This window comes from Danio rerio, chromosome 14 (genome assembly GCF_049306965.1).
Source record: "Danio rerio strain Tuebingen ecotype United States chromosome 14, GRCz12tu, whole genome shotgun sequence".
Lineage (NCBI taxonomy): Eukaryota > Metazoa > Chordata > Actinopteri > Cypriniformes > Danionidae > Danio > Danio rerio.
Genome location: NC_133189.1, coordinates 48251207 through 48323295, shown reverse-complemented (window position 1 = coordinate 48323295; position 72089 = coordinate 48251207). Strand labels below are relative to the sequence as shown.

Below are 72089 nucleotides of genomic sequence, written 5' to 3'. Positions count from 1 at the left end.
AGGTACATCTGGCTGCATTTATTCTTTAAAATGAACGCTATGAGGCAGCATGACGCTATTGATGGCTTCTGTTCCTCTTGCGCTACCACTGAGCCAGGGGTGTAGACTAAGGCCTAATCCCAATTCTATTGTTGTACCCCTTCCCCTTGGCCCTTATAACCCGAAGGTGAAGGGGTTTGAAATTTACCCCTATAAATTGGGACAACACTACAGCACCTGCACACATCATCAGATGTCATTGCGATCTCTTGCTTCATAGCAGATCAGACGATCGTGACTGCTGTAGTTATTCCAGTTGTGCTATTTTTAGGTATTTATCTTCAGGAAATCACTGAAGACCTATATTATGTTACCATAACGATCTAATGTGGCAATAAGACCCTAACTCTACTGTGCATTTACACAGTGGCCATATTCATCTATGTAAACGAACAATAACAGCATTAAAATTATAGCAGACACTGTAAAAAGCCCATTTATGTATTTGAGTGTCAGTGTTGTGGGACTGCTGTACGGTAGTTATTATGATTATGGATTATAGATTGCAAAATTTAGCGGTTTTTATTTTAGCTTGTTTTTTTTTTTGTTTTTTTTTCAAGCATGACTGCAAAACATGAACGCTGTTATGAATATATTAAAACATGAGCTTGTTTGTTGTAAAAATTAATAATTATGACAAAAAATAAAATAAAATTGTGGATCTCCTTACTTTCGAATGCTGTGATCCTGCTGGTGTAGTCCAGGAAATTTTCTTACCCCTTGGTTTCAAGTGTGGTCCTGAAAAACTTTGTTCGAAGGTGGATTCACCCCTTCCCCTTAGCCCTAAGCTTTAAGCTAAAGATAATTGGGACACCCCTACCCTTTGACATGAACGCGCAAAACAAGGGATAAGGGCTAAGGGGTTGGATTGGGCCTAAGCACGGACAGAGCACTCGTCCCCACCAATAATAATTAACTTTAAAAAAATTTCAGTATTAGTGACTTTTAGTATCAGTGTTGGTTAGGTCACTTTGGAAATGTAATAAATTATAGATTACAAATTACTCTATTTAAAATGTAATAAGTAGTGTACATTTTCAGTTACTTTATAAAAGTAAAGTAACTGAAAAGTAACTATTTATAAAAGTGAAGTAACTGATTACATCTGATTTACTTTTTGATTACTTAAGTTTCTGGATATTTTCAACTAATTCATTTTCAAGCATTTATAGTATATGAAGCAGATGTGACCTTAAATAAGCTTTGTTTACTGTTAGAATTTCTAAATCTTTTCACTTCAATCATGATGATATTAATTTTTAAAGTACAGCCATCACAAAACCAGACCCTTATAACAAAAAAGTGTTTACTGGTGTTACAATCTAAATTGTAGTTAGTTGTGCAGGGTGATTTTTGTGGCATTTGCAATAAAAACACATCCAAACTATTTTATTAATATCAATTTATTACTATCTAATTATTTAGCTATTTTCATTTTTTAAATTAAAGCAACTTAAATCCAAGTCAATCACAGCTTAGTGATCAACAAAACTGTCAATGAAACATATGAGGCATAATTGTTGGTGATTTACTTTAAATGTAGAGAGAGAGAGAGAGAGATTCTAAGTGAAAAAAGGAAGGATGGGTGATGGGTGAATGGATTATTATAAAGTCCATTCTTCAGTTCAAATTAATGTACAGCCCCATTGTAAATAATTGCCTTGCATTGCTAAGCAACATAAATGAAATCATAAATACATTTAATTGATTTGAGACATTTTTCGAGTCACTAAATTGTGTTGGCTAATGGCTACTTGATGATTTCTGTATTAAAAGGGTAAAGATTGCATCATTAATTCTTCAAGGTTGAGCATAACTTGAAAAGGTCTCTGCGTGCGTTCAGAAAATAGACCGCTCTTTGTTGAATGTGCTGCGTGTGGTTCTGCTGAATGCCCATTGATGGCACACTGCGCCTTGGTTGAAAGTTTGGGTAATTTATTGTCATGTCAGTGTCCCTGAATGTCTAAGTTTAGGCCGAACTAAACGGATGGCTTCCTGCTGAGTCATTTCCTATATTGTAGCGTCTGAAGAGTCAAGACAAAGTTGACATTTTAAATTCTACCAGAGCTTCTTTTGTGAGTTAAAAGTTGCTGCTTTTCTCCTGTTTGGAAAATTTTCTCAGACAAATCTAGCTGTGAGAGAACAATCAAAGATGGCCGTGCCTGTCACAGTTGCATTGACCAAACGCCATTGAGTTGTTGTGAAAGTGTGACAGCGTGAGGAAGCCACGGGGTAGGTTGCAGTGCCACTGAGAGGTTTTGATGTGGAGATCTTGTTCTGGCTGCCGTTGAGGGGTGTATGTGTGGCTGTCGGCAATAAGCGGGATTATCAAATGAAACAGGAAATGTGGAGTGATGAAAAGCACTGAATATGGTACACAGGCGGAGGGCAGGAAAACATGCTCAGTAAAACTGTTAGGCCAGTAATGTATGTAAACAGTCACAATGTGAGCCAGAACAAGATGGACTGCAGAAATGAAAGGTTTTCTTACATGTACTTTTTGGTCACGTTTTACTTTAAAGGGCACAAAATCACTTTTATAAGGGGTTTAAACACCGTTGTCTGGCAAAAGTGTGTAAACATAGTCAGCCTCTAATGGTAAAAAATGATTTAATTCTATATTGTATAATCACAGTTCATAAAAATGACAGTTCATTTAAATGACATTGTCCCTTTGTACATGTCATCAGAGGGATAAAAGCCCCGCCCATTAGTGACAATCTTCCTCATTAGCATAGGGAGCCCTGAGTGATAAGCAGCTGACTGCCATTAGAGTTTTGAATCCGCTGCTGTGCTGGCACATTTATAAACACATTGATGTTTATAGCTCCGCCCTCTTCTGTAAAAAAGCACAATCTCATTTGAATTTAAAGCGACAGTTACCAAAATGGCACACTTTGGATCCAAGCCTACAAGGGTCAGTTTCAAAGGGTTTCAAACTACTTTTTGTGGGCTGTTTTTAACTGATACTTTACATACACACTCCAGGGACATCAGAGACTTCTTTTAAATCTTGTTAAAAATGGCATAATGGGTCATCTTTAAGGTACAATTCACGCTATTGGTAAACCATTAACTATGAATTTTGCCTGAATAAATGTATAATTTGCTGCTTGTGGACCCTCATAGATATGTACACTAGATATCGCATGCGTCAATAGCGCCGCCACATTGGTACAGTGCTCCCAGGACAAATGTCATTCAACCGTACTAGTCAAGACAGTGTTATTACGTGAAGATGCGGGACTTTAGCGCTGTCTACGGGTGTAGTAACGAGCAAACAAAGAAAACAAAGCACAAAGGCAGAACATTTCATAGGTAATATTAAGATTTTTTCTTGTTTTTGAATGTTCTGAACTTATCTGTGCTTATCAGGTACTGTTATTGATGATGACAGTCACTTACTGAATTTACCATACGGCAAAGCAGCTCCAACTCGCACTAAACACTCGGCTTATGCTAGTTTTGTTGAATAAAATCAGCAAACAATGCAAAAGAAATATGACAACGAGATGCTGCACTGCCAGAAACTTGTGTTATTGTCTGCTAACGTACGTGAAAGAGTCGTTCGGGGAATTCATTCACAAACGAATCGCTCCTCCGTCAGTATGAGAAGTGAAAGCAGGAGAGGAGCTGTGTTTCAGGACACGGATTATATTCAATTTAACAGGGAGGGTGAATAGTACATTTCTGTACACACAAACACAAGCTTTTTGTCAGGAATGCATGTGCGGTCACTGATCCATCAATGTAGAAAAGTGATGTAAAATTATAATTTTTGTAATTAGAAAAAAATTACACACTAACATCCAGGAAAACCGATCATAGATATATGTGTACATGTGTATATCTCTGGCTTTGGATGGCCACAATCCTCCACTGTACCTTGGTCCCGCATTCATTTCAAAGGAGCGCTACCCTGTAGCAAGATGGAGGCGCTATTGACGCATTCCGTCCAATAGACAACAATAGGCCAGGCGACATCTAGTTTATATATCTATGGTGGACCCTGTTCACAAGCTTTTATGTCTTGTTTTAATATTTAGATTTTTTTTAAACATATGAACATATTTATTTCTGTATGTATAATATCATTTTTGCTTCAAATTACAAAAAACGATAATGCACTGTGAGAGGTGATTCTAATACAGCATTTATGGTGCTGAGAGTAAATTTGACATTCTCTCCTCTGTTTGGCGTTGTCTCACATTTTTTTATCCATTTTCTGAACTTCTTTATAACATCCTCGCTGAGATTTTCTTTTATTTCAGCAAACAAGTTTTGAAAAAATTATTTGTAGCACTCTCCCATTCACTACAGTCCAAGTTTTCTCAACTATGACTACTTCCACTACCGAGAAAGCCGGAAATGTGAAAAGGGTCTATTAATAGTTAGTTATTATGGTACATGTTAAAAATGGGCAGACAATAAGCAGCTAATAGTGTATTATTAGTAAGAATTTACTTAAACTGAAGTGTTCCCAGTTTTAAATATATCTAAAATATGTTTTTGTCTGTGCATGGAAATATATTGTAAAAATAAAATTACATACATTTTTCACTCTTCAGACGCTATGAACAATGGAACATAAACATTTAATTAATTAAAAATGTACAATAATCATTATTATATATGATTTTAATACTTAAGATTTTGGATTTCAGCAGAGTTTGCAGCAATATAGTGAAGCTGTGAGTCTACCTTCAGTGTAGTTATTCCAAAAATTATTTATTTCATTGTTTTATTTACTTATTTACTGTTTTATGCAATAACCACTGAAAATGTCTGATGTTCATATGTACAAGATTAAAAAAAAAACATAGGCTCATTCTGAAAACGTCCCCCATATACATTTCTGGAGATCGCGAATTGTTGCCGGAAGAATGGGCGATGCCATTCATTTTCACGCTTACCAGCTGACTGCTTACCATCATGGACTGCTTTCCCAATGCACTCCAGATTGTCCAGTAGCTCGACATGTCGGCAGACTTAAAGTGCAGAGAGGGGTTGATCACAATGATGGGGTTTCAACGGTTCCAGAAAGCAGGTAAGACAAAAACAGAGGCCAAAAAATAAAATAAACAAGTAAATAACAGGGTGAGAATGTGGTAAAATCTGACAACATGGTGAAAATCAGGCGAGGGCTTTTCTTTTACTGGATTGCTTATGAAAACGCTGTTGGTTGGGTTTAGGGAAGTGGGTGGGCAGGTCAATTGGTGCTTTTGAAAATATTGGTTGGGTTTAAAGGGCCATGAAACCCCCTCATTTCAGCAGGGTGTTTTCACACCTCTACTTTGGAAAAAGTCAGAAAAGTGGGCGTGTCCAGCTCTGTTTAGGGGGAGTGTCGGAGGAACTAAAGTGGGAGGGTGTGGGAGTGTCTATTTGGGCACGCGCGAGTTTCAGAGTCCAAATACACACACACACACACACACACACACACAGGAGAAAGTGATGGTGTTTAACCTACATGGACATCTGTAGTCGAATTATTTGCCAAATTATTATATGGTGGACTTTAACTGCAGTTTGGCTCTTTCATTCAGGGAATTCATTCATGTCCCTCGCGACAAACGAGATATTTGATTCGAGGATCTGCTGCAAGCGTGTATTTTTCATGCAATGTTTGATACCGCACGGCGAATGAGAGAAAAAAAAAACCTCCGCATTTCCCGGAAACTTAGATGCACACGGCAGGTAGCGTCAGAAAGCCATGCGTGTTATTCTGGTCACAAAATGCGGCGAAAACCCTACACGAGGTTAAAGTTTGGTTGTGGTGCTAACATGTTTACACTCGGTGCAATAGTTAACTTAGTTTGATACGAACAAACTGAATAAACAAAGAGCACTGGTCGCTCACTTACCAAATCTGTAGAGACAGGACAATCACCAGCAACTAGAGCCACGTCTTTATTAAGAGAAAACTTGAAGAGAATCCGTATCTCAGCGTTTGCAGATGAGAACAGCTCTCAGGTAAACAATAATCCTCCTAAGACACGTAAGTTATTGTTGTCGAGCGTCGCGTACATTGTTTATCCACGCGTTACTCCAGCTGAGCTCTCACAGAGAGAAAATGAAAACGAAACTTAACTGCAGCAAACAATAAAAGCAACACTTCATGCTTGTTTTGCCACCACAACGTGGTGTGTCTGCCGTCTAAACACTGTGACAGTAATGAATAGAGCGCGCTGATTGGTTTGAACCAAGCCTTACTCATGCATTAATGCATCACATAACGCAAAAACAACCAATTTACACTTTTTAGTGAAATATAGGTGTCCTAAGTGTTTTTAGCAGTGTGGGACACATATACGACTGTCAACAGCTCAAAAAATGTGTTTTGGTGTTTCGTGACTCTTCAAGGAAGGAGGGGGGTGAGTCAATTGATCAGACAGTCAGTCAATCAGTCAGTCAGTTGACAGAGGCCTCTGGTGGATTTATGCAAACATAGCAGATCCGAATGACACTCGTGAGAGAAATTTGAGATCTCAAAGTGTACACGGCAGCCTCTGATGGTTTTGCAAAAAACTTACTTCCTCGTTTCAGAGTAAGCCTGGGCTGGTAAAAATGGAGAAAAGGCAACCCTAGAAAAAATAAAAAGATCAGTGGTCAGTGGTTAGCACAGAGGATGTCCGCTGCATAAAATATATGCCAGAGTAATTGGTGGTTCATTCTGCTCTGGTGACCCCTGGTAGTGAGTCAGTGAAATATATTTATTATTTATTTATTTATTGAGCATGTTGATCCATTTATTTAAAATGTTTGCTTTAATATGTTTTTTAACATTATTTGCAACAAATGTATTCCTCCTGCCTTATAAATCAACAACATTTTTTTTAATCCCTTTATCAAAAGTTTTGGGTGTCAGTTTTATTGGCAGTGGTGTTGATTTCATATTGTGTTACCTCATAGAAATGTTCCTTTACCCCACAGTCCCTTTGCCCTGTTGTACTCCAAATATGATTAAAATAATTAAATTAATAGAACTCAAAGGACAAAACAATAACCTCTGTGACATTTTCACTCTTAGTGTGCCTCTAGAAAGCTAAAAATGAACTAAACCAGCGAATCCAAGCAGAAAAAGAAGAAATGGACAAAGAAGATAAATGAAACAAAAGAGAATAAGAGACAGAGAGTGAGGGGAGACAAATGGAGAGCATACTTGAGGAGCCCATAGGAAGAAAGGTTAAAGCCGATTCTCTGTAGTTCATCACACGGGGGATGATGTCAAGATTTCTCTGTCCACCAGTTCTTTCTCTCTTTTAGGTTTTACAGGCACTTCACCCAAAGATTTCTTCAGTGTAAGATCTTGAAGTCAGGATAGCCATTGCAGAGTGAGCCCAGAGAGAATTGCTCAGAGTAAACACAACACACACAGAGAGCAAATGACGGAGGCATTACAAGCATGACAACAACTCTGGGGGTCTTTGCAGACACAGCAATGCTTCAAACAAGACCTGTAGTTAAGCAACAGGGGTCCACAAAATCCTTCTCATAGCAATGATGGGAAACAGCAGGCCGGCTATTATGCATTCAGCTTAAGCTGCGACCCTTGTTTTTTTGTGTGTGTTTTTTTGTACAAATATAACCTGGGCATACATAATTATAGGTGTCTGAGCATACATTTAAAATTCTGAAGTAAAGTTACATTTATTCAACCAGCATTTTTATAGAAATGACATGCACATAATATTTAAGTATTTATTTTTTTTTTTTAAGTGATTAGGTCAAAATTGGCCAGGGCGATGAATAATTTCGGGCTTGACTGTATATATAGTTGAAGGCTATATACAGTTCAAGTTAGAATTATTAGCCCCCCTGCCCCGGTTTCCCCCACAGTCCAAAGACATGCAGTACAGGTGAATTGGGTTGGCTAAATTATTGAGTGTATGGATGTTTCCCAGAGATGGGTTGCAGCTGGAAGAGCATCCGCTGCGTAAAACATATGCTTGATAAGTTGGCGGTTCATTCCGCTGTGGCGACCCCAGATTAATAAAGGGACTAAGCCGAAAATGAATGAATGAATAATTATATTTGGCTTTAACCACGTTATTTTAAATATGTGGCTAAAGCTAACTCCGTTTTTTGGTAGGGCTTGTAAAACTTGTGGCAGGGCAAGTTAAAATGTGAACCACTGGCCCAATCAGGCCAGTAGAAAAAAATAATTGGCGTTGAACCCTGTGTGTGTGTGTGTGTGTGTGTGTGTGTGTGTAAATACCACATAATCCTTATTTCGGTAATGATCATATCATATTACTTTTTTTATAATACATACTATAATTTTGACTTAAATAGTAAACAAAATATGTCATTATTTTTTTCGAAATGTAATCATTTTAGTCATTATTTTTCTAACTTCTGTTTTTCTAAGCTAAATATTAATTGCATTAGCAACTATATGATATTTAATGTTAAAAGTAGATCTGCCTTTATATTGTTCTCCTCTCCTAAACATCAGTATGATAATCTGTAAAATATTTGTTTTTAGTTAACTAAACAATGGTAATTCTTTCCAGCATTAATAATCTAGTTCATTCATTCATTCATTTTCCATTGGCTTAGTCTCTTATTTATTAAAGGTCACCACAGCATGAACCGCCAACTATTTTACCATGTGTTTAACGCAGCGCATGCCTTTCCAACCGCAATCCAGTACTGAGAAACACCCATAGACTGTGTCAATCACACACATACACTACGGCCAATATAGTTCATCCAATTCACCTATAGCGCATGTCTTTGGACCATGCCAACATGAGGAAAACATGAAATGAACATGAGAACTCCACACAGAAATTCCAACTGACCCAGCCAGGACTCGAACCAGCATCCTTCTTCTGGTTTGGAAACCTGTCTGTTCAGTTGAAAAATAAATTGGTTCATATGCAAAAAACAGCCATGAAAATGATAGGAATAAAACAATATGAGCCCATACAGACTCTATACCAACATGCGGTTATGAAAAGAGCGAGACGTATTAGCGCTGATTCTATACATCACCTTTTCAGTGAATATCAGCTGTTACCGTCAGGAAAAAGACTGAGAATGGCAATGTGTAAAACTAATAGACTGAAGCTTTCGTTTGTTCCTACCTCGATAAAACTGTTGAACTCTACCAACAACACTGCTCCTGTAGTACGCTAGCACTTGACTGCGTTCTGTGTTTTATATATTTATACTTGTATACGGTCTTAATCAGTAAACAATGTATGTTCTTAACTGTTTGTTCTTAATTGTTTTGTTTTATTTATTTTCACTGTCTGTTTAGAGAAATGTTGTAGCACCTTTTTTGCCCAAGACAAATGTCCTCTCGGGGACAAATAAAGTTTAACCTAACCTAACCTTGCTGTGCTAACCACTAAGCCACTGTGCTGCCTAATAATCTAGTTACAATTATAAAGTGACTGAGCTTAATGTCACTTTGTCCTTCAATAGGACTATCACTGCACAAAATCTAGCACTGACAGATTTTTTTTTTATTACAGTTTCAAGTTTGAATTGTTTTCCTGTAATTAAACCACCCATCGTTAATAATTCCTTCTATATATTATTGATTTTTTTTTCCTAGTGTGATGCAACGGTTCTCTCCTTGTTTAATATTATTATGAGAGCTTCTGTCAGAAAAACCAAGCTCATAATTTGCCCTAGGGCTGCCCTGTGGCACTGCTCTGATCGCACGCAGCTTCTGATACTTTAAAAGTGGTTTCTGGCTCGAAAAGAGAGAATCCTAAGCCTATGGATTGTGCAAAAAGACAAACCCAGGATGCTAACCAGCCTTCAAGAGTAATCCAATCAGCTGTAAAGCACTAATTCAATGCAATAGGAGCCTGTGAAGTCTTCAGTTTCCACAGCTTTAGGCTCAATATATTGTAATGCAGCAGATTAATAGTTTAGTTTTTATTGTTTTAAATGCAGAGGTAAGCTGTCAGTTCTGAGAGATTTTTATGTGTTGTCATTTAATGAAGGATTATTCTCGACCCTGCGTCATCATCGCTTTATGAAGTTCTCCAAACAAAATGCAAATGCAGATCTTTCTGAACTCTTCCTCTGTCTAACTGCTTTGAGCTGAAATGTCTAAGGAAATGCTGTTTAAATAAGGTCGTGCTCATACAGATATGCGTGCATTTGAGCAGATGTCACTGTGATTGTTAGATATTCATTTGACAAGCGTGAAGCGAGAGGGTCGTTCTTATGTTTATTTTTGTGCCTGTGTTTATTATGTATTATATTAGATGAAGTATCAACCCACCAGTTTTCAAAAATGACAATCATGTTACCATGGTTTTATTTAATCAGTTTCTTAGAACATTTTTATTCATTTTCTTTTGGCTTAGTTCCTTTATTCATCACAGCGGAATGAACCTCCTGCAAATGTTTCACAGCAAATGCCCTTCCAGCAGAGACCCAGAACTGGTAAGCATGCATACACACTCATTCACACGCATACACTACGTCCAATTTAGTTTATTAAAAGGGCACATAGTTTACCCCTTTTTTATGATTTAATATTATGGTTCTTCTGAGTGTGCCAGTTTAGGTTCAGTTCAACACACAGTTCAGATGTTGTTATTATAACGTGTTAAAAAGTGTCATGTTGGGGGCGTTTACACAGTTTGCTGTTTTAGGGGCGTGTTGCTTCACATGAAAATTAGTTTCGGCTTCCCGCCCAACCTAACAAGGAGGCGGAGCCAAGAGCTCCCACGCTCTGTGTTTGCAACAGACAGACTGACAGACAGAGAGAGAGAAGCTAAACTAAGCTAGGATCAGCATTCGGCCATACATGTACGACTCGGACACAGACCAAGCAGAGAGTACAAAATCATTTTTGTCTTTTTATAGTTTGTATAGTCTCTGTGTGCAAGTGCCGACCTTGTACAACCGAGACTAATAACCACACACACTAAATTAACTTTGACTGAGGCGACACGACACACCAGACACTCTGGTGCGGCAGAAACATGAAGTGTCCCGAATCATCAAGCTACGCATTTCAGAAATCCAAACACAGGCCTCCACCAGGGCAAACACAATGGCGCCGTGGCCGCTGACCCGAAGCTTTGCCGCATGCACATTCTGTCGCCTGACAGAAACCCATGCCCAGAACTCCGAAATGCACGCCGCTACGCAAAAGGTACAAGCAATAATTCCAATTAGAGCGATAATGTGGAGAATATTGATCTTGTGTTGAGCCCAATAAGCCCTACATCTAAAAATAGAGCAAGGGTGTTCGTTTAGTGATATCAATTTCACTAAAAAGCGACTCACACGCTGAAAATGGCAGACGTGAAACAAGAAACTGAGGATATGATCGTGACGTGAGGCTGTCAATCAATATAGGTGGGCGGGGGGGACCACTCTCCAACGTAAAGTTGCGGTCGGTCTGAAAACCGCTCCAATTGGTTAACCATTTTTATGTTGTTAAATTGAAAAAAAAGGACTATGTGTGTTTATATCACCCCAATATGACGGTCTGTACACTACTTACACACGTCTGTCCAAACAGCTTAAAAAGTAGATTTTTCCCTATAGGTGCCCTTTAATTCACCTCTAGCACATTTGTTTGGGCTGTGGGGGAAACACCCGAAGGAAATCCACACCAAAACGGGGAGAACATGCAAACTCTACACTGAAATGGCAACTGACCCAGCTGGAACTCAACCCAGTGACCTTTTTGTTGTGAGGCATCAGTGCTAACCACTAAGCCACCGTGTCACCCCTATTTTTCGGATGTCAGATATCTTTCTTTAAATGTTTTGTGCTGTGATCTGAATGCTTAGTAAATGGGTAAATCTTTTGTATCTTATTAAGCATATTACTTGTTGTATATTTACAACCATTTTGACTTTTAACCATTCTGCTTATTATATTTATATGAATTTAATAACTTAAATGTTTAGAAATGTAGGCTCATGTTAGTCATTTTGTTATTTTTCTAACAAAAGATGACTATTATTGATGATTTTTCCATCCTGTCCTAAAATCAGTATGTTAATCTGCGAAATAAAAAAGTTTGTTCATCAGTTTTCCTTGCTTTAAATGAATTTAAATCGCTCTAGATCAAGTAATAATTAATTAGTTAAATTATAATGTGACTGAACTTGATCAAAACATGTCTGGAGGAACTTTTTTTATGACTGGAACCTTTTCGGACACAGAGTTAAAGGAATAAAGTTGCTGCACAGTAATCTCACAGTTCAGACTTTTCTCTCAAGAGCATAAAAATCTAAATTATAAACTCACTCACTGCATAGCTATTATGAAGAATTTACACCAAATCTTTACTTTCTACATACAGTTGCTTTTTCCCTCTTTTTATTTTTTACACAATGTTTTTCAAAAAAAAAAAAAAAAAAGAACATTTCCACATTTCTACAGCCTTAGCATTTTTGTTGCCCACCTGGGCCGCTTGACCATGAGTGTTTAATTTGTTTAGCTAATACAAACCTGCTTTTTAAAATTTATTTATTTATTTATTTATCTCAGTTGTATCCTACCTGAGTCCACCTGAAATGGTGGTGTGTTGTACAGTTACACTCTTAACAATTTCCTGTACAATCTACAGTAACTTACTGGCAGCAGTTTGCCAGCAACTTACTGTAAATAAATTACAGCAAAAAATACTGCATGTATGGCACCATTTTTTTCTTGCTGTACATGCATTTACAGGATTGTATACCTTCATTTTAATTTCGACAGGGCAACTTAATGCAGTAACATACTGTATAATGGTCCAACAGTAAAATACAGTTCATATTTTACAGTTAAATGCTGTGTAATCTACACATTGTTAACAGTGGAATTACTATTATTTTTACTGAAAGCTGATTTTATAAATTTACAGAAGTGTGTAACTTAACTGTAAAATGTACTGTAATTTTGACAATGCAATTTTAAAATAGTGTAACAGGGTAAAACTGTCCTACATTCAAAATACAGTTCATGTTGCAGTTAAACGTCAAATTTACAATAATTTTTAACAGTGCATGAACTCTGTTATGGTTTACTTCTAAACCATATGTGAATACAGTCAAACCAGTCACGGAAATGAAAAGCTATTATAGTTATTGGTCAAACTGTATTTATGCATTTACATACTCTCTTTTCTGACATACATGACAGAAGCTCTGCAAAGCAGAACACAACTCTCTCCTCATTCATTTGAATATTTGCATTACATTTATGATAAATGAGCTCTCAGTTGCCACTCAATGTTGGGATGTCATGACAAAACAAAACTATATTTTCAGGGTCCAAAGTTTAAACTTGAGGCAGACTTGCAAACAGCTTTAGAAACAAAAAAACTCCATGTTAAAAAAGTACAGATGGGACATGCCAAGCAGGGGTCAATCAATGTTGGGTACGAACCATACTAAGTTCAAACTACTTAATTAAAATAAGCTGAAATTGATGAAACAATTCTAGTTTTTTTTTTTTTTTTAGGACAAACTAAAGGTTTTATGTTCTATCTACTTCAGTTTGTATAAACTAATAGGTTAACTTAAATTCTTCATGTTGTCACAACAGAATTTGATCGTGTGGAAAGCACCCTGAGTTTACATTTTTTTAAGTTTTTTTTTTTTTTGGTTTGCTTTTTTTTTGTCCTTTTCCTCAGAATTGTCTTTATCAAACACACTTGTATTGTTGCTGTCTTACATTGTTGCCTTTTATTTAGTTCATATCTCCAAGGCTTGATTTTTCCCTCACAAATCAGTCAAAAGTCATAAAAACCTTTTTATTTTATTATTCTGTAGCAGAAACAAGCTTCTATAGATCACAATAAAGTTACAAAATGTACTGCATAACAGGAATAACCCAGAGAGAGAGAGAGAGAGAGAGGGATGGCGCTCTGTCTTTGGTGGCACTTTAGAAGAGATTATTGATGAATGTGCACCCCAGGCTTCCTCTTTAAGAATCATTCTCTGCTGAAAATGTCATGGAATAGAACTGAGAGCTTATAAAGCTAAAAATCAATAGTGAATTATTACAAAGGGCCAAAAAGAACCGGCTGGAGTAGATATCTCTTCTATGATACAAACCTGAAATATTTTTCTGAGACTCCTGAGAGAGAGAGAGAGAAGAGTGGAGAGGTTTACAAAAAAGGTCCATAAGGTTCACATACACATAATGTCAACCCTTTGTCACAAATAATATTCTTTTGTTGTGTATACCTTCATTCTTAAAGGAATAGTTCACCAAAAATGTGTCACAAATAATATTTTTTTGTTCTGTATATATTCATTCATTCATTTTCTTCTCTGCTTAGTTCCTTCATCAATCTGGGGTCGCCACAGCGGAATGAACTGCCAACTTATCCAGCACGTTTTTATGCAGCAGGAAGCCCTTCCAGCCACAACCCATCTCTGGGAAGTGTTCTGTATATATTCATTCATTTTTTATCACAATTGTTTTTTTTTTTTTATGTTAGATTTATATCGGTTTACAGTGTGAATTATATGTGTAACAGCAGATACTTTAAAAACATACTTTACTTTTACAAATTTTAAGTATAGTACATGCAATTTAACTTGACGTTATGGAGACCCACATGTCAAAACTATGTTGTTGGCAAGATGACGCTGTACATCAGTTATTAACGTCTACACCTACCACAACCATAAACCCACCCATTATTGTTATTAACATCTACACCTTCCCTAAACCCAACCATCATAGTCATTAATGTCTACACATACCCCAACCCTTAACCCAACCATCATCGTTATTAAAATCTACGGCTTTTTCCCCAAACCTAACCCAACTGAAAATGTACACACTACCCAGATAATTTACCAAAGTAAATGTAACAAAGTAAATGTAACAAAGTAAATGTAATTTGTTACTACCCACCTCTGAAAATGTGTCACAAATCATATTCTTTTGTTGTGTATACCTTTATTCTTCAAGAAAATAGTTCACCAAATGATGAATCTTATGTTTTACACAAGAAGAAAAAAAAAAAAAAAAAAAAACATATAGCGTTGGTTTAGCGTGGGGTGAGTGAATGACCGATTTTTCATACTTTAATTAAAGCAACATTGGCTAAGTAATCATAAACTCATCAGATGTCCTGCATAAACCGATTTTCAAGAGTTTACACTTAGCTCATTATTTTTACATAGCTTGTTTGGCATGCTGTTCTGGGAGAGAGCCCTGAGCCCAAGGGATCCTCAAGCCTAGGGCTCCCCCCCCTTTTGCAGGGCGAGGGGAGATTGAGCTCAGGTTGATCTCAAACTCCCTCGCTGCTGTGGCCAAGACGAACTTCCTGAGAGTAGGACATTATAAAAAAGGTTTAGGCTTATTTTATCTTTAATATTGAGCACATTTGGATGGTAGGAGGAAACCGGGGAACCCAGGGGAAACCCACGCGGACACGGGGAGAACATGCAAACTCCAAACAGAAATACCAGATGGCTCAGCAAGGACCCAACACCATAGGTATATTTGCTGTGAGTCAACAGTGCTAGTCACTGGGCCACCGTGCCACCCATTCTAAATAAAGAAGGGAGGGGGGTTTCTTCCAGACGAAGGTAGTTGTAGAAAGGAAATGGAGGATATATGTAGTGACTTGGGATCCTTTGATTGGAGGATCCTGATTAGCTAATGTGGACCAGCTGGGTCAATCATGAGCACATGCTCCTCTCGAAATTAGTTTAAAATTAAACTTCACTAAATGGAGCGTGGCTGAATTATATCGCCCTGCGATTCACTTATTATTTTTCTAAAGCTTTATTGTGAGTCCTTCTTAAAAAGTGCTTCTTCTACTTGTCAAACACAACATCACAGTGCAAAAACTAGCTTTCATTTAGGCCATTTAATGAGGCTTGTTGGGGAAAAAAAACAGACCAATAATTATTGAAAAACAAATCTGATAAGAATGTTAATAAATGTGCTGATCAGAAGGAAGCCAGTTACTCGAGGGACTAGGAATAATTGAATTTCAATTATCAGCAATTATAGATAAAAATGCACAAATAAATTAATAAATTAGAGTAATGATAATGCCGTTTAATTAATATGTAAATAAGTTTGTGGTCAGGGTATTAATGTGTGTGGCTGGCACACATAAATCATGCCAGAGGAGCTATTTACAGTAAAACAATTGTTCTCATATAGGTTTTTTTTTTTTTTTTTTTTTTTAGGAGGCTCCAAACTATAAATCCCGCTACAGAAGGGAAGTCAGTGGATATTGTGGTGGTATTAGACAAGATTTGCTGGAAATCACAAATGGTAGACTGAGGCTCTGAAATGTGCTTAATGGAAGATTTGGAGGATTAGGTTGAGTCGTTGTACAGTATATCCTGCACCCGCTTGATACTCTGACCATATATATGTGGCCAGTCAGGGAAACAGAAGACTGAATATAGCAATTACAGATAACAAGAAATGTCAAACTGCAGGACAACTTCCCAACACCAAACTGTCTTACTGTAAATAACTATTTTATTCCAGCAGAACTGAGATGATCCGGTTAGATTTGAAGGTCTGTTTAAGGGTGTGTTTACACTTGTAGTTTGGTTATGATGCTTCATTTTAAACGGACCACCCAAAAAAGAAAATAATGACTTATCTTTATGTCGGAACCTTAAGTTACAGTACAATAAAAGGGCTTCTACGACATATTTTGCAGTCATTTTTGCAACTTACCGAACATTCAAAGCAAGTCTGTGTGCTTGGCTGAACACGTTCATATGTGTGATTTTATTTTTATCAATTTATAAACTTGTGAAGAGAATTTTCTCAGACTCGCACATACATAAAAAGCAAGTTCTGCTGCAAGGAATGTGTTTCTGGTAACTAATATGATGAGGGAAAAGCACATCTTAAGAGTGTTCTGTCCTTTTTATGTTAGCTTTGTGTTCTTATAGATGTCTCCATTTTGTATTCATCTGTCAGTCTGGACTAACATTTATGTTGATCCTGGAACATCATTTCTATTCGAAAATATAATCCATAACCAGTCCCTAATGCTAACTGTAAATGATTCCCAATTTCAAAGGGATTTAATGGTTGGATAACAATGATGTTGAAGCACATAACTCTAACTGTAAGTCTAAACTCAACGTACTCTTAAAATCTGATTGGCTGATTGGAATGTTGTTCCAGGATCAACATAAATGTTAATCTAGAAAGATGACCTACTTGGTGAAATCCCACAAACCCTAATCCAGACCCCTACACACCCTCACTGCAAATTTTTCCCAAAATCAGAGGGGATTGATATTTAAGTAACAATAATGTAGAAGCACATTAGCCTAAACTTAGACTGTAAGCCTAAACATAACATAAACTGTATTCCTGATCCAGGAATTTGTCCTACTTGGTGAAATCCTATTAACTGAATAGTTATCTTAAATGATAACAGTGACTCTGGTTGGCACTGTTGCCTCACAGCAAAAAAGTTGCTGGTTCAAGTCCCGGCTGGGTGCTTGTTCTTCCTGTGTTCACATGGGTTTTCCCCACAATCCAAAGACATGCAGTATAGGTGAATTGAAGAAACTGAATTGGCCTTAGTGTATGTGTGTAAATGTGGGAGTGTATGGGTGTTTCCCTGTACTGGGTTGTAGCTAGAAGGTCATCCTGTAAAATATATGCTGGATAAGTTGGTGGTTCATTCCTCTGTGGCAACCCCTGATGAACAAAGGAATTTTTTTTATTTTTAATTTGTGCATCTCATGACTTCGAAAATCTGCTATTGTAGCTGCTGTATACTGAGACATTTTTATACCACTTGGTTTCGAGTGTGGTCCTAAAAAATCTCCATTTCAAGGGCTATCTAGCCCTACCTCTTAGCCCTTTGACTTCAAGTTAAAGACCAGTGGAACACCCTTACCCCTTCACGTGAATGCGCAGAATGAGGTGTAAGGGCTAAGGGATAGAATTGGGATTTGACCTAAATGGCAGAAACACAGACTGATTGAAAATATTTGACCAGTAGGGCTGTGCGATTTAATCAATTTAATTGCAATCATGATTTAAAATGTTTCAATTAGCTAATCGCAAGAGACTGCGATATGAAATATATATTAATTAATTTCCCCTGCCCAAAGCAAATTCGTGACTGCCCTCTGATTGTGATTGACGCGCCGGCTCAAGCACGCAACAAAATGAAGGGAACCCAAACCAAGTTGAATATAATAATGCAAAAAGATATTTATTTAAAGGTTACAAAAAGACAAAAAATATAAAATAAAATAATGTACAAAAAGGGGTATTAAAGTAAACAAATTAATTGTCTAACATAACAATATTCAATACAACAAATTATATAGGAGCAAAGTTCAAATAAACAAAATGAATACAAGCGGTGGGTAAGGCAAAGGAAGTCAAACAAAAAAACGGTCCTCCAAAGCAGTCTCTCCAACAGTTTGGAAGCTCCTTTTATAAAGCCTGAAGATTAGCCGCACCTGCTGCATCATAACGAGTCACCTGTTTAGAAACAGAAAGCAAAACCCAGGAAACAGAGCAAACCAATCACAAACCCATAACAGTGATAAGCTGCGTCCCAAATGGCACTCTATACACTATGCACTCATGCACTATGTACTTATGCACTTACACACTCAACAGGATAGTATATGTATGTAGTGTCGTCCCAAATGGCACACTAATGTGTTTTTACTAAGCGGAAATTCAAACTGTTTCCCTGATGACGTTTGACATTTGCCAAATCAGTGAAATAAACGACCGAATTATCAGATAATACCTGCCGTGAGTATTGCTGCATTCACCATCGGGAGGCGCTATAATCACTCTCGTAGGAGAATTTTGCTTTCACCATCCAAAATAAATAAAGTTATTCAACATGTGCGTCTGATAGCTCCGCCCCTTCCGCTACGTAAGCAAACCTGCGGTCGTTGAGTGCGTGAAGTGTCCATCATTACACACTTCACTTTAGCGGCTGAATGAGTGCATCATCCGGGTAATTAAAGTGCACTTACTATTTTTAGAGTTTTCAGTGTGAACGCACTACTTATTCTATTTATACTACAAAATGGCGTAGAATAGTGCATAAGTATGCGATTTGGGACGCAGCTATAATCTTACTTTCCAATTAAGTGAGCACACTTTCATTTTGCCCAATCGGAATTGTACAACTGAACTATGCGGAACGCCCACAATAAAAAAATAAAAAAAAATAAAAAAACAGGAGGCACAGGCAAGTGGGATAATGGCATCTGCTGCTTCAAAAGCATTATAGAAAAAATTGTATAAAAGAAAACAGCATTGGTATGTAATAGGGGAATATTTTAATAATAAATAAATAAAAGCAGGTTTATTTTTAAGAGCTGTCACAGAATTAATGCCACGGCTTACACATTATTGAGCTGAAGTTTGACAACATTAAATCGCAAATCAAAATAGCAATATCTGTCAAAAAATTAATAAAAGTTGCAATAAGATATTTTCCCCTAATCGCACAGCCCCACAGAGCAGCTAGAATACCCTCGACCATGAGTTCTTGCAGGTTTTGTTTTTACAAATCTACTGGAGACTGCCATGTAAATTTTTGACAATCTTAAATACGTTAATGGGGCATGTTTTTTATAAATCCACTGCACATTTGGAAAGAAAATAAACTGTAACTAAAACTATTTGCTCATATGTATGTGTACAAATGAGACGGCACTTTTTGGAGCTTCAAAAACCATTAAAAGGTGGTAGCAGGATACTGTTATCTAAAACTCCTTAATCAAGAAAGATGTACACACATAAGAAATTATTTTTTTAGTTTGAACTGTTGCTTTGAATTAAAATGGGCATTCTCTCAAATGCATTAATCTCATGTCATTTTCCCCTGATATTTAAAAGCGTCTCAGTTTTTCCTTCCAGTAACCACTTAACATGCAATAATTGAATTGCGATGTCGCCAAAATGTTTTGAGTGGAACGCTCATTTGAGTACTTATATTAAACTTGTATTAATATTAAAAATGCATTTCAGTTGTGTGTGCTTCACGTGGTCCTCATTTATTCATATTTCCGTATTTATTCATTTAGCAGATGCTTTTATCCAGAGTGATGCGTCACTGCGTATGGATATGTCATGCTTAAGATGCTCAATAAACCGGTGGGAGTTCTTCGATGCGGTCTAAGATGCATTTACACTACAAATGCACTTTTGTCACATGCATTTCTGACATGCGAATGTGATTTGAAATGGTTGTTAGGTTTAAATGGGGTCAGTGTCACATATATAATGTATCACCGATCCACCAGACCTGACAGCATCAGTGTGTTCACTTCTGATGTATAATATTCATGTTCTGCTGCAAAGCTCTTCTGAATTACAACTGTGAAATGTTCCTATACCCGGGGTTAAAAGCATGGTTTAACAGTGTAAAAAGCACTAAAGATGCTAAAATAACACTGGTTCACAAGTTTGTCTCAACTGGGCTTTGAAATGTGACATTCAGTCAATCAGTTCACTTCAATCTTCCTCTGTTAGCATTTCTAATTCATGTTTTTATTTTGAAGAAAGAGAAAGAGAGATATTCAAGCTCCTACTTTCTGTAAACTGAAATAAAAGACAAATGCTAGAGCGCTCAGGCATTCATTTTCAGTATAGCTTACATCAGCAATCACAAGTGACAGATGTAATGCTCGGCCTGAAGAACACCCACCGACAATGACACATGGACTCAATAACAAACCTAATAAACTGTCACAAAGACTGCAGCTCCAGAATAATGCAGTTGCATCAGAGTGATGTTTATTCACATAATACATCAAAATCTCACGCAATCACTCAGTGGATCTACCTACAGCGTACCTCATTTTAAAGAGTAAGGATGCAAACGTCTACTGTATTGTGCTGCATATTTACCTGTGTGTTGGAGATGGGTTTGGGTGGTTGGCCTGGTCCAGTTAGTGTGTTTTATTGACCTCGGGTGTTTAACTGCAGTGGTGTACAATATTGGAAATCAATGATGGATAAAATCCTTGTTAGAAATATCAGTCGATAAAAGGCTCTTATATTGTTTCCTAGTTTGCCTAAATAGGTATGCCTGCATCCAAGGTCAAAAAACTTGCATTTTCTCATAATGTACGTTGAACCTAATTTCTCAAACAGTATAAACCAGAGGTGTACAAACTCTGTCCTGGAGGACCGACGTCCTGCTAAAATAACCACCAAGTTTTTTCAACGCACCTCCCAGGAAGCTTCTAGTATATCTAGTAAGAGCTTGATTAGCTGCTTCAGGTGTGTTTGATTAGGGCTGGAGCTTAAAGCTGCAGTCACACTGGAGCTGCGTCCGAAACCGCCTACTACTCAGTAGGTACTGCATTTGAATTTAAACGTACTACTCGGCAGTTAGAAAAGTACGTTCTATACAGTATGAACGTGAAAAGTATGAATGGAATTCGGACGTACTACATCCGCCATTTTGTCATGACCTACCTTTGTCAATTGCGTCGCTTTACTCCCATTCATGAATTCACTCGCGGGGCATCATGGTATAGTGCAGCATGCATGGGATGCGCACTCTAGAATCTCGCCGGAAGTAGTAAGTCATCCGGGTACTTCTCGCATACTGATTTTCGAATTCTATGAATTCAGACATACTACTCGGCTTGCATACTGATTTTAGCGTACTATATTATAGTATGGAAGTATTCGGTTTCAGACGCAGCCTGGGCTTTTCCTCCCATAGACTTCCATTCATACGCACGCAAATGTGTCAGACTGAAAACGCAGGGTCATGCGTTAAGTTTCGCAGGTTGCTGCGGTGCAAAGTTCAACTCTGACCTGCGAAATCACATCACTTGACTGCATGAGACCAATCGAGGATCAAAACATGACCTCTCTGGACAGAAATTTAAAACATGGAGCAATCGCTCGCTTTTTAAATGTCTAATAATCTTGTTTGATCCCGCCCCTTTTCGCAGCGCTGTACGACAGTATTTCGCACACACAAACTCTAGTGTGATCGTAGCTAAGCTCTCCAAGACGCCAGCTCTGCAGGTTGGATTTTGGACACACCTGATCTAATCTTAACCAATTAGATTAGAACAGGGGTGTCCAAACTCGGTCCTGGAAGGCCTGTATCCTGCTGAGTTTAGCTTCAACACACCTGCTTGGAGATTTCTAGTATATCAAGTAAAGCTGTGGTCACCCTGCAGTTTTCTCTCCATAGACTTTCATATGCACGCGAATGCATCAGACCGGAAACGCAAGCTCGTGAGACCAATCGAAGATCAAATCAAGACCTCTCTGGACAAAAATGTAAAACATGGACCAATCACTCGCTTTTTTTAAAAGCTAATCATCTTATTTAATCTCGCCCCCTTTTCGCATCGCCGTACTACAGAATTCCGCACGCAGAAACTGTAGTGTGACCATAGCATAAAGCTCAAACTGTTGTATAAATGCAATATCACACTTGTAGCAGTGCAATATGGCTGTATACACCACCAGTGCTGATATACAGCCATATCACACTGCTACTCGTGTGATATTCATTCATTCATTTATTCATTTTCTTGTCGGCTTAGTCCCTTTATTAATCCAGGGTTGCCACAGCGGAATGAACCGCCAACTTATCCAGTAAGTTTTTACTCAGCGGATACCCTTCCAGCCGCAACCCATCTCTGGGAAACATCCACACACACACACTCATATACTATGGACAATTTAGCCTACCCAATTGACCTGTACCACATGTCTTTGGGAAACCGAACCAACACAAAGAAACGTCAACTGAGCCGAGGTTCGAACCAGCGACCTTCTTGCTATGAGGCAACAGCACTACCTACTGCGCCACTGCCTTGCCCTCGTGTAATATTGCTCATATAAATATAGTTTGTGCAATTTGTGCACAAACTATAGTCCCTTATTTATCAGGGGTCACCACATCAGAATGAACCGCCAACTATTCTAGCATATGTTTTACGCAGCGGATGCCCTTCCAATTGCAACCCAGTACTGAGAAACACCCATACACACCATTTACGCACACTTTACATTATGGCGAATTTTGTTTACCCAATTCACTTATACCACGTCTTTGTAGACAGAGAAATGCCAACTGGCCTAGCCAGGACTCGAACCGGCAACCTTCTTGCTGTGAGTTGACAGTCCTAACCACCGAGCCACTGTGCCGCCCTACAATTGGTATTGTTTACTATATTTTCTACTTATTTAAATGTCTTTGTGTTGATATGTATGTACTCTGAGCTCTTGTAGATCACCGAAAAATGGATGTTTGAAGACAATAAAGCTCATTATGATTCTTATCAACTGTTTGAAAATCTAAAGTTACATATTGTACCTTTAACTTGCCCCTAGTTGCCTACTACAATTGTTTTTGGTTCCAGTTTCTATAGAACAGATTGATCTGTTTGTTTTTTCAGATAGACGTAGATGTGAAGTGAATTTGACAGGCAGGTATTGAGCGTAATTTAAAAAACATCACGGCAATAAGCAAGAATTTGGACATCTGACTGCAGTCTAAGGCTCTATCAGTCACTTCCTTTCATTTGTTTTTTGATTAAACTGCAGTTTCGAAACGTCGGTTGTCAAAATGTATACTTTATTCCCTATATTTGTAAATTACAGCATGAAGTTATTGTCGAAGCACTTTTGTACTTTGATGTTCTAAAACAATACACTCAGCTGCTCAAAAGGATCCTGCTTCATTCCACATATGAATGCACATCAAAGTTTCTGTCTATCTCAAAGAGAAAAGGAAAGAACAAGGGAATGGAAACGTTTCCAATTATTCCTCGCAGAAATTAATCTATCAGTCCGTGGTGAGCTGCCCTTGGACTGGAGTCTGCAGAAGAGCAAAATGACGATTATTCCTGGCGGTTCCTCTGGAGATGCGCTCCTTCTCCTCCCACCCTCCTGTTTTAATTCTGCAGCTGATGAGCGCCGGTATCACTGAGATGTGTTTAGTGGCAAGCCCCAGCGTGGCTGAGGGGAAGCTGGTGAAAGACACAGTCTGAGATAAAGGTGATGAACAGAGGCTTTCGGCTCTGGAGACAGAAGATCAAGACAGAAAGGTGGAGTGGAGGCTGAAACGAGAATGAATTCCTCCCTCCCTAGTTTAAATTGCGATGATTATGATGAAGTACTTATGACTCACTCTGTGCTCTGAGTGAAAAGGCATCACCGAAGGGAAAAAAAGGGTTTGCAAAACTTTATATAAGTGTAGGACGTGTTAGTACGGTGGTATAGTTGCTGTATTAAAAAAAAAATGTAATGTGTATATGTGGGTCAAAGACAAGGCGTCCCATTTTAGTGTTTCCATCAAATTAAATTAACAAAAGTCTCCCTGGTAATCATTTTTGATATGTAATTATATATTACACTCACTGGCCACTTTATTAGGCACATATTTCTAGTACCAGGTTGGACCCCCTTTTGTCATCAGAACTGCCTTAATCCTTTGTGGCATAGATTCAACAAGTTACTGGAAATATTCCTCAGAGATTTTGGTCCATATTGACATGATAGCATCACAGAGTTGCTGCTTTGTCGGCTGCACATCCATGATGCAAATTGCCCGTTCCATCACATCCCAAAGGTGCTCTATTGGATTGAGTTCTGGTGTCTGTGGAGGCCATTTGAGTACAGTGAACTTATAGTCATGTTCAAGAAACAAGTATGAGATGCTTAGTGTTATTCTGCCTGGAGGTAGCCATCAGAAAATGGTTACACACTGTGGTCTTAAAGGAATAGACATGGTCAGCAACAAAATATTGAAAAAATATTTCCCACACCATTACACCACCAGCACCAGCCTGAACCGCTGATACAAGGCAAGATGGATCCATGCATTCATGTTGTTGGTGCCAAATTCTGACCCTATCATTCGAATGTCACAGCAGAAATTGAGACTCATCAGACCAGGCAATGTATTTTCAATCTTCTATTCTGCAATTTTGGTGAGCTTGTGCGAATTATAGCCTCAGTTTCCTGTTCTAAGCTGACAGGAGTGGCATCTTGTGTGGTCTTCTGCTGCTGTAGCCCATCCGCCACAATGTTTAACATGTTGTACATTCAGAGATGCTCTTCTGCATGCCACGGGTGTAACGAGTGCTTATTTAAGTTTGAGTCTGGTTATTTTCCTCTGACCTTTGGCATCAACAAGGCATTTGCATCCTCACTCATTGGATATTTGGATATTTTCTCTTTTTTGGACCATTCCCTGTAAATCCTAAAGATGGTTGTACGTAAAAAATCCCAGTAAATCAGCAATTTATTAAATTCAATTCAGCTTATTTGTATAGCGCTTTTACAATGTAGATTGTGTCAAAGCAGCTTCACATAAATGGTCATAGTAACTGGAACAGTGTAGTTCAGTTTTTAGTGTTTAAGTTCGGTTCAGTTCAGTTTAGCTCAGTTCAGTGTGATTTAAATCTATATTGAGAGTTCAAACACTGAAGAGCAAATTCATTTATGCGTAGCTCTACCAATCCTGAACCATGCGAGCCGGTGGCGACAGCGAAATTTATCAAATACTCAGACCAGCCCATCCCACATTCAAAGTCACTTAAATCACTTTTCTTCCCCATTCTGATGCTCTGTTTGAACTGCAGCAGTCTGTCTTGAACATGTCTACATGCCTAAATGCATTAAGTTGCTGTTATGTTGGACTGATGTACCTAATAAAGTAGTTGGTTAGTGTATATTTAGCGGGTGCTTTCTGTAAAATGTGGTTTAAAAATGTATTATAGTCCTTAATTTAAAAAAAAAAAACTACATATAGTCATTTAGAAAATTATGACAATAAAAGCAATCAAGCAAAAAACAGAAATGTGCGCACATCTAGAAAAATCTTGAAGGCAGGTGCACGATCTGATGAAGACCATGTCGGTCGAACATAGTGCTTTTGTAATTTTGACAAATAAAATTTTTTTGAGAGCTAAAGTGGCAGTGTGCCGATTTACTTTAAATCTTTTGCTAATAAAAGCAATCAAACCACAAAAAGAACAAAAGTGATGTGACAAGTCCCAGTTAGTGTAATGCAGTACACCTAGCAATCTTTTTGTTTTATGTGTTAATAAATTGATCAATGGTAATGGGTAAAGAATGTAAGAAATGCATAGATAGAATTGATATAGAGCAGAATGTGCTACTGGTAATGGTTAAATGTTGCAGAACAAATGAAGAGTTCAGATACAAAAACCTTAAAGTGAAGTTTATTCATAAACTAATTTCTAGAGGAGCACGTGATTATGAACGCAGCTGGTTCTGCATTAGCATGCATGATCCACAAATCAGGTCATTCCTAACCCACTATAAAGAGCCAGGGTTTTTTCACTACAGTCATCTTCGATTTGAAGAATCCCCCCTTCCACCCCTACCTCTTCACCTTTCCTTCTATAGGGCAGCACGGTGGCCCAGTGATTAGCACTGTCGCCTCACAGCAAGAACGTCACCGGTTCTAGTCCTTTAACAGGCTGGTGGTTGTTTCTGTGTGTAATTTGCATGTTCTTCCCGTGCTTGCGTGGGTTTTCCCCGGGTCCTCCAGTTTCCTCCCACATTCCAAAAACATGCACAACAAGTGAATTGATAAATCTAAATTTTGCACTACAGTTAATCTCTCACCATGCAGCATATCTTTTCATAGCATTCAATTTTTAGTTATCAGTTTTTATCAAGGGGGAGTTGTCGAGATCTACCTGAGCTCAAGGCTCCCCTCTCGCCCTTCAAACGGGAGGGAGCCCAGGGCTCAAGAACCTTTGAGCTCAGGGCTCTCTCCCGGGACAGCATGCCAAACTTGCTTATAATCAATCATCAGCTAAGTGTGAACTCTTGAAATTTCCATCGTTTTTCTCAGCCTTCTTTGTTTATGTTGAGTTATTTCATTTTAAAGACCCTGAAAATGACTTATCATTTGTCATAAAAGTGAAATTACTGAAACTACACACAGGAGCCTGATAAAAAAATGCTCATTTTTAGAAGAAAATTTTAGAAGGCATATAAAGGTTTTCTAAACTCTTCAAATGTCTTTAGATGTTTATTGAAAATGGCTAAAAACAAAAAGACTTGGATCAAGCTATAGCTAAGCTATTCCACCAAGAGATAACAGAAAAAAATAAAAGTCCTTTATGGTCCTTGGGAAATATCTTTGGGATAGCTACATTTTGTGTCGAATACATACTTCCTGCATGCAATTAGAAATGACTCTCAAACATGATGAGATGTATGCATCTGTTGTTGGATTATCAGGCTGCAATATAAAGTAAACTTGAGTGTCATCAGCATGATGTTGATATGGAAGGCCATGCATCTAAAGTGATGTACATTGAGAATTTAATTGGTCCTATAACTGAGCCCTGAGGCACCCCTGTAGCTAGATGCTGAGATGTGGACACTCCAGGCCTCTAAGGTGCCCTGAAGGTCTAACCTGAGAGATAAGAACTAAATCATTAGAGTGGAGCACCTAAGATGCTGGGTCAAGTGTGTTGACTGGAAGCTGTTTACCAGACAAATCTAGCAATGTTGAAAACATAAGGATTTCTGTGAACACTGTAAATAATCACAAATGCTTCATAATCATAAAATTACAATGATTTGTAAAGGATCGTGTGCAGTGGTGGAAAGAGTACTGAAACATCATACTCAAGTTAAAGTACCATTACATGGCCAAAAATGTAGTGCAAGTAGAGCAAAAGTATCTGTTGTAAATATTACTCCAAATATTAGTAAAAAGTAGCCCTTTTACGTTGATTCGCACGGGGCTTCAGCTTTAACGCTTGACAGAGGGCCCGTCTGTTAAGGCTAAAGCGATTGTCATAGCAACATCAGCCAATGAAATTAGTCTGCAATCGATTACTGGTGTGTTTGCTTAAAGCGATCTGATTGGCTGACGCTTGCGTTAGTGCTTGAAAAGTTGAGAAGTTCCCAACTTCAGGAGCAAGCAACGCCACTGAAGCGGCGCAGACAGATCAACAAAGCAGTTCGGGAAAACCTGACGTCTCCATTTAAAGTGACGCCCTGTGTGAATTGGGTGTTAAAAGTACTCAAGAGTAGTGAGTATTACACTGTGAAAGGCTGATGCGTTTACATGCAGTTTGTGCAGGGATGTGTAAACGTAACATTCTGTAGTGCATTTAGTGATCTTCCTATATTCGTTCGCTCCTTCGAACCTTCCTTCCAATGTTTGTTTATTCTGTCCTTCCTTCCTTCATTTGTTTGTTTGATCCTTCCTACCTTCATTTGTTTGCTCATTCATTCGTTTGTTTGTTCGTTCATATTTTTGTTCCTTCTTTGATTAGTTCCTTTTGTTCATTAATTAATTCAATCATTTGTTCCTTCCTTCCTACCTTCCTTGAATCATTCCTTCATTCATTTGGTCCTTCATTCGTTTACTTATTCATTCGTTCATTCATGTTTTGTTCCTTCATTAGGTCCTTTGTTCATTCATTCATTCATTCTTTCCTTTCTTTAATCATTCCTTTATTCATTTGGTCCTTCCTTGATTCTTCTCTTCATTTGTTCGCTCATTCATTCGTTCGTTCATATTTTGTTCCTTCATTACGTCCTTTGTTCATTCATTCATTCGTTTCCTCCTTTCTTGAATCATTTCTTCATTCATCTGGTCCTTCATACTTCCCTTCATTCTTTCATTTATTCATTCATTCGTACATATTTTGTTCCTTTCTTCATTAGGTCTTTTGTTCATTTATTTGTTCCTTCCGTAGTTTCTTCAGTCCTTCCTTGAATCATTCCTTTATATATTCATATTTTGTTCCTTCCTTAAGTCCTTTGTTCATTCATTCATTCGTTCTCTCCTTCCTTGAATCATTTCTTCATTCTTCCCTTCATTCATTCGTTCATTCATATTTTGTTCCTTTCTTCATTAGGTCTTTTGTTCATTTATTTGTTCCTTCCGTAGTTTCTTCAGTCCTTCCTTGAATCATTCCTTTATATATTCATATTTTGTTCCTTCCTTAAGTCCTTTGTTCATTCATTCATTCGTTCTCTTCTTCCTTGAATCATTCCTTCATTCCTTTGGTCCTTCCTTCATTCTTCCCTTCATTCATTCCCTTGTTCATATTTTGTTCCTTCATTAGGTCCTTTGTTCGTTCATTCATTCATTCATTCATTCATTCATTCATTCATTCATTCATTCATTCATTCATTCATTCATTCCCTCCTTCCTTGAATCATTCATTTGGTCCTTTATTCTTCCCTTTATTCATTCGTTCGTTCATATTTTGTTCCTTCCTTCATTATAGGCCCTTTGTTCATTCATTTGTTCCTTCCTTCCGTAGTTTGTTCAGTCCTTCCTTGAATACTCATTCATTTGTTTCTTCCATTAGTTTGGTCTCTCATTCATTCTGTCCTTCCTTCCATTCCTTGTTCAGTCCTTCCTTCTTTCAGCCCTTCCTTCCATTCTTAATTCATTCCATTTAGTGATTGTTTAAGGCTTTTCGGTTATTTCAGTCCTCATACAATCAACATCCTTTATTTTCTCAACAGTGACATGAAATCTATGAAAAGTCCTTCGTCATTGCATGTAAAGATTTTGGACATCTTCTCAGACATTTTTAAAGCTTCCAAAAGGTTTGCTGCAGTTATGAAGCACCAATGTCATGAAGTTTTTCAGTATGTTTCGATTTACTTTCTATATGCGATTTGACTGGACAGAAATCGTAAGACTGATTTTTCTACTCAGCCAATCACCATAGACAAAGTAGTGACTGCAAGGAAGGTTGAAGGAAAATGGTAAACTAAAAGTATTGATACGGCATTAAAATGTACTTAAGGGAAAGTAAAGTACACATTTTTTTAAACTAGCAAATTACAATTCCTAAGAAAAGCTTCTCAATTACAGTAGTTTGAGTATTTGTACTTTATCATTTTAAATCACCAAACGTGTGACACTAAAAGCTGCATCACAAGACTAAAACGACCTTTTTATTATAGTAAAAAACTATATATTGAACCTCTAAAATAGAAAATGGAGCATTACAAATTTAGAACAGGGAACATTGAAGCAGTTGAATCAATTGCATGATCAAAGCACATCAAAGACCTTCAGATATTTGCTATAAACTGTACAAGAGATGAATTCCAGAGAGCATCTTGGAGAGGGATTGTGGGTGTTCTGCTGAGTCATTCAGTGGTAATGAGAGGCAAACTTTTATCTGTTAATTTGTTTACAGTGTTTTTACAATGAAATGGCAAGAAGAGTGGAGAGGTTGTGCAGCACAGACACATGCTGGTCCGTATAAACACGCATGGCTTGTTAACATTTGTTTAGTATGTACTGCAGCACATCAAAAGACCTTGACACAGAGAATACTGGATTTCCTATTTTGAACAAATGCTCTGTTTCTTTTGCATTAGAGAATTCATTAAGTCATTTGAAGGTTTCTAATGTTTTCATTTAGTTTGTATTGTATATGGATAACATTTTTGCAAAGTTACAAAGCTCATGTCTCCAAAAGGCATTCACACAGAAAGAAAGCCAGGCTTCGGTTAATTCGGTGCAATGTTGTTGTTGTTGTTGTTGTTGTTGTTGTTGTTGTTGTTGTTGTTGTTGTTGTTGTTGTTGTTGAGGAGGAGACAAAAAAATACAAGAAACAATAAAATCCCAGATTTATATTATACTACAGTGTATGTTATTCTGTGACTTTCTGACATTGCATCATTAAAAATAAGTTGTTGTGCCAGAACAAGAACAGCGTGACAGTAATAATGGAAAAAAAACATTTTTCATTAAAAAACAAAACATGAATGCACTTGCTCCCTTTGCTCTTTGTATTTAACCGTGACACTTCATTTAATCTCTTGCTTGCTGTTAGGACAAGCTGTTTCTCAAAATTGAAATACTTGCTTTACATGGAAACACATTGCGATGAATTTGTGAGGTATAATAACACACCTTCCAAAGCACTTGACACGGCAACATCGCATGAAAGTAGTGACATGAGAGCCAGCAGAGGGTTTATCATGGCGTGAATCTTGAAGAACTGAGAAGAGAGTCTGGTGTCACTCATTTAAATATATATATTTTAATGTAATTATATTGAGAATAATGATGTTAGTATTTGAAACGGGTCATTAAATTTAGTTTAGCAAAAATCTGCTCTGCTAAAATGCACCAAGAGAGACGGCAAAATAAATAGCTTTCACTGTGATATTTCAAAGATCAATGTGGTGTGGTCATTTTTTTCTTTTTTTCTTTTCTTTTGCTGTGATAGGTATATATTATTATTTACTTTCACTGCTGAAAAAAACAGCTTAAACCAGCCTAGGCTGGTTGGCTGGTTTTGGCCATTTCCAGGCTGGTTTCCAGCCATTTTCAGCCTAGTCTTAGCTGGTCAGGCAGGAAAATGACCAGCTAAATCCAGCTAAAACCAGCTTGACCAGCCTGGTTTAAGCTGGACATAGCTGGTTTTGGCTGGGCTCCCAGCCTAGCTAGGCTGGTCAAGCTGGTTTTAGCTGGTCATCACCCAGCCTGACCAGCTAAGACCAGGCTAGAAATGGCTGGAAACCAGCCTGGATATGGCCAAAACCCCTCTAAAACCAGCCTGGTCGACCAGCTAAAACCAGCCAACCAGCCTAGGCTGGTTTAAGCTGTTTTTTTTTTTTTTTTTTTTTTTGTTTTTTGCAGGGTATATAAAAAAGCAAGCTATTTTTAATGGATTTTTGTGTGGTCAAAATTGTAAGATATAAACAGTGTTGGGATAATACTTTACAAGTAACACGAGTTACATAATAGTATTACTTTTCTAAGTAATGAGTAAAGTAATGCATTGATTAAAAAATTAAGTAGTAATATTTGAGTTACTTTTTTAAAAATGTGACTCGAGTTACTATTAGTTAAATTAATTAATTCCCTTTTAAAAAGTAATTTGCTGAATTAAAATTGGTGTAAAGACTTTGAATCACACTCAATGAGAGAATGAGCTCCTCATGGGACCAGACAGAAATCAAGATGGCAGAGCCCTACATTTCTTACATTTTTTACATATTCTCATTATGAATGTTCAATAATGATCATGTTCATTAATGTTCATTAATCTGTGTATACGCCATGTATAGTGTCAGGAAGTTCTCAGAAGGTAACATTTATTCAATTTTAAAAAATAAAATGAAAGTAAATGAAGGTGTGGGTTATACAGTGTGTTGTTAAATGCGGAGCTCCTCTATTTTAAAAGAAAAGAAAAATACCCTGTAAGTCCTGAAAGAGCTCAAGCCTCAGGCATGTATGAAAAAGTAACTCAAAGCTAACGTAATGCATTACATTCAATAAAAAGTAATGCAACTAAACAAAAACTATAATTGTTAATTAAAAAGTGGGACATAAAGATATTTATAATAAAAAATAAAGAGGGGAGTCGCAATCAAGTCAGAAATAAAAAGTTGTGACATCAAAAAGTGCAACTATACAAACAAGATACAAGTTCATACTTTTAGAAAAATATTTTGATTGCGTCAGAGTTGTGCTATTCAAATCAGTATTTTAAGTTCTGAAATAATTCTAAATAGTTAATTCATCCTTAACCTATTTTACATCATATGTTGATTAAATAAGTAAATATTAGGAGCCATATAAACATGCATATAACCTTATTAACCAACATATTGTTACAATATACACTTACTGGTTACATTAATAGGTACACCTTACTAGTATCTGGTTGGACCCTCTTTTGACTACAGAACTGCCTTAATCCTTCGTGGCATAGATTTACTGTGACAAAGTACTGGAAATATTCCTCAGAGATTTTGTTCCATATTGACATGATAGCATCACGCAGTTGCTGCAGATTTGTTGGCTGCACATCCACCATGTGAATCTCCCGTTCACCCACATACCAAAGGTGCTCTATTGGATTGAGCTCTGGTGACTGTTGAGGCCATTTTAGTGCAGGGAACTTATAGTCATGTTCAAGAAACAAGTCTGAGATGATTCGCGCTTTATGACATGGCGCGTTATCCTGCTGGAAGTAGCCAAAAGGAGACAGGTAACTTTGGTCATAAAGAGATAGACATGGTCAGCAACAATACTCAGGTAGGCTGTGATATTAAAAACGATGCTCAATTGGTTCTAATGGGCCCAAAGTGTGCCAAGAAAATATCCCCCACACCAGTACAGCACCACCACCAGCCTGAACCATTGATGCAAAGCAGGATGGATCCACCTAATAAAGTAGCCGGTGAGTATATTTAAATTGTTACAATAGTGATTATTTATATATATATATCACTATTATATACAGTATGTTAATATGTTAATCTAACATAATTTTCTCACATTATATTATATTAAATTGCATTTATTATAATGGAGCAAGTGAATTTTACAGTAAAAAGTTACCAAAATTAGAGAAATTTGAAACAAGTACCCAATAACTCTAGCAAAGATAATCATTATTGGTTGTATGAAAACAAAAGCTGCCCTGTAACAAAAGAGAAAATCCAATATTTCTCTCATTAGTCTTGCGGTTGTCAGGCAAAGCAACTGTATGTTCTCAAATAATTCAGACAAATCGATGATACAGACTGAGGCTTTTTATTCTGACTGGAGCACTGGGTTCCTTTCAAGTGTTTTTTTTTTTCTTCTCCACATATAAAGCATTCAGCTTTTCTTTGCAGATAAAGGGTAAAGCAATGAATGACGTTTGGTTGTTTAACTTAGTCAGACGTTATTTTGACACGCAATTCTGCCTCACGGATGACTGCATAGCTGGTAATGAAACTATTTTTTATTACAAGACAGACATTTTTATCGCAGCGTGTGCAAGGAATTATTAAGCCAAATGTATTTTTTGCAACATTTTAATGAAAAATGCAAGACTTTAATATGTTTCCAAATATTTTAAATGGGCTTCGGAGGCATATTCAATTCAATGACAGCTTTAAAAAGTGTTAGAAATTCACCCCCTCTGCTTGCTACCAGCACTGGGTATAATATTCGGTGAAACAAATTTTATGAAGAGCTTACGTCTTATTGAACCAGTAACTCTGACAGCATAAATGAGAGGTCATTGAACTAAAGAAAGTCTTTTACTCCGAGTTACTGAGCAGAAGATAAAGCAAAGTAGACGGATGAGATATGAATGCCGGTGATGGATGTGGAAAATTGCTTTTGCTATCTTTTCGAGTGTGATTTCTCTAGGTCGAAATAAAAATGAAAAGAGCTTAGTGTTGTTTCATGTGGATGAAATCAAGGTTTACTGTTCTTACTTTTGTTCATTTATTCAGCCTGCCATTTGTTCTTATCGCAATGTGTGAGTTAGAAGCTAATTATTTCTTTGCTCTGGTTATTTGGTCATTAGTTTGAACCCTGTAATGATGTCGTGACTTGTTCTTTTTCCGAAATGAGATGTGGTGACATTGAATTTTATGTACCAACATAAAAAAAAAATAATTAAAAGGGTTTTTACATGCAAATGCAAAAGGGTTTTTGAGACTCTCCATGTTTGATTTTGTTTTTGTATACACAATTATGCCGTCAAACTGTTGTATAAACGCAATATCACACTTGTTGCAGTGCGATATGGCTGTATATCGGCACTGGTGGGAGGCGCAGGCTCGACACCATATCGCACTGCTACGAGTGTGATATTGCGTTTATACAACAGTTTGACGGCATAATTGTGTATACAAAAACAAAATCAATCATGGAGAGTCTCAAAAACCCTTTTGCATGAGGAACTACTTTCTTCCGGATTCATATCATAAGCTGACAGTTAAACAGCTGAGCGTGCATCTTTTAAACTTTAGATCTGTACTGTCTGCTTTTTGCTGGCTGTATGTGGGCAGAGTAATACACAAAGGGTAAAGAGGCTGTAGGAGTTCTGATATTGCAGAATATTGCACGGCTATCAGCCAATCAGATTTGAGAACCAGACAGACCTGTTGTATAAATAAATATATATATAAATATATATATATATATATATATATATATATATATATATATATATATATATATATATATATATATATATATATATATAAGATGTATTTTTTTCTCTTGAAAAGCGCCATTCATCATTCCCAAATTAAAAAAAAAAAACGTAAAATTCTGTGACTTTATATCATATTATTTGATACGGTATGATATCATAGCATATCATGACATCAGTAACCAGTTACATTGTCTTTGTAAACATGAACAGAGTCAATGAGTACATTTACATGGAGACCAATAATCTGATTTTAATGTGATTAAGACAATACTCTGATTAAGAGCACCATGTAAACAGAGATTTTTAATCACCCAAATTTGACTATAATTATAATCGAACTAAACATAAGTCGAATTAAAACTTGGAATACGCCGATTTTAGTCGCAATATTGAAGTGCAGTACAGATATGTAAACACCTAAATCAAATTAATACCGTCTTGTAGGAATTTCGCAACATTTTGCAACAACATAGTCTATACAAAAACCATTGTTTGACACTGTTCGCTGCAACTATTTAGTCATTAAAGGACCACAAACACCTGCATTGGGAAATGCGGAGGTTTTTTTTCCCATACAGCATGTGGTATCAAATTCCATTAACACTACGCTCTTCCAGCTGTTCATACTCGCATCCAATCTCTCGTTTGTCACAGATGAAATGTTCCTGAATGAAAGTAAAAGTGCAGTTAAGTCGACAAACTAAAAAAAAAAACACTCGAAATGACATGAAACTTGTCAATTAGCAATTATGCATTATGATTTATCGAATTATGCGCTAAAACATGTAAAACGGGATCATAGAGGCAACATTCAAAAAGCAACTCATGTAAACATCTTAATCATATTAACGTCTTATTTAGATTAAGGCAAATAACTCGTTTACTGATGTCCATGTAAACGTAGTCAGTGTTATTATTTAATCATTGTTTTTAATTATTATTATTCTTGCAAGCACATTCTTTAATACAAAAATGAAACCAACAAAATCTCTGACATTGTCATGATTACAAACTCAAGCGCAGAGATTTCAAGAGTTCACACTTAGCTGATGATTGATAGTAAAGCTAGTTTGGCATGCTGTCCCGGGAGAGAGCCCTGAGCTTATAAGATCCTCGAGCCCTGGGCTCCCTCCCGTTGCAAGGCGAGAGGGGAGTTTGAGCTCAGGTAGATCTCGATGACTCCCCTTCTTGCTTGTTGTAGCTAAGTGTCAGATATGTATACTGAAAGGTGTACTCAGAGGTTAGCTAATATATTTTGATTGATTGATTGTTTAGAGTGCTTGTTTTTAAACTGTGGGAGGAAACCGGAGGACCCGGGGAAAACCCACGCGACCACAGGGAGAACAAGCAAACTCCGCACAGAAATGCTGTCTGGTTTGGAAAGGAATTAAACCAGGGACATTTTTGCTGTGAGGCAACATCGCTAATCGCTGGCCACCGTGACGCCCGTTTGAAAGGAGGGAAAGTAGGGTTGGGTGGGGGGGGTTTCTTCGAGACGAAGATAGTGAGATGAGAAAAGTCTGGTTATTTATAGTGAGTTAAGGATCGTCTGATAGGATAATCAGTCATTAGCTAAAGTTGGAACAGCTGCGAACAATCATAAGCACGTGATCCTCTCGAAATTTGTTTATGAATAAACTTCACTTAGAAGTCATTTCTGGTTAACGATGAAATTACCTTTTGTTGTTGTTGTTTTGGAATAAATGTGTAAATGGTGACTTTCTGTCATTGCCTGTGTAAACAGAGCATTATATTTTTAACTATTTACTGTAAAGCCATTCTGGTAATTTTTTGACCATTTATCGGTATTACTGTGTGAAAGATGCTAAAGTCTGTCATTGGAATGATTTGGTATGTTATTGCTTCTGTTATCTAATGCATCATTCATTTGTTAAAAAGGATAAAGAGAGCTATGGTGGTTTCCATTGTTGGATACTGATAAATCTGTTAAACTAATTCGGTAAATCAGTTAGAATTGAATCCAATACACAACCTACACACCATCAATAAACATTCACCACTGCTGCACATCTCAATGTTACGTGTACTGTTGTTTATTCCACCAAAATGCTAGTAAAATCTTGGATTACTGCAAAACAAGACAGATTACATGGCAGGGTATGTTTGTACACAGATGTATTGAGTAAATGTTTACATGCCACCTTTTCTTCCATTTTTCTGCCAGTTTCTTGAACTTCATCCCTTTTTGAGCTAAAACTTTTGGAAGTCTTCAAAAGCTGTTTGGCATATCTTATTTTGGCTGATTTAAACAATTATAAACAACACAACATAAAATATAAACATTTTGATGTTTTGATAGCGATGTAAAAGAATCACTTGCTGCCCTCCATCTAAATTTTTCTGCGTCATCAATGACGTCAAGTGAAAACAACATTGTCAAATGTCAGTGGTGTGAAGTAACATTACAAATACTCAAATTTCTGTAACTGAGTAGTTTTTCTCAGGAATTGTAATTTACTAAGTTATTTAATAAATGTGTACTTTTACTTTCCCTTGAGTACATTTTTACTGTTGGGTCAGTATTTTTACTCCACCACGTTCCTTCAACCTGCAGTCACTACTTTATTTTTTCCTGTCTATGTGAATTAGAAAAATCAGTCCTGTGATTTCCTTCAAATCAAATCACACATAGAAGGTAAATCACATCATAATGAACTATCATAATGAACTACCTCAAGATATGGGTGATTTTTAATTGCAGCAAACTGTTTAAAGGATTAAAAGTGTCCAGGAATGTGTGCAAAATATTTACATGTAATGACCCAGAGACTGTTAAGATGCATGTTACTGATGAGAAGATGACAGATGTTTACTGTATGTTGACAGAAATGGCCTTAAACACTCAGCAGGCACAAGAGGTCAACATGACGTCAGATTGTACACTAGCGTCATGGGGATGTTGCGTTTTGTTTGGAAATGAAAATCGGGTTGACATCAATGTCCGGCGTCCAAACCTAAAATCAATCAAATGTCAACATCTAATAATGGTAAAGCTTAAAGTTGTGTGTACTGTATGTTACCCAGGGCTTAATTTGTGCCAGAACACGCCGGATCCAAATCCGACACCTTGGAAATCTGATCTGGCACCTGATTTTACCAATCCACCTCCTCAACCGTCCTCCTTCCCTCCTGCAATCAGTCTTCCGCGACTCCCCAACCCTCTTCACTTTTGTCCTTTTGGCGGACACCCCTCCGCCATCCAACATCAATATGTCATTGGTTTAAGACAGTGGTCACCAAACTTGTTCCTGGAGGGCCGGTGTCCTGCAGATTTTAGGTCCAACCCTAATCAAACACACCTAAACAAGCTAATCAAGGGGTCCGTTCTTCGTACCTCGCTTAAATGATCTAAGATGATTTGGCAGATCCTGGATCTTTTAATCTTGATAACTGATCTCTGGCTAATTTGGTTCTTTAAACAAGTTCGTGAATCAGATTAGAATGTCTGGATGAACTGATCTGAGATCGCTGCGTGTGTTGTGAAGGACAGATCTATCGATCCTCGAAATTATGATCAGCAATGCAACGATTGGCTGACGAAACAGCAGCGTAATGACATCATCTGATTAATATTCAATTATCCATGTGAGCAAAATCACATCAAATTAGCAGTCGACGGTTTGTTAAATATGACACGCAATAACTTTCCACATATGTTGTGAGCTGCAGGCTTTACACTTTCATGTGTCAAGAGTATTTATCATGTATTTCAATGCATATCAATGTATTTAGTTCTACATTTAGAAAATATTTTCTGTATTACAGTAGCCGTTTTTTTAATCGCTGTATGGAATAACTGGATGTTTACAAAAGCATATTGGTAAAGGCGTCTGCAACTTTTGTGAAGCATAATCACTGGCATATTTACTGTCAAAACATGTTCATGACTGCATTAATGTATTATTTCTTTTTTTTAAAAAGTCACATATTCTGCATTTCTATTATCATACACAAATTGTACTAAAGCGATCTAAAAAGTTCATATCAATAAATTTTCTCTTTGTACTTTCATTTCGAGGGTGCAGATTGCATAAGTTTTGTTAATATAACTTTATTTATTTTATTAATAACTATAACTTTATATATATATATAGTTAATTTTTTTAAACTATTTTCCCAAGTGTATATAACTACTACTGTAAGAAAATATCATAATTCGGTACTTTCTCTATTATCTTTGCTTGAACTGACCCAATCTAATCCTGTTTATATGAATTGAACCTGCTTCCGATCAGGTTTGAGCTAGCAGAACTGTTGCTATGACAACAACTCTCAGATCAGCTTTGAAGAACGAAACGATCCTGGATCCAGTCAAATCGTCAATATCCAAATCCAACTAACTAAGTAATCCATGTACAAAGAACGGACCCAAGGTCTTGCTAGGTATACTTGAAGCATCCAGGCAGGTGTGTTTAGGCAAGTTGGAGCTAAACCCAGCAGGGACACCTGCCCTCCAGGACCGAGATTTATGACCCCTGGTTTAAGATGTTGGTTCGACATTGGATTTTGGTCACTTTCTAACAACCTAAAATCAAGCAGATATCAAAATCATTTGACATCAATATTGGACATCAAAATAACGTTGTCCTAGGTTGCTGGTTTGACATTAAATTTTGGTCACCTGACATCACAATATTAACGTTGTGTGCCTGCTGGGCAATAATAAAATGCACTAAAGAATGTTATGTTTTCATACGCATGCACAAATTAGATGTAAACGCATCAGCTTTTTACAGTGTAATACTCACTACTCATGAGTACTTTTGAAAGGTCTACTCTTTACTCATACTTTGAGTAATATTTACAACAGATACTTTTACTCTACTTGCACTACATTTTTAGGCAAGTAATGGTACTTTTACTTGAGTATGATTTTTTTTTTAGTACTCTTTCCACCACTACCTATTGTACAAAATAGTGGATTATCAAAATGTAAGCTCACGCCTTTTAATTTGTTCCTAATTATATGTCTGTCTAAGCTAAAAATATTAAAATAAATTAAAAAGAGCCAGAATATTTTCTGAAACTTTATTCCTTTGATACAAAACGATCCTGCTGGTTTTCTTCTTCTAAATAACAGCACGACTGTAATCCCTGAACAAATCCTTCAATATATCAAACTTTCCATTGCGACAGGAAAGACGTCAGCACAGGTTTGAGTGTAAACAATGAGTAGGTGTGACGCCCCCTACCAAATCAAGTTTTCACAAGTCAGCTGGTGGGACGAAGCCGTAATTCGGCAGAATGATTTTCCAAAACATCTGATGCCTACGGAGGCCTGTCGACATCCAGCATGATCTATCCATCTCAGGGAGAGCGTGATCCGTTCTCTCTTCCTGTCTTCTCCCAAAAGGATTTAGTTGATGACGACGCATCTGGAGTCTGTGTTTTCAGAAGTGTGGCCCGAGGGGAAGAGGAGCGCCTGCTGTCGTGTCATTCTCACTCTTTCCTGTTTCTCAATCCAATGCTTTGTTCCTTTGCTCTTTTGTGGATCACATGTGAGTGTTGTTCTTGTGGGTTTAATTGTTTGATCTGTCATACTGGTCTGTAATCCTGTTTTCAAAATGTATTTATTCAAATAATATTTTAAACACACATTTAACACACAGTTGAAGTCAGAATTATTAGCCCTTCTGAATTACTAGCCTCCTTGTATATTTTTCCCCAATTTCTGTTTATCAGAGATTTTTTCAACACATTTCTGTACATGATAATTTAATTAACTAATTTTTAATGACCAGTTTCTTTTATCTTTGCCATGATGACAGCACATACTTTTTGACTAGATATTTTTCAAGACTAGTATTCAGATCAAAGTTAAATTTAAAGACTTAACTAGGTTAATTAGGTAAGTCATTAAATAATGATGGTTTGATACGTAGACCAGTGGTCCCCCAACCTTTGTATCAACACTTGACAATTTTACCGCGGCCCAAGGGAGTGGATCATACCTGCCAACACTCCCGTTTTTCCCGGAAGTCTCCTGTATTTTCAGCCACCTTCCCGTTTTGTTATTTCCCCCCGAAAACACACGTAATTTCACCCCCCAACCGGTGCATAGTATAGTTACTTAGCTGTATTATTCGGACACCTTACCCCCAACACTTAGACATCCCCTCTCACACAGTTTCCCAGACTTTCAGGGACAGATGTTGGAAGGTATGGAGTGGATGGGTATCCGTAGCTTACAAGGTGGCGATCAACCATTTTGTCAGTGGATGACAAGCTGACAAAACATTGCTGCAATATTGAAACAAGTTTTATTCATTCATTTTCTTGTCGGCTTAGTCCCTTTATTAATCTGGGGTCGCCACAGCAGAATGAACCGCCAACTTATCCAGCAAGTTTTTACGCAGCGGATGCCCTTCCAGCTGCAACCCATCTCTGAGAAACATCCACACATACACTCATACACCATGGACAATTTAGCTTACCCAATTCACCTGAACTGCATGTCTTTGGACTGTGGGGGAAACCGGAGCACCCGGAGGAAACCCACGCGAATGCAGGGAGAACATGCAAACTCCACACAGACACACAACACCAACTGAGCCGAGGATCGAACCAGCGACCCAGCAACCTTCTTGCTGTGAGGCGACAGCACTACCTACTGCGCCACTGCCTCGTCGAAACAAGTTTTATTTATGGAGAAAATTAAAAAGCACTGCATTGTTTGGGTGTTCTGAATCCCAATTCTACCCCTTAGCCCTTCCCCTTACCCCTACTCCTCGATTTGCACGTTAATGTAAAGGGGTAGGAGTCTACAAAACAAACCATCATTGTACAATAACTTGCCTAATTACCCTAACCTGCCTAGTCAACCTAATTAACCGAGTCAAGCCTTTAAATGTCACTTTAGGCTGTATAGAAGTGTCTTGAAAAATATCTAATAAAATATTATTTACTGTCATCATGGCAAAGATCAAATAAATCAGCTATTAGAAATATAATAATTGGTAGTTCATGGTGGCCTCTGAAATAGAGACTAACCCCTTGGAAAATTAATTAATTATTTACTAAACTAAGTAGAAAGTTTCATTGGAACAAAATTGAAAAAACATAGCTTCTCTTTTCTGCAATATATTGTCTCCTCTTGAAAGTGAAATGAAATGAAAATGTTCTAATGGATTAAAATGGCTGTTTGGGAGCCACAGTGCTGCTCAGTGGGCCGACCGGTTCCCATGTTTCCCACTTAAAGGATGTGCTCCAAATGTCATGTTCCCTCTTGTACACCTATGAAGAACAGAAATGTTCAATTCGGGTATGATGAGCACAATGAATAATACAAGTGAGCTGGGAGCCATTATTAGAAGGGGCACCATTATTTTGCCCGCAGTGAAAAGCGTGTACGCAATAAAGGTAACTGCGTAGTGAGGTAAAACTGAGCAGCCGATAACATTAAGAATTGATCCGCATTCGCATTTTGTCACATTTACTGTAGCAGATTAACGTAGCATTGATAATGGCCTCGTAACATTGCTATTAGTAATACAATTACGGGCTCATAAAACAAACACAGTAGAGAAGTCTACAATAGATTGTCAGATTTAAATGATCAATTAAAACCAGCTAGTTGTGTTTAAAGCTCAGCGATCATTCTTAATCCTGTGAGGTTTCGGCATGCACACAAACCCCCATTGATTAGCTCCTACAGCATAAATGATGCATTGTATTTCAACGCTGTGTCTTTTTTTTCGCCAGTAAATTCGCTAGCAGTCTCTGAGGAGAGTGTTTCTCCCTTCAGTCGCCTCAGCTGTATGTCTGCCTGCTGACGTTTGATCTCGCTGTAAGTTGCCAGCATTGGAAACGGCTGATTTTGAACAAAGAACTTTTCTTTTTAATTCCCCCCACACTGACAGTAATTCTAAAGCAGTAGTCAAGGCAACATGGAGTAATAGGAGAGGCAGATAGAGACACAGCCGCTCGCAGGCATGAGGATTCAAACTCCACCGCCTCAGTCCCAGCTCATTATCCACAACTATTGAAGGCCCATGTAGGAGGATGAGGCATGGGCTTCTGGGACAAAGAGAGAGAGGGGGAGAGAGAGTGAAGGGGAAAGGAGATGCTTTGGCCTGACAAGTTTGAAGTGCTGTTTGTAATTGTTTTCACAGCCTAGAGGAGGACAGTGTCAATGTCAAGTGAAAATGATGACAATGCAAAGGATAATCTGGATGTTTAGGTGGACCAGGATATGGGGAGAATGAAAGACATTTAAAGGATCACTTTAGCAACATCAGCAATGCTTACTTAATTCTCAAGTGCACTTCAAAATACTTCTGTTTAGGGGATAACCTCATTATTATGGTTCTTTGGGGAGATAATCGGGACAAGAAGGTGGGAATGTTTAACTTATTGTAAGATGTGACTGTTTGGCTTATTATAAGAAGAGTTCATATGCAAAAGTCTAACTAATAGTTTCCCTTCATTGTCTTTAAGGTAAAATCTGGACATAAACAGGAGGCAGAGAAAAATGACAAAAGAAAGTTTGGTATCACTTCATTTTGATAGTCCCTATGGCACATTTTGTTGACAATGTTACATTGAAACTGCATGCCAACTAATTCTCGTAAGTGTATTAGCAAACTGTCTTTGCAAGTACAACTTACACTAACCCCAACCTTACAGCATACTAATACTGTAATTAGAATTAGTTGGCATGTAGTTGCCATTTACCTTAAAATCCAATAAATGTGTTGATGAGTCCATCAAACTAAAATGACAGAAATTTACGGATGATGTTTGAATGTTTTTGCATCTGAACTCTTGATATTTAGACAAACACAAAAGAGAGGAGTCACTAATATACACCTTAGGTACACCTTGCAGGCTTGACCATTATTGTCAATATTAACAAAATAACACAATGCAGTTGCTGCAAATTTTTTGGTTTGCACATCAACGGTGGAAATCTCCTATTTCACCACATCTTAAAGGTGCTTTTGAGTATGAAAACTATAACTGTATGTTCAAGAAGTCAGTTTGAGATAATTTGAGCTTTGTGGCACGTGGCATTATCCTGCTGGATGTAGTCAACACAAGATACATTGTGGTCACCCTACATTTGCACATCGTGGTCCATAAAAGTGTGGACATGTTCAGAAACAATGTCCAAAGACCAAATGGTGCTGCTGAAATTGAGAATAATTAAAGCCAGGCTAATTTTCTTTTTTCTAATCCTATGCTAATTCAGAAGATTAGCCTGTCTGCTGTTGTTAGCTGACAGGAGTGTCACCTGTTTTCTTTTGCTGCTGTAACTCGCCTGCTTCAATGCTGGATGTGTTGTGTTTCTTCAGAGAGTCTCTTCTGCAGACCTCAGATGGATGTACAAAGCAACCCAGGCTCATTCTGAGTACCTACCACTTTATACATTTTTGGAGAGCGCCAAATACGTTCCAGGAGCTATGTTTTATTGCAGTTTTTGTTTTCATGAATCCACCAGAGGAGTGCCTGCTCTTCTTGCATAAATCCACCAGAGGTCACTGTCGACTGACTGACCAATCGATTGACCCGCCCATCCACTTTCCTAAACCCAACCAAGAGCCTGACTTTTACCACGATTTTAGATTCTACCACATTCAAACCTTGTTATTGACACACACACATATATATATATATATATATATATATATATATATATATATATATATATATATATATATATATATATATACATATATATATATATATATATATATATATATATATATATATATATATATATTTAAATTTTTTGGCTTTTGTTTTTGTCTTACCTGTTTTCTGGAACCATTCTTCACCAGACTCAAACCCCACCATCCTCAAACTCTACCAACGTATGTAATGAGTCGCTCGACAAACTGGTAACGGCCGAAAAACCGTCCATACGAAGGTAAGCGGTAAAAAAAGGGAACGGCCCAGTAGCATTTATTTTAAATATGAAATTCAGCCTTTCGTACTTCTGGCTACATATTTGGCGATCTCTAGAAATGTATATAGGGCTACGTTTTCAGAATGAGCCTATGTTAAATTTGCACTCTGAACTTCCACTTCCTTTCTAGGGAGGTACCTTCCTCTGATTGATTTTTAAAGTTAGCATTTTTGTATCTTTTGCTGTCTTCGATATCCCACAAGCCTATGAATTTCATTTTGAACAGGTCTTGAATCTTGAAGACTGCAAGAATGTCAATTTGTTTTCAAATGTATGTTTTTGACCAATGTTTTGATGCCATCTCTTGCGCTTATAGTTACTATTGTAGCAAGCAAACATCCCCCTAGTCATCATTAAAGCTCTCTCTGTTTTGTTTTACATTATTATATCATCACTCTATAACATTATAGTGTTATGAGTCCAAAGACATGTGCTACAGGTGAATTGAGTAAGCTAAAATGTTTATAGTGTACGTGTGTGAATGTGAGTGTATGGGTGTTTCCCAGTTATGGGTTGCAGCTGGAAGGGCATTCACTGCATAAAACTTATGCTGGATAAGTTGGCGGTTCGTTGCGCTGTGGCGACTCCAGATTAATAAGGGGACTAAGCGGAAAAGAAAATTAATGAATGAAATAGTGTTACGCTTACTAAGATGTCGAAATCCATTTTACAGAGAGAATGCTGCCTCCAGAGTCACTGTCTGATTGGGCAGCAAGGCAACAAGCTTTCAGACACAGCTATTGTCTTTATTACCTGTCTGATAGTGTTTTAGAGTTTAGTGTGGAAAAGAAAGCTTCCAAAGTTAGCCATAGCTGCAGGTTTAAACCCATTTGAACTTGTAGAACATGGTCCTGAAGCGACTAACTTTGTTGCTCTGCTACTCAATTGTATCAGGCTGACCCTGACCTGTGATTGTAGGGGTAGTGTTAGGGTTTTGATTGATCGAAAATGTTGTTCCAGGAAGAAACAAAGCTGCTGATGGAGGAGTTTGTCCCACACTGAGCCAGTAAACATTGTTCTTGGATCAGCAGCACAAATGAAAGGTCACAAGATTTTCAAGGTTGCCTTGAGCTAACAGTTATTCTTCAACCGACTCCATAACAGTGATGAAAACCCCATTACCTCTGTCTGTTCGACTTATAATAAAGGATCTTTGTTTATTTACAATCAGCAGCATCTCTTCTCTGTTGCATCAAACGGGTCAATAAATTCCACTTTTATTATTTCTGTCTGCCAGGTGGTGAAATTAATTACCCTGAAAAATGAACAGCGTTGTAACATCATTCAGTTTAGAGAACTGTAGGGGGGCTATGTAAATATTGTCAGAAGCAAGATGGCTTCTCCAAAGCTGCAAAAGCTCTGTGTTTGACACTCAGCCTTACCTCTGCTACAGCTGATGCCATGCCAGGAGAACTCTCTCTCTCAGAATAAATAAATAAATAATAATAAAAAAGAGACTGAAATAGCTTTTGATGGTGTTAAAACGCCAAACAATTTCAATCTTTTATTCCTCTCAGGTAGCCATTATATTCCAGGAGACTCTACCTAAGAAGAGCCGTCTTGCGCTGCCAAGCGATTTCTACCCCATTTACTGTCCTTTTATGTTCCCCCTCCCCATTTAGATGTCCTGATTTCTCACCCGCTGTTTCCTACATGCTGTTGTTTTCTACATCAAAACTCTGAAGATGCCGTCAGGAGATGCTGGCGAATCCACTATCTGCCCTAATCCTCTTGGAGTATATTGTTAAGGTGGTTTATGTTCCTGAGGGAGAAACAGTTTGACGGTAAATCTTGATTTTCAGATTTTATTTGTCCCTTTGGATTGAGAAAATATGGTGAGTGCTTATTTTACAGCGTTTTTTTTCTCAAAATATAATGTACATATTTGAAGCAGTAGGTTGTGATGAGGTAAATTTACACAACATTTTCAACTAACGATTGTTTTATGTGTTTAGAACAAAATAATTTTGAGACCTTTTTGAGGCTTGGTCCATACTTGTGTTTTTACAGCAGTTACTATAGACTAATTGACTATGTTTATGTCAAATGATTTACCTCAATCTGAATAAGACAATAATATGATTAAGAGGTTTATATGAGCTGCTTTTAGAATGGTTCTTTTATGATCCTGTTTGACATGTTTTTCCACATAGATTGATGTCAAATGTCGGAACACAAGGAAAATCCGAGCAGACACACAACGTCATAAGACATTAATATTAGGTTAGATTTAGGTCGCCAGCATCTAAAGCTTGGTTTATACTTCTGCGTCAAGTGACCGGCGTAACCCACGGCGCATGCAACGCGCGTAGCTGTGCATTTATACTTCTGCGCGCTGTCTCTGTTGGTCTGCATTAACACTTCCGAAACGCTAGTTGGCAGTGAGGTGTTAATGTGTCTCTGTGTCGAGTTTCTTCGCTGGTATTTTGCTTTTCCTGAACACTTTCTGAATGTACAAGTGGCTCAAACGCACTCTATTTGAGGCAGGAACTGGCGGACGTGCAACAACTTTAAGGTAAATACAAAACAAAACTTTCCATCCGGAGCTCCTTCACAGGACTCCACACTTGTAAACAATCGCTCCATCGGGGTTGCCCCATTCGCGTGGCTCTTAGTCCCGCCCAGACTCGTCAGCGCTACTAAGCCGACCAATCACAGAGCTTGTGCTACGCGTCGTTGGGACGTGTAGTTAAATTTTTTGAGAGGTGCATGTCAGCGACGCCGACGGCCACGGCATAGGGCTATGCCCTGAAGTATAAATCAGCCTCAAGGCAAGGCAAGGCAAACTTTATTTATAAAGCACAATTTAATACAACCGTAGTTGATCCAAAGTGCTTTACAATGAAATAACATATTTAATAAAAATAAAATAAATCTTGTATAAAAAATGTAAGAAAAGGGAAAATGTATGTATGTAATACTAAAATATAGATAAGAAATGACATGTATGAGTCACTCAAAGGCAAGGGTGTAAAAATAAGTTAATAAGTTAGATTTAAAAGTATCCAAGGATGGAGAAATCCTGATGTTCAACGGGAGACTGTTTCAGAGCCTTGGGGCCGCAACACAGAAAGCTCGATCACCTTTTGATTTGCAGCGAGACAGAGGGATCGACAAAATTGAGGGATTCCATTGCAATGAAATTGATAAACCCTTAAATAATTGCCCTTCAGGTGTGCTTTGGGCTTTTTATGCTTATGCTTTTCTCGAAGTGACCTGATTGGTAGAACTTTTTTCTTTATTTAAAAATAATAAAAATGTATTTTAAATATGGGTCAAGATAGGCCAAACTTACATGGCCCACATATCAATTATTACCATCTGGGCCAAATACTACATTTTACCTCTGGCCCAAGCATTGTCTGCAGCCTTAAAGACGATGCCACCTCCGCCAAACCAGGGCCATGTTTGACCCACATGCTGTATGACGAATGCCTGCTGTGCCAGATGTATGCCAAATCAGGGCCAAAATGCTTTGCTGCCTGGGCACTGACATCCAAAGTATTTGTTTTTTCCTACAATGGTTACAGGTTTTCAGCTTTATTCAAAATATCTTATTTATAAACAGAATAAAGAAACTCATAAAGTTTAAAAACACACAAAGGTGAGTAAATAGTTAGGAAAATATACATTTTTAGGTGAACAATTCATGTAAAATATTTATTGAGCTGGTCTTCAAATAATTCAAACAATGGTGAAATAGTTATTACTGGAAATTACTAATTGATACAACTTCATTGTAGCATGATTGATCATTTAAAATAACCTCCATTAGATTTTAAACTATATTGTCGAAATGGTCACTAAATAATTACACTTCCTTTCTTTTTAGCTTAAAATAAAAGTAACATCTGATGACATTGACTTCCTTGAAAATACACCCACACTTTAAATACCAATTGAAAGCGAGTTTCTTTGCTTTCCTTTACACCTCAGACAACCATGTTGAGGTGAATCTCCAAGTCTCTGCATGGTTCACCCGTGGGGGGCTTTGTGTCATGTATAACTACAACTAGCCTACCTCTGTCTGCGGTGAAAGACTTTAATAGAGGCCAACCAGTGTATCATGGAGAGACACTTCACACTCTCCTGCGGTGAAGGAGAGCAGCGAGGTGACAGTGGACTCTTTCTACGATGCAATCAGGCCTGCATTTGCCCTGGAGGGACTCGTGCTCTCGTTGATTTTGTCTGTTTTTCAGTGTGATGGATCCACCGTGAGATGCGCCGCCCTACGGGACTCTGTTCCTGGACTTGGTGTAATGTTAGATTGTAAAGCTGGAAGGCAAGAGGAAACCATTTCATGGCTCCCAAGCCTCAGATGTGAAAATAACACTCAGCTGGTGTTTCACAATGGCAGCGTACACACACTGCAAGTTTCAGAAAAGCCAGCTGCATTCAAATGGTGGTGTGAGTCCTATGAATTATTGTTCAGTGTGAGTACAAACTACAGTAGGGGAAATAAGTATTGAATACGTCATGTTTTTCTCCCTGGGAATAATATTTCTAAAAGAGCTGTTGACATGGAATTGAATTAACAATAAACAATACAAACATAAAAAAATAAAACAAAAAGATCTGAAACATTTCTTATGTGTATAACAATGGAATGACACAAGGAGAAACTACTGAACTACTGAAATGTATTTAATATGAAAGGTTTGTTTGGTGATGGCTTTTAGACACCTCTTATATAGGGAATGAATTCAAATGAATTGCTCAGGTGTGATTTCTTTAAAGACTTCAAAAGATTGTGAAAATCTTGATGGTTTCGTGGGTCTCGTTTATCAAATGTGATCTTTAATTTGTATTATCTATTGGATTCAAGTCATGTGATTGGGCCATTCTACAGCTTGATTTTCTTTCTCTGAAAGCATTTGAGAGTCTCATTGGCTGTGTTTTGAAACATTGTCTTGCAGAAATGTCCACCCTGGTTACATCTTCATCATCCTGCTAATGTAGATGTTGAACTGAAGCAGCTGATACTAATTTACCATGATGAAGGGCAGAGGGTTGCTGAATAACTACAGAGAGATTTCAGCTGCTGTCTGGGCTTTCACTGCCATTCTACACCTTCCTTTCTTCATGTGTTCAATACTCTTTGCCTGCGTTGTTTTATTTTATTACACATAGCTTAATTTGAAAACTAATTAGTTTTATTTTTCTTGCATTTATGAATATCATTGGTGTGACCAACATCCTGTGAAAATTTCAAGCCAACAGCATCTTTAGAAATATGTTTTCTGAGAAAAATGGTGACGAGTTCAATGTGTATTTTCCCCGCTGTATGTAAAAACTATGAATCTATGAAACTATGTGATCTAAGTAAACTTCCATGACTCATGTAACCTCCCGGCAAACAACCACAGAATATTTTAAACATTTCTTAAAAGTTATGACATAATAAAGCCTCATTTACTGAATCTGGTTACCTTTGGCAAATTGATATGATCTACAAATCACAGATTAAAAACTAAATATTTCTCAAGTTTTAACAAAGCATTTTCTAGACAAGCAAAAAAATACAGTCTTGCTTAAAGAAAAAAAAATTGTTCCTTAAAACAAGGCACATAATCTCTGTGTGGGGTAAACAAAATAATCTTGTTTTTCCTTTTGCTTACCCTATTGGCAGATTGTTTTGCTTCTTTTAAAGGGCAACTATTTTACCCCTTTTTTCAAAATTTAAGACAAGTCCTTTGTGTCTCCAGAATGTGTCTGTAGAGTTTCAGCTCAAAACAGCCATCAGATTATTTATTATATCTTTCAGAATATTGGAATTTTCTGCTCTGAACATTATTTAGCCGTTTTTGTGGCCTTTGCCTTAAATGCTAGTTTTCCTTACCCACCATTCCACATGCCTGTCAAAGTGTGCCTCAATCTCTGCCTTGGCTGCGTCAGATAAACAGCACAGTGACAGACATGAAGGATGAAAATCTCACATATCGTTTGTGAGGAATACTACGGTAAGAACTTTCCCAATGATTATTTGATGTATTTGTTGTAGAGTTGCAACAATGAGTCACACATCATTCACGCAAACACACAGACACACAAACAAAACGGACACACAAACAGCGCACGCATTTAACTTTGAACTGTTTTTGGCAAATGTGTTATGTAATTTTATTGTACAAAGTAAAGTGGTGGGCCTCAAAATGGGAGGGATTTGGATCCTATTTTACTACTGGAAATTTAAAAAAGAGACTAATTGTCTTTATACCACCCAAATATGACTGTGACACACTATACCAACACAGTCCTGTCCAAACAACTTATGTTTACATATGATTTTCATAATCAAAGTCCTTTAAAGGCTTTACTAGGTTAGTTAGGCAAGTTAGGTTAATTATGCAAGTCATTGTATAACAATGGTTTGTCATGTAGACAATCAAAAAATAAAATAAAACTATATATATATATATATATATATATATATATATATATATATATATATATATATATATATATATATATATATATTTCTTTTGGGGGCTAATAATATTGACTTTAAAATAAAAAAATTATTAATTAAATAATTAAGTAAATCTTTTTTTATTATAGCCAAAATAAAACAAATGAGCCTTTTTTTAGATGTAAAAAATATATAAAATACTGTGAAAAATTCCTTGCTCTGTTAAATGTAATTTGGGAAATATGAAAAAATAAATAAATAAAAGCACTTGTAATTTTGACCTCAACTGTATATATTTCATAAAAAGCGTTAACTGCACTATCAGCAACCACATTTCATCCTATTGAATCCTCCTCCAACCAGTGCAGTATTATAAACCGCCTTCTTTCCAACATGCCACAAGACCTGCAAAGTGAACCTTGACCCTTAATTTCCCTTTTTCGTCTCTGAATAAAGACTTGACCTCATCTGCAGCCACCGCTGACACTTATTACAGTCCTCAGCGAGCGAATCGGCCCTCAGCTGCCTTTCTAAAAGGCCATGGACCCAGGTGCTGAGGCCTCACTTCAGCCCGTCATTCCTGCGACCCGCGTGAGTGTGTTCATAAGTGCTGGCTGTATTAGCGGGTAGGTGGATTCGAGCGATGACTGTATTTTAAACAGCCCCGTGGACGGGTACGCGTGTGGGCTGAGGGGTTACAAGGTACAATTCAGGTGAGACGGAGCTACATTGTGTGCGAGTGTGTGTTTTTGTGTGTATCAGCAGTACTGGAGAGCACCTGGAGTGTAATGGGAAGCGGTGAGCGGTGCGGTGATGGACTACACTGGAGCAGCCGGTGGCTTTCACCTTCAGACAGGGGTCACACACAGCCTTCGTAAAGAGCCTGTAATAACTGCTTCCCAGCCAGAGCTATCCTGGTACAAAACCCAGCCAGAAAACAATCCACACAGCTGTTGCAGGTGAACAGAGTAAATCAAAAAATTACTTACTAGCTTTAAAAATAACTGTTTATTATTAGACACTTTCTAAAATGTTATGTTTGAATATGCAAATGAGCCATAAATTCAATCAAATAAGCAGTCATTTGCTTACATTTTCAAGCACATTAGATCTTGAACATTAGATCAAGTTAGGTTCATTCTTTTTGTGTGTTTTTGTGTTTTTTCATCACTGTTTTTGTTGTTGTTGTTGTTTTTACATTTTAGACACAAGATTAATTTTTAGGGGGATGGGGTGTGGGGGGTGGGGTTCAATGGGACTTTTAGGATTTTATATATATATATATATATATATATATATATATATATATATATGTATATATAATTTCTCAAGGGGGTATGAATTATATACATGTATTCTGTCTGGTTCTTGAATCTGATTGGCTGAAAGCCTGCACATTCTGCAAATAACCAATAACAGCACTAGTACAGCCTCTTCACCCTTGTGTACTGCTCCGCTCACTTACTGCCACGAGCAGAGGACACTGCAGTTGCTGCTGTTGGACAACATGTACTTTTGAGGCTTTTTAGTCGAGAATGTAGTTGTTTAGATTGCAACTATGCAGTTGATATTTATGGATAGTTACTATTTTTGAATACTTTATAATTTCGGAGCATCGGATCATTTTGGAGCCTGTCTGAGCAGACCAAAAGTGACGGTTGACGTTCCGCCACAAGATGGCGACAGAGTCCTTAGAAAAAACAGCATTTTCTCAGAACAAATTTCAAACTATGGCTTAAAAACCATCATAAATCAGGTAAGTGACATTCTAAGTCGATTTCTCTCTTTTATATATAGTAGTGCTGTATTTATACCATAGAAACTGACTTACTTTGACCATCTTTGCTTTGCTGTGGCTTTTTTGGGGTTCATTATTGTAATCTCCCGATTTCAACAGAGAAATATTGGCGTTTAATGCCCGTCAGCCTTATAATTTTAAAATGTGATCAAAATCACTAAAGTTTTGTCATCACTCTAGACCTTATTTAAATAATAATCGTTTAAATACTATCTCTAAAATGACGTTTGTGTTGAGTAAAGGTTTCTGCTGTTCTGACGTCAGCTGCAGATGTGACTGAATGGCAGAAGAAAATAGTTCCTCATCCAAATGGATTTGACTCTCTGTGTTTAATTTTTTAAAAATATATATATACACAATTATGCAGCCGAACTGTTGTATAAATGCAATATTACACTCGTAGCAGTGCGATATGTTTTTATATATATAAATCTAAATAACATGTTCAAAAACTCTTTTTTTGACCAAAATGTCTAAAAATTTAAAAAGTAGACTGTAGTGTATCTTACCTCATTTAAGCCATCTCCTTCTCGGGGTACAGGGAGAAGTTAAACTCCATCCATGTGACCTTAATAAATTAAGACACTTTATCCATGTTTTTTCCATGAAATGCACCAAAACTCCTTTTAGTAACATTTGTTGGCGCTTTAAAAATGAAAAGCTTTCCTAACGGTCACTATGGTCACTCAAACATAAAACTTGCACCGAGCTGCAGGAATCTCTTTGTGTATGTGAAGAAAGCACTCATTGATCGCATTTTAATTGGTTTTCCCTTTTTTTCTCCTTCTGGTCTAGCTTTTGTGCGCCGAGATTCAGGCAGATGTCAATTAGACTGCAGTAAAGCTGGCACAAAGTGGCAAGTGTGGCGATGATACCCTCTTCACCTCTGCAGGAACAGCTGGCCGTTGTCAGAAAGCTCATTAGGCGAGTGTTGTGACGCAGAAATGTGTTTTTTTTTTTCGCCGAGGTCAACGTGACACATCAATACTCGCAGTGCTTTATTCTACAGCAAACAACACGCTGATCCCGCTTGATCTCGGGTAAACAGGCCTAAATTAATCTGATTGTCAGTCTGCGTAACGCGTTCCATATTTAACTGTGGAAAGATCTTTTTAATTCCTATTCATATGCGAGGATTGAAAGTAGAGTGTCTGTGTTCTCTAGTTTGCTCCACAAACCACTCAACGGCCTAAAATGCAATTGAATTTTTTCTTCCCAAATGTGATAAACATCTTCTAATAGGACTATTAAAGCTCATAATGACAGGAATTTGTAAAGTATGATTGGAAATTTGAAGTGATGAATTGAGAAAATGGTGATTAAAGCTTTCTTTATGTGGTGAATAATGTTGGCTGCTTGCACACACAGACACACTAGACTTCTCATAGACATATTGATTTTTATAGTATACGTATGGAATAATCAACAGCTTGCCGTGGGTTAAAGGATTTAATGCACGACGTGGAGACGAAGAACCACACGACGCGCAACGGAGTGGTCGTCTTTGTGAAGTGCAACTGATTTGAGATCGCTTTGTTTGTTGTGAAGGACAGATCTTTCGATCCTCGAAATCATAATCAGCAATGCAATGATTGGCTGACGGCACAGCAGCGTAATGACATCATCTGATTATTATTAAATTATCCATGTGAGTAAAATTACGGAAAATTAGCAGTAAACAGTTTGTTAAATATGACACGCAATAACTTCCCACATTTGTTGTGAGCTGCAGGCTTTACTCTTTCATGTGTCAAGAAGAGTGTTCATCATGTATTTCATTCATTCATTCATTTTCTTGTCGGCTTAGTCCCTTTATTAGTCTGGGGTCTGATAGATATGGGCCAGTACATGGTTAATCAGCTATTCTAATAGAGGAGACTCTAGATCCAGATCTGTTTTTACATTACTGTGATGGTTGGGTTTAGGGTTGGGGTAGGGATAAAATGTTATAAATAATATAAATAATTCTTGTTAACTTCCAGCCACAGCCGTATGTGATCTATAGTTAATTACCCATGTGGATGGATGATAATAGCCTTCTAAGCCTACTAGACCCCTACTGGCCCATATCTATCAGCTGATAACCACTGATAATGCATATTTTATCCAGTGATAACATTCAAATTGGCTAATAAAAAGCCTTTAATACAGTAAATAACTGTAGTTCCTTAATGTCTCTGTTAATAGGCATTAATAGGGATGTAACGGTATCAGAATTTCATGGTACGATAATACCTCGATATGAATGGCACGGTACGGTATTTATTGAATAATTTACAGGAAAAACAAAACTAATGAAAACACTCGAAAAAAGTGCCAAAAGTGTTTATTTACCTTAGCACTGAACATATCAATGGCATACAAATTAGCCATCCATCTGTAAGTTTCGAAACAGGAATTTCATTTTTTCAATTTTAATAACAAAAAACTATTAAACCATATAAAAAAATAAAGTTTCAATTTAGTATTGTTGAAAACTCATCACATTCAACATTTAATCACTCACTCACTTAGATAGAGATGGGTTTTTTAAGGAAAATGATCATATAACTATAATCTGGTCAAAGCTGGGATCTCTGGGCATGTCCCCTGCATTAGAAATAAAAAAACCCTCTCATTTGGGACTGAGCTTTCTGGGACAGAGAGATATGATTTAGCCAAGGATGACAGCAGTGGGTAACGTTGTGCATTGTCTTTCCACCACTTGAGAGGACAAGCCATGAGTGAGATAGAGGTCTCTTTGCGGTACAAGTCAATGTCTGCATCAATCTGAACAGTGTGCTGTGTTCTGCAGTCCCCATGACTGTTTTTAGTCGTATTCCCCGACTTATATTTCACCACAGTCTAGCAGTGCCTGCATACTTTTTTTTCTTTGTCTGTCACCTTTTCTCTTTTTTCGTATCTTTTTACAAAGAAACCGAAATACTTCCACACATCTGATTTAAAACCCGCTTTAGGTTCGATCACTTCCAGCTCTTTTTCTTCCCAGCTACTAGCAGCACCCTCCATTTCCGCATTACTGGATCTGTAGTGACAACAGACCGCAAAGGATGATGGCCACGCCTAGGCTGATGGGAATTGTAGTTTCCGCTACCCCCTGTTCGCTTCATTCGCCTAAGCAAACTTTTCTCAGAAATATAGTTTTATTGAGTCATGCGCCTACGGTAATATTGAAAAAATTACTACTGCGGTATGACGGTATTTACAATATTGTTACATCCCTAGGCATTAATGATTCTTGTTCTAAATATGGCACACACTTTTGTATACAAACAAATGCAAAAGGCTTTAGTGTGTGTTTTAGAAAAGTTATGATTTTGAATGAAATTTTCTGGAATAAAAAACTAATGTAAAAGATCAAATCAACTTGCTTACCCCTGTGTATATTAAAATAATGTATGCCAAACACAAATGGAAAAGAAAACAGCAACTATTAACAACTTTCTTTGCACAAATTAGCACACAAACTTTGTGATCAGTGCCTTGAATTTCAATCTTCAAAGAAATGCCTTTCACACTTTATGTTGTGTGTTTTTTTTTTTTTTTTTTTAAACCCCAAGCAATTATAACATCATACTAATTCTTGACTTTAGGGCGGAGCAGTAACTGGGTGCAAATTAGAGCAGTTTTTCTCACCAATGAGCGTGAAATGGAAAGCCCAGATTGGAGTTGCAGTCAAGTGATTGCACAACTCTGATTGAAAGCATACATAGTCAGAAAGAATGAAAGGCTTAAAGTTAATCTCACCGCAGAACTTCCCTCTGGCCTCTTCCCTATCTGTCCAACACAATGAACCCTCAATCCCGCTGAGCATACTAACCCAAACAACATTTCATTTAATCATCCTCACCCCCGCCTCTACTTTGTCTTCTTGAAGAATAGACATGCGGCTCGTGCAGACAAGGCAGGAGTTTTCCATTCCCAAAATGTAATCCCATCAGCCGTGGTGGACTAGAAAACTGAATATGGCCCTCTGTTGGCATCCGCTTCATCAAAACTCTTCCCTCGTCCGGCTTCCTACCTTTGTAGTGAAAGTGCCCGTCAAGAACAAAGCACACTGTAATGGTGTATTCAGCTGTGTGGTTGGGGAAAAACGGTCAGAATGACATCTCAATGTCACCAAAAAACTTTCAAAAAAAGGCCTTTTGCTCCCTCCTGTCTCTGAGGTTTGGATCATGTCCAGACGTATCGCTCGCTCATTCTTTTATGTCACTACGGGTTCATGCATCGTCCATCCATATAAAATCATTTTGCTTTTTAGTATGCATCAGACATCCACACCGGCTGCGATGTTCAATCATTCATTTTATTTTTTTTTTTTGCACATATTTCCTCAGTGTCAGTGAAATAAGTTAATATGATCGGTTCAGTCTAGTACCACCATGTAAAGGATGTAGCGAGGGATGGAGGCAGGCATGAAAAAGTGACATAAAGCCACAAACCAAAGTTTTTAATCCCTGGGGTACAAGAAAGAAGTGTGATATCATAATGAGCGCAAAAATATATACATACGAATTTTTAAAACATGTTAGATAGATAGACATATAGATAGCTCTGTTGGATTGAGATCTGGTATCTGTGGAGGCCATTTAGGTAAAGTGAACTCATTGTCATGTTTAAAAAACCAGTCTTAGATGATTCTTGTTTTATGACATGGCGTGTTATGTAGCCATCAGAAGATGGGTACGCTGTGGTTATAAAGGGATGGACATGGTCAGCAACAATACTCAGGTGGGCTGTGGTATTGACACAATGTGTAATTGGTTCTAATGGGCCCTAAGTGTGCCAAGAAAATATTTACAAATAGAAAACACCATTACACCACCACCACCAGCCTGAACCATTGATACAAGGCAGGATGGATTCATACTTTTATGTATACACCCAATTCTGACTCTACCATCCGAATGTCACAACAGAAATCGAGACTCATCTGACCAGGCAACCTTTTTCCAATCTTCTATTGTTCAATTTTGGTGAGCCTGTGTGAATTGTAGCCTCAGTTTCCTGTTCTTAGCTGACAGGAGTGGCACCCGGTGTCAGTGGCGCCCCCAGAAAATTTTCTTAGGGGTGGCCAGAAGAGGCCGCACCAAATCTTGGGGTGGCACACAAAAAAAATAATGAATTCAGTGTAATGATATATTTTTGTTTCTGGTAAATGAAATAATGTAGTTTTTATTAATTTAATTAATACTACTTGAAATATTGCAATTTATTCTTTGAAATAATTCAGCAAGTACATGTGCAAACCAAATAAAAATCTATGTTTATTTTAAAAACACTTTTCATATACTGTATAAATAACTTCTTTTTTTACGTGCCTTTATTGTACATCATACGAGATATGCCATGTCTAAAATTAATGAAGATTAATGAGTTTATTATTCCCAGTGATGGGTTGCAGCTGGAAGGGCATCCGCTGTGTAAAAATGTGCTAGATAAGTTGGCGGTTCATTCTGCTGTGGTGACACTGGATTAATAAAGGGACTAAGCCGATAAGAAAATGAATGAAAGAATAATGAGTTTATTAATAACCCAAACAAATGAACAAACTGAGCATAAGGCATTACTATACACACTCACTATACCTAATAATATTATTTATCCATATTGCTTTTTGAACCATTTTATTAATGCAGCTTCTTCTATTGATATACTGTAGCTTAAGGTAAATATTAAATAGCCATTGCTGTCTATTGAAGGTGTGTGCATGCTGTCAAGGACGATCGGGGAGGGTAGTAGTGGTGGTTCTAGTTTAAATGACACCCTGGGCGAACCACCCTATACGTCCCCCACCTCTCTTGAATTGTTAGATTTGTTATTCAATAAATATAACAATTTATTTAGATTTATTCTAAATAAATACAATTAATATTAATATACAATTATTATTCTAAATAAATAACAGAAATCAGTCCTAAATATTACTGGAAAACAACAACTGGAGTGATATGCCAACATCACTTAAGAAACCTTTTGCATGAAAATTAATTATGACAATTCTAAAGAATACAAAAAATGTATTATAGAATTATCTGTGGTCTTAGACCAGATCACGGCTGAGAAATCATGTTATGAAGTCTTACCTCCCTGACTCATTATCCCTCCTTTCTGCTTTAAAGGCATGCTTAGTAACATCATCATCATCATCATCATCATCATCATATTATATAAACTTTAAACGACTTTCAAAACTCGCTGCGTGCCGACACCTCTGCACAAAAGGCTGTTACTCCGGTTTCACGGCGCATGAGCGGTGCCTATTATGTCGGCGTGCATGCAAACAACCAACCGGGATTCACACAGGAGTGCGTGAGGCGCGCGGGAATGGTTTTCCGCGCGCATGCGTCAGTTTGCTTTCACCAGCATTGAACCAGAGGGGGGGAGCTACGTCAGTAACACCAACAATAATTTAGTGACTGCATTTTATTTATTTATTTATCTAAATATTGGGAATTTATGAGTTCATTTAAATCAATAATGTCAACCGCAAAATTATATTGGGGTGGCCAAAGGGGTGGCCAGAGTTTACCGAGGGGTGGCCGTGGCCACCCCTGGCCACCCCTTGGAGGCGCCCCTGCCCGGTGTGGTCTTCGGCTGCTGTAGCCCATCTGACTCAAGGTTGGACATGTTGTGCTTTCAAAGATGCTCTTTTGCATATCTCAGTTGAAACGAGTGATTATTTGAGTTACTGTTGAATTTCTATCAGCTCAAAACAGTCTGGCCATTCTTCTTTGACCTCTGGCATCAACAAGACATTTGCACCCACAGAACTGCCGCTCACTGGATATTTTCTTTTTTTTTCTGACCATTTTCTGTAAATAATACAGGGGATAATAATTCTGACTTACGCTGTATATTCATATAGTATCCTTGATATAAATGGAGTTGAAGAAATTGATGGGAGTTTTTGTGTTGAACACAAAAACACACAAAGAACACAAAGATAATAAGGGGAAATTTGAAAACCTGTAACCATTGACCTTCAAGGCAGGAGCAAATACAAATATTTGTTCATAATATCTTCTTTTCTGTTCAAGAAGAAAGAAAAGCAAACAAGTTTGGAAGAAGTCAAGAGTGAGAAATAGATGGCATAATTTTCAGTTTTGGGTGAATGATCCCTTTAAATGTCCGCATAAAAATATCTATTGTTTATTTAAAATAAAACTATAATTTAATGGATAGTTACTCAAAAAAAAAAAAAAAATCAGTCATCAAATGCTCTTTTTACACTTCTCACAAAACTGTTTGAGTTCCTTTTTACATTCATTCATTTATTTTCTTTACAGCTTAGACCCTTTATTAATCTGGGGTCACCACAGCGGAATGAACCGCCAACTTATCCAGCACGTTTTACGCAGTGGATGGCCTTCCAGCTGCAACCCATCAAAAAATATTTGTGTATTGGTGCAAATTGATTTGCTATTAAAACAAAAATAAATATGAAAATTAGGCTTACGCTTGTCTGAAAATGCCAACAAATCTCGCCAAACACGTTATGCGCCTTATTGCGCCGGGTGTATGATAGGGCCCAGAGTTTTCTTGCAGTTGTTTATTTATTGTTTTTGTAATATTTAAAAATATTTTTTTTAATTGTTATACTATTTTTAGCGTGTTGTCTATTTAGTTTTATGCAGCAGATATCCATACACAGCCATCATATAATTGCGCATGAATCATCAATGCTATGTGAAGGATGAGGCTCTATCAGTTCTGTACCTACATAGAGAAGAAATAAATATTTTATTTAAACATTAATTTAAAAGAAGTTCTAAAAAATATATTTCCACAATAATATTCATTCATTCATTTTCCTTTCCAGCTTAGTCTTTTTATTAATCTGGGGTCGCCACAGTGGAATGAACCGCCAACTTATCCAGCGTATGTTTTATGCAGCGGATGCCCTTCCAGCTGCAACCCATCACTAGGATACACAATAACATTATACAGCACAAATGTTTTCAACATTCAAAGTAACAAGAAAATATTTCTTGAGAAGCAAATAAGCTAATTAAAAGCATTTCTGAAGGATTATTTGGCAACAAAAACTGGAGTAATGATGCTTAAAATTCAATTTAGCAAAATAATGCCATTAAGACCTATTCAAAATCAGCAAAAACATTGTCTGATTTCTCAGTGTTATCATTACAACTTTACTGATTGATTGATTGATTGATTGATTGATTGATTGATTGATTGATTGATTATTAAAATAACAGACAAATCAGAACACAACTATTTAATGAGCACAATGTGTTTGTATTCATTGGTTTTCCATTAATGCCAGGTCATCACATCAGAAAAGACATTAAATATTAGTCAGAGTTCTCTAAATCAACCCCAGTCAATATGATCCATTCACTTCTGTGTTACTGCACTGTTCTGGGTTTTGTCCACCAGACTGACTGCAATGATGTATTGTCATGCTCTTTTTCCTCAAAGCGAGCTTGCGTTAAAGGAAGCATTATATTTTTCAAATTACATTTCAACTGCCAATGCATTTCCCCCCCTCTTCTTTTTCCCATCCCACACATTAGCGATCGCCTTAATGTGGTCATGAATCTTATATGCCCGAGTATTCATAGATTTGCTGAGTCTGTGTTTAGAAGGCAAATTCAAGAAGCTGTCAACGAGAAAGATGAACGATAAACCCATACATAAATATGATCACCTAGATCATTAGGTGCATTATAATGTTAATATGTCACTGACATGTATATGGGGAGATCATTTGTCAAAGAACGGGATAAAAAAAGCACGGATGCATTGAGGGGTGCTATTGTGTGATGTTATGTAAGCCTCTGGTGTCCCTAGAGAGCATATGTAAAGGTTCAGCTTAAAATACCTCAAGGACCATTTATTGCACCATACTGTAAATGCAGGCTCATGGTTTATACTTACCCCTATATACATTTCTGGAGATTGTGAAATACATCCCAGGAGGTATGTTTTCTGGCAGTTTTTGTGTATCCAACAGAGGCTGCGAGTGCTATTTGTGCCTGCTCTTCTCACATAAATGAGGCTGCTGTCGACTGACTGACTGACTGACCAACCGATGACCCCCACCTACCCCCTTTTCTAAACCCAACCATTAGCATTTTCAAAAGCACAGATTGAAGCTGTTGGCAGCATCATACCACTCCATTACATTAGTTTTAAAATACAAAATGCAGTCCGGGCTACATAAGTTGTGCTCTCCAGAAATGTATACAGGGGTACGCTTTCACAATGAACCTGTATAAATACTCTTTTTAATATATAGCAAAAATGCAAATGAGCTGCTCGCCTGTGCAGAGGCTGAGCCTTTCCATCTTGTAATTTACTTGTCCACACACAAACAAAACATCAGATTTTTAATGTTTTTTTTTTTTCAGTGATTCAGTAACACTGTTGGGGAAAGTTACTTTTAAACATTGGTCCGTAGCCACAGTTCGGGTGGTTCAAAAGACTACTGACAAAGGTCCTGAATGTGTCCCATACATTAGCTCATTTGTCCTATTTTGACTACTATGCCATCATAAATTATGTAAATAACTCATCAAAGATTATTAATTTAGTTTAAAACTAAACAGATAATCATTTTTCTAATGATATATGCTGTAATCAATTTCTATTTTAAAAATAATACAGATTTTTTTTTCATATTTCTTTATTCTAAACCTTTAGGAAATGTTTTTAGTACTTCAAAAATTATGGTTATCGACCTGGATGACAATCTAACAAGCTAAATCAGCTAAAAATAATGCTTTAAAATGTCAGAAAATTCAGTATATCAACTCTAAATACTTTTAAATAATTTTACAACGGCATAGTTAAATACCAAATGATTTAAATAATTGCAAAAAGGTCAGCTTTTTGAGAAAAAAATAACCATTTCTTTTACCAGCCTGACTATGGGTCTGGTTACTCCTCCCAAAAAATAACTACAGCAGCACATGACATCAGATCGATGTTGTACCCCACCGTTGCATTTTGTTTGGACATAAAAAATTGGGTTGACGTCAATGTCCAATGTTGGACAGATGTTGCATTTTAGTTACTTTCCGATGCAACCTAAAAACAATAAAATATCAACATATAATGATGTTACAACTTGACATTGTGTGGATGTTACCAATATGACATCTATTAGACATTGGATTTTGGTTGCCATACCTGATGAGTAAATGTCAGTATTGTTGTCAATATGACGTTGGTTTAAGATGTTGGCTCAGAGTTTGGTCAGTTTTCAACACTACTTAAAATCAACCAAATATCAACGTCATTTCACATCGCTGTTGGACGCCAGAATAAGTTTTTCCTTAGATTCTGGCAACCTAAATCTAATTTTAACGCATTATGAAGTTGTGTGTTTGCTGGGTAGTTGCGTTAATTAGTTACTTTTTATGGAAAGTTATGTGTTAAATTATTTTTCTTACCTGGCTGAGGGTTGCTCTCTTTCAGTACGTTCCTTTTTTTTTTTAATAGAGGAGCTCTGCCCTTTACAACACACTGTATAACCTTCATTTACCTTTAAAAAAAACACATCAAAACCTTGGGACCTTGTTATATACATTTTAGGAGATTCTCTTTCAGAATTTATGAGACAAGAAGTAATCAGAACAACCGGCAGTCTTTTTACTGGTATTTGTCATGCTACAAATGCAACTCAACCAGGCCCCATTCTTTAGGTGGAAATGTTTTCAATATGGTTTATTGTGAAATTTACGCTCCTGTAAAAAACCTCAGGATTAAAATTGAAGAGTTTGAGAGAGTTCAGAAACTCCCTTTGGAGTCATTCTCTACTTTGTAGCTCTGCCGATCTTTTTATGCTCAAACGTCAACACGACACATACAAGTTCAAAGTTAAAATTATGCATTTTTTCTAAGAACCCACAGATTTATTATTTACCATCACATTCACAGAAAACTGACTCCATCACTTTTCTAAGAATTAACTGGAGTTAACCTTTACATCTTCTTTAAGATGTTCGCACATGTTTATGAACCACAAACTCATTAGCATATGCACATCTCCGCACACACCCACACACCCCTATTCTGTCGCTCTGCCTTGCTTTCTTTTATGTCTTCTTCTTTCTGCTGACCAAATCAATTAGAACATCAATGCTAATGATCACATCATACAGCAAATGAGTGTGTCATCAAACACTTTTATCCGGCACACCCACACATGAACACATACGCATGCCAAGTGGAAGACTCGTGTTCGCTTCAGCCCTTTCATCTCTGTCAGCCGCGCTTGCCCTTCTTTTACAGTATATAGGCTAGCACTGGCGCTAACACGATAGACCCTTTCCGAAAGCTGGAATCATCCACGCTTCATGCTCGCAGGCAGTTCAAACTCTCTCCCAACTCATTAAAGCTGATTTGGGATTATTTACATGCCGCTGGGAAGCACAGTAAACACGATTAGGTTGGACAAATACCGAGGTCAATATTTTGCAGACGTTCCAATTAATAAAACATACTTTACTATTTGAAGCTACCGCTATCAGCAGTAGAAAGCCAGACAGATGAACAGACTTTTCAAAAATAAAGGTTTCAGGGGGGGATTTCTGCAGAGATTCTTCAGAAGAACCTGTTTTGGGTTCTTAACCTCTTATAACCTGTCATTGATGAATATTTTATTAATCTGAAGAACCTCTTTTCACTATAAAGTTGAAAGGAAATGATTCAGGGATGTTAAAATATCTTAGTGAAACCATCAATTCCAATAAAAATAGCTCTAAAATTTCTTTGAATATTGTAGTGATGCCATAGAAAACTTCATTCATTCATTCATTTTCTTGTCGGCTTAGTCCCTTTATTAATCCGGGGTCCCCACAGCGGAATGAACAGAAACGCCAATTGAGCCGAGGTTCGAACCAGCGACCTTTTTGCTGTGAGGCGACAGCACTACCTACTGCGTCACTGCCTCGCCCTCATAGAAAACTTGTTTAGGTTTTTTTAAATGAACCTTTCAACAAACAGATGTATAAAAGCATTTTTCAGTTTGATACAATATTATATAAGTAATCTGGACAACATTTCATTGTAAAGACCCTTTTGTGGAAAGATCCATGGATGTTAAAGGGATAAAAATCACTTTTACAAGGGGTTTAAAAACAGTTGTGTACAACAATCTGTGAATATAGCTTCTAATGGCAAAAATGTATCTTTTGTTGTTATAAACACACTTCATAAAAACAGTCTGCATAAACACTTTGGTTGACATTCTCCCTTTGTACATGTCATCATAGGGGGAAAGCCTCGCCCATTATTGACAATCTCTCCTTTATTAGCATAGGACAGCATTAGTCTTGTTTTTGAATCTGCCACTATGCTGACTCGCAGGCATTTGTAGCTCCTCCCTCTTTTGAAAAGAGGGCCGGGAACACAATCTCATTTGAATTTAAAGCAATAGTCATCAAAATAATAATAATAATAATAAAAATAATATCAAAATAAAAATATAATAATAATAGTTTGAAATAATTATAAAACTTTATTTCAAGAGTTCACACTTAGCTGATGATTGATAATAAAGCGTGTTTGGCATGCTGTGCCGGGAGAGAGCCCTGAGCCTAGAAAATCCTTGAGCCCTGGGCTCCCTCCCGTTTGAAGGGCGGGAGGAGAGTTTGAGCTCAGGTAGGTTTTGAGAACTCCACTACAAGTGAACTGCTGGGATATATCTGACTAAGTTGTCTTAGAATGTTATTTTGAAGTAGTCAATTACTTATGGTGTATGTATGTCTTTGGAGGGTGGGAGAAAACCAGAGAACCCAGGAAAAAACCCACACGAAACACGGGGAGAACATGCAAACTCCCCACAGACTCACCGACTGCCTCGAAGAGAGCCGAACCAGCGGCATTCTTGCTCTGAGGCAACAGTGCTATCCACTGGGCCACTGTGCTGCCCTTTCAGAGAAGTGGAGGAGTAAGGGTGGAAGGGAGGGATTCTTCAAGACGAAGATGACTGGAGTAGAATGCTCTGGTAATTTATAGTGTGTTAGTATTCATCTGATTGGTGCAAATATACAGAGCTTATGCGGTACCAGCCGTGTTTAATCATAAGCACGTGATCCTCTTGAAATTAGTTTATAAATAAACCACACTTGTGATGTATTTTGAGCTGAAACATCACAAACACACTCTAGGCACATCAGAGACTTTTTACATCTTGAAAAAAGGGGCATAATGGGTCCCCTTTAAATGTCAACATAGGCTCATTCTGAAAACATACCTCCCCTATACATTTCTAGAGATCGCGTATTATGTAGCCTGAGCTACCTATGGCTGCATTTCGTCTTTAACAGGGCAGTTTCTATTTCTTTTTGGGCTAGGAGCTGACCGTTTACCGCCGTATGGATAATAAAATAAAATAAGTAAATAACAGGGTCAGAATGTGGTAAAATCTGAAAATATGGTAAAAATCTGCGGGATTTTCTATTACTGCATTGCTTTTCAAAACATTGTGAGTTAAGTTTAGGGAAGTGAATAGATGTGCCAATTGGTGGTTTTTTTAAACATCAGTTGGGTTTAGGGAAGGAGGTGGGTCAGTGTATCGGTCGGTCGGTAAGTCAGTCGACAGTGGCCTGTGGTAGATTTCTACAAGAACAGCAGGCGCGGATGGCACTTGCAAGAGAAATTTGAGATCTGTAGAAGCGTACACAACGGCCTCTGTTGGATTCGTGAAAGCAAAAATGAAAAAATAAAACTCCTGAAATGTTTTAGCGCTCTTCAGAAATGTATATAGGGGTATGTTTTCGGAGGAAGCCTGGGTTGTAAAATGTTCTTATGTAGCCATCAGTGCCAATTAAATAAACTTTATGCTCTTGAAAATAAATTTGATAAAACAATGAGTTTACAGTGGCACCGTGAAATAATAATTTTGGGTTCTTTGAGAAGCTCTCATTAAGCAGCTCTTAATTTTTTGTCATCTTCATGCAAAGAACATAAAGCAATCATGGAGCCATCATTGTCCATAAAGAACTGTAAAAGGTTCTGAAATTGGCAACACAGACTCATTATGAAAACGTAGCCATATATACATTTCTGGAGATTGCAAAAGATGTAGTCAGAAGTACAAATGGCTGCATCTCATCTTTAAAATGAACGCTACGTTGTGCCATGACACGTTCCTTTTCGCGCAAGCAGCTGACCACTTACCTCTGTATGGACTGCTTTCCAGCTATTTGTTCAGTTAGCCATGGACTTGAGACGCAGAGAGACTGGTTCCACAAAGCTGGTAAGACAAAGACAAAATTCAAAAAATTAAATAAACAAGTAAATAACAGAGTGAGAATGTGATAAAATCTGAAAACGAGGTAAAAATCAGGGGGCTTTTCTTTTTCTGGATTGCTTTTCAAATTGCTGTTGGTTGGGTTTAAGGAAGTTAGTGTGCGCTGGTTATTTGGTGGTTTTAAAACACTATCGGTTGGGTTTAGGAAAGATAATTGGTGGGTGTATCGTTCGGTCGGACAGTCAGTCAGTCGACAGCAGCCTCTGGTAGATTTACGTAAGAACAGCAGGTAGGAATGGCACTTGCGAGAAAAATTTGAGATCTGAAAAAGCGTGCACAAATGGTTCTGGTGAATTCGCGAAAACAAAAACTGCAAAAAAACATAGCTCCTGGGACATATTTGCCACTCTCCAGAATGGTATAAAGGGCTACGTTTTCAGAATAAGTTTTCAGTTGGAAATTGGGTTTTTGCAGTGATGCCATAAACTAACCATTTTGGGTTCTGAAAAAAAGAAAACATTTTAACTGAAGAGCTTTCAACAGACAGTTTTTATTATTCTAAAAAAAATTTTGCTTTAAAAATCTTTGGAAATTATAAATGTCCCCTTGAAGATAAAGGTTCTTCAAAGGTTCTCCACTGCAGCAGCTCCAATGAGCACCGATGAACTCACATATCCCTCCTAACCAAAGGGAAGAGCAAAACGTAAAGAGGAAAAAATAATGAAAAAAGCAGAGGTAGAGATAAAAGCGTGCCACATAAAAGCGGCTCACTGAAGTGATAGGATGTTGAGAGGAAAACAGCGCTTAGCCACAAACATACACACACATATCTACATGTACTTGAAGTCTGAGCAGGAAAAGACACTTCGCGGCTTTGCGCTTTATCACAAAGCCTCCTCTTGTGCCTCGCTAAAATTAGCCGGTGTTGACGAGAGCCCTTTGCGTGGCGATAAAACAGATGAATTATGCAAAGGGATAGCACATGGAGAAATATGAGGCAGAGATGCACGGTCCAAGTGCACAGCAAAATGTGTGTAAAGAAAATTTGTATAATGAACAACATCAGCACAATAAGACATGCAGTCGTTTTGCTTTTTGTATTATCCAGTAGATGAAACAGTGTTAAAAAATTATTGTAGATCTCTGACTGTATATGGGTAAATATCAGAACACAGACAAAAGTGGGCTAAAGGGAAATCTGTGATTGTTGTTTAAAGTGAAAATGAAACCTTACATTGACTTACTCTTCTTTTTAACTGTAGTAATGCACAATACTGTCACGTTTTAAATTGCTTTCCTTTTCCACTTGGATTGCATATTTTTCTTTCAGTAAACCATGTCTGTGTAACAATTTTTCAGTTGTCTAAACATCTGACAATATAAGCAAAAATAAAAATAAGAACATTAAATTAATGTCATTTTTTAAAAATTGATAGTAATAATAACATTAATAGTAATAATAATAAAACTTAGGCTCATTCTGAAAACGTAGCCCTATATACATTTCTGAAAAGCGCCAAATATGTCCCAGGAGGTACGTTTTTTTTTTCTTTTTCCTTTTTTTTTTTTTCGCTGTAGGATTTTTTAGATCTCAAATTTCTCTCTCATGTGCCATTCATGCTTGCTCTTTTTGTGTAAATCCACCAGAGGCTGCTGTCTACTGACTGTTGATGTACTAGCGAACTGGACAAACTGGTAACACTTGCAAAGCTGTCCATATGGAAGTAAGGGGTCAGCTGCTTGAGAGAAAAGTGTCATACCACCCCAGAGCGTTCATTTTAAAGATGAAAAGTAGCTATAAGTACTTCTGGCTATATAATTCGAAATCTCCAGATATATTAATAATAATAAAACAATAAATTGACTCCACAATGTCAATTGCTTACATTTAAATTAGTTTTTATTATGTTATTTTTATAATTATTATTACGGATATTAATTAATAAAAACAAGGTGTGTGGTAACTATAAATTGACAATACATGATGTTTATTATTTATTATTTTTAATATTATTATTATTATTATTAATATTATTATTGATATTAATGAATGTTGCAACAAAGGCTCATTTTAAAAACGCTGCCCTATATACATATCTGGAGATCGTGATTATGTAGCCACAGATACGTATGGCTGCAGTCACATCTGTAGTTCGGTTCATTTGGTCCGGACCAAGGGCAACAAATGATACATTGTAGCATTTTCTGCCATCTTTGGGTCCTTTTTACACCACACTGATTGCTTTGGTCCGAACCAATTTAAAAAAGAACCAAAATGCAGTCATCTGAGAAAACACACATCACTCATTGGCCAGATGTTGTTGAACATATTTCCTAAACTGCTTTTTGATAGGTCAGAATTCACCTGCGGGAAAATGCCAATTTTTCCTCCACGTTCCAATATGCACAGTGCATCGCCCTACGGCAGCTGGATTAGTCCAAAAAGGCGCAGTACTTATTGCGATTGGGTCTGTTTTAGTACAAATCATATTCTTACCACAAACAAACCGCTCCAGGGTTCATTTGAAAGTGTTTGTAGCCCACACTTTTTTAATCTGCTTTTGGTGCACACTTGAGTGCGATTGCTACATTAAAACCTGCCCAAACAAACCGCATCAAGAGGGAAACCAAACTCTAGTGCGATTTAACCGAACTAAATTAGGCAGGTGTGAAAGCACCCTAAAACGAACGGGATAAGGCTTTATGAAACTGTTCTGTTTTGCACAAGCAGCTGACTGCTTACCTCTGTGCGGGCGATTTTTTTCGCTGTTACCACTATGTCTAGTGGTTCACTGCGTACGTAAGTGGACTTGAAATGCAGAGAAGAGTTTACAACGATGACAGTGTTTGAGTCCGTGTGGTAATGTGGTAAAATCTGAAAATGTGGTAAATATCAGTTGGGCTTTTCTTTTTCTAGATTGCTTTAGAAAACATTATCGGTTGGGTTTAGGGAAGTAGGTGGGCTCTGGTCAATCAGCACTTTTTAAAACATCGGTTGGGTTAAAGGAAGGGGGTGGGTGGGTATCGATCAGTCAGTCAGTTAGTCAGACAGGTGACAGCGGCCTCTGATCGATTTACACAGGAAGAGCTGGAGCAAGTGACATTCGCAAGAAAACTGAGACTTACTGAGACATGTTTGGCATTTTCCAGAAATGCATAGGGCTAGGTTATCAGAATGAACCTAGGTTAGAATAAAACAAAGTCTGTGGTAACAATAAATTGACAATACATGATAGTTTTGCTCTAAGACATCAATTAATTTAATAAAAAAAAAAACAGAACCCAGTAATAAAAATGTCCTCAAAGAATGAATTCTTGTCCACTTTTTTTAAGCAAACATGTGCTAAAGGCAGAGACTAAGAACAGAACAGCAATAAAAGCTGTGGGCACATGCAGAGAGTGAATTGAGAGCTGGAGAGAGGAAGAGGATGAGGATGAGTGTGTTTAACATGGATCTGCTGCAGTATCCGTGTGGGTGGACGAGTCAGAGCTTAAATGACTCCCATCTCTGTTCGCCAACCGCCTCCTTCTCTCAGCCTTACACAGATTCACCCAGAACAGCAATATACCTGCAGGAAGCTCTCTACTCACATTCCTCTCACCTCAGTTGATTTGAAATCGTTGTGTACAGGTGTTCGCTTCTGCAGCGGGATATTTTTAGGTCCGGTCTGAGGAACTTCAGCTTCTCTGCAGCATTACAGACCGTTGTGCATCACACATCACACACACATGGATGTTCTGTCATAATTTACTCACCTCTGTGTTTCTCCAAACCTGTTATTATTTTTTTGTCCCAGTTAAACACAAGAGAAGAATTTCTGGAGTCTTTTCAAGTGCTTTCAATAGTTTGTAGTGACTACAGCTGTCAAGCTCTGAAAAGAAGCTTGAAGGTAAATATGATGGCTCTGTTACAGTATATGCACTCTTTTTGAGTTCTGTATGGAAAAAAAAAACAATTTGTTGGCCAATCTCTGATAATCTCCCTCCTGCTGTGCCTCTCCATTTACACTGTATATACAGTTAAACTCAAAATTATTCGCCCTTCTGTGATTTTTTTTCAACCCTGTTTGTCTTTACAAATCCAATAGAGGCTGCAGGGTATGCTTTTTGAGAATTTTTCTCACGAGTGCCATTCACGCCTGCTGTTCTCATTTAAATCCACCAGAGGCCGCTGCTGACTGACTGACTGACTGACCCACCCATCCTTCCCTAAACCCAACCAATAGGAGAATTACCAACCTACGTCACACGACATCACACGAGTTCAAACGTGCATACTGCTTGCAAAAATAAATTTTAAAATAAACGGTAGGATGCCAAAAACAAAAGTCTAAAAATAGAAAACTTACATTTTCTCGTACACCACATTGCTTTTAATGCCAACCGCATACATCTTTAACATGAAGAGCTGAATGGAGTGAGGATCTTATTACAAATGCTGGACTCTGCAGTTCTCATTTTATATCAGGTTCTATGCTGAATTATAAACATTACTCGTTTTTGGTTGCAGCAATGATTTCAGCAAAAACAGTTAAATATGGAATAGAATGACATGTAAAAATGTAAGTTTACATACTCTGCTATATAGGTACAGTTTGCTGTCAGAATGCGGTTGTTTTACTTGTAGATGATTACCCAGGCCTTGTATAGCTCTGCCTTCTTTCCTTGTCTTTGGCCAGGCAGAACCTCGGTTTTTAGCTCTACAAAGGTTTGAATCTGGTAATCTTAGAACATTATTTCTTGCACATGACCACACACAACAAAATTGTAGGCATCCAAAGACTTTAACTTCTTTCTTGTAAAATCACTTGGAGTTT

The 72089-nt window shown here is 37.4% G+C and overlaps 2 long non-coding RNA genes across 2 annotated transcripts; one reads left to right on the top strand and one right to left on the bottom strand.

The window, feature by feature from the left end:
- Nucleotides 1-36829: 36829 nt before the first annotated feature.
- Nucleotides 36830-39915, bottom strand: LOC141377626 (uncharacterized). The gene is made up of 3 exons (XR_012390059.1): nt 39303-39915; nt 37911-38242; nt 36830-37506 (listed from the first exon to the last, which is right to left on the bottom strand). It is a non-coding gene; the product is annotated as an uncharacterized lncRNA (long non-coding RNA).
- Nucleotides 39916-52646: 12731 nt separating this feature from the next.
- LOC141377591 (uncharacterized) lies at nt 52647-55490 on the top strand. The gene is made up of 3 exons (XR_012389965.1): nt 52647-53006; nt 53844-54818; nt 55054-55490. It is a non-coding gene; the product is annotated as an uncharacterized lncRNA (long non-coding RNA).
- The last annotated feature ends 16599 nt before the right edge of the window (nt 55491-72089 follow it).